We start from the raw sequence: 72,089 nt of genomic DNA, 5'->3' as shown, positions 1-72,089 counted from the left end.
CTAGAAAACAAACTGCTATCTAAAAACCAGCATGGCTTTAAACCCTTCCACAGTACAGCCACTGCACTTATATCATTCACTAACACCATTAATTACCATAAAATCATGGACAACTTGTCTTGGCCATATTTTTAGACTCATCTAAAGCTTTCGATATGATAAACTACAATAGACTCCTCAACTCACTCTCTACCCTAAACCTCAGTGCCTCCTCCATCTCATGGTTTAAGAGCTATCTATCGGGTCAGCATCAGGCAGTAAAATGGCAAAACCAACTCTATTCACCAATCAACTCCCATCCTCCACCCCAAGGCCTCAGTTATTCAATATGCAGATGATACCACTATCATATGTGCAGCCCCCACTCTAGCCCTCCTTCACCCACAAACACAAAAGGATTTCTCACTAGCTAAAACCTGGTTCACTAAAGATCAGCTTATTCTTAACCCAAATAAAACAAAACTACTACTCTTTTCTTCTCATAAACACCCTCCCAGCAGACAACTTCACAGTCACCTCTGATAACAAAACTGTAATCACCCCAACTACCCACACCAAACCTTTAGGTGCAGAAATAGACAACAACCTAAGACTCAAACTGCATACCACCCATACTATCAAGAAAGTCTACAAAAAACTACGCCTGCTCTATTGTAACAAACACTTTCTCTCAAACCAAGCTAGAACCACTATAGCCAGAACACATCTGTTATTCACCCTCCTCTACACATCCCCAGTACTAACCAACCTTCGTAAATCTGACCTAAACAAGCTAGAATCCTGCTACATTAAGATAGCTAGATTTGCTACAGAATCTACATATAGAACACATCACTGCACCACCCTCAAAAAACTGAACTGGTTAGAACTCCCTCTACTACTTCAACTCAATCAACTGTCACTAGCACATAAGCTATACTACTACTACCCAGACAACATCACAGCCATCCAACATCTTATATGACCTCACACCACAACAAGAACTTTGAGATCTAGCACCATTAACCTTCTAGAAGTCACCAAATATAAAAACGAAGCAGGGAAATCTCTCTTTAGCTATTACATCTCCAAACTCTGGAACTCTCTACCAGCCACTCTCACATCCAATACCTCCACTACCAATTAAAAAAAATCCTAAATAGCCACCTTTCAAACAACCGGCTATGCTCCTGTAACACCCCTGGGTAAAGACAAAGATACAAGCAACAATTTTTCCCACCAAGTTTCTAATTCTAATGTGACCATTCGAAAGCATAATTGCAAAATATTTTATCTATAAATGCTAAACAAATGCTTGCTCAGAATTTATAAATCTACTATGTACAAAATGTACTAGGAAGTGTGAAAACATACTACTGTTTATACCTACTAGTCTTAATATGCCTGTATTGTATGTTACTGCATTGTATGTAAAATGGAGCTTTTCTCCCTGGGCGTCCGCTGGAAATGGATATGTTTCCAGCTGGACTTTCCTGGTCAACAAATGTAAAATAAATAAAAAATAAAATAAAATATAAATGTACGATTGCCTGTGTAGTAAGTGATGGTTTAAAAAAAGATGTTTATTGTTTAAAAAAAACACAAACATTCAATAATTTATGTAGTATTGCTTAGGTTATATGATATATAGCATTATAAGTAAAATATAATGTTTGTTATGTTAATATAGTTTGATTACTTTTATCTGAATGTGAATTTGCCTGTGTCTGGCGACAATAATTCAATAAAGGTGTATGGAAAAATTATGCTGGGTCTGTACTATATGTACTATACTATATATATATATATATATATATATATATATATATATATATATATATATATATATATATATATATATATATATATATATATATATATATATATATATATATATATATATATATATATATATATATATATATATATATATATATATATATATATATATATATATATATATACTATATATCTGTACTTGTACAAGGCTGCCAAGGCTGTGAACTCCTTACTTGTATCAATCAAGTAATTGTCCTCCCTATTATCTTTCAAAACCACTCTGAAAAACTTCCTAGCTAAAATCCGGCTCTGTTCTTGCTCAAAACTTTTCTCCTATACAGTGGGGAAAAGCTGGAACCTTCTTCCTAAGGACCTCACTATGATCTCCTCTTCCTCACTCTTCAAAAAGAAACTCAAACTTCATCTTACTAACCACTGGTTCTGTCCATGCAGCAACCCTGACTAAAATCTCTCCTCCTTTACAACACTACATTCTCTCTTCCTATGCTTATCCTCCCTACTCTCTTCTCATTCCTTAGGCCACTTAGCATGTTACTTTGAACTACCTTCTCCTTGCTTTTCATATTAGATTTTACTTCTCCTTCTTACCTTACTTTTACCAAACCTCTCTGTATTTCTCTCTCCTCTTTCCTATTGTCTTTTTGTTCCACTACTACTCTCTCTCTTAAAAACAAAAAAAAAAAAATAATTTTTTTGTATAGAATTAAAGGAATGAGGTTTTTCTTTTATTTTAGCTGTATTGTTAACATTTGTAAATTATTATGTATTTCTTCTTGTCCATATATGCCTAATACCTTTGATTTGTTTTAAATTGTCTGTTCTTTCGGAGCTTTTCTCCCTGGGCCTCTACTGAAAATGGACATATATCCACTTAGACTAGCCCGGTCAACAAATGTTAAATAAGTAAATACATAAATAAAACCAGGATAAACTATATACCTAAATGCAAACAAGTACCTTCTCATTCTCTTACTCTCCCTTCTTCACTTATTTCGTTACTTCTATCAAAATCTCTTCCCTGCCTTTCTCTGTAAATATAAAATAAGCCTGCTTTTCCCTCACTTTATATTGCAATTTCTGCTTGTATTAGACTAACTTACCTTTACTTTGTCTACAAATTGTCTAACATTTGTCTAAATATTAAATGGTTGTCATATAACTTCTATCGATTCATACCCAATGTTTTTATATTATGTCTAATTTTTTTATAATTATTTAAACTGCAACATTTTTTTGTTTTATTTTTAAAATGTTTTGTAATAATTTGTAGCTTTTCTCCCTGGGCTTCTGCTGAAAATGGGCTTCTACCCATTGGACTTTCCTGGTAATCAAATGCCAGTAAATAAATAAATAATAAATGCTACTGTGGACTGCAAATAATGGTAGCATAAGTAACTGTTTTAGACGTATGTTAGTTTTCAAAGCATTTGAGGTATGCTTGTATTGTTATTTACCCAATCATTTTGTGAACTTTCAATTTTAAATTTCACTTATGCAGGCCAGCTAGCATAGTCCCAGGATATTCAGAGAAAGATAATGAATATTATGTCCTTACTGTTGATTAGAAAATCTTAACATGGTAGAAACATTTGAAAAATCTTAAGAAGATACTTCAGCAGTTAAAGAATTTGACTATTTTATCTAAAGTACATGTGACTGATTAATAGACCAGATGATCGGATTCTGCTGTTTCTGTAAAAAATAGGTTTTATAAAGAATTCAACATTTTTATTGATCAGTTGAAAACCCTGGGAAGTGCTGTAGGACACAACATTTATGATGCAAATTAAAGTATGAGTCAGTGAGTCAGACCAGAGAACTAACAAGGATGTCATATTCAAATCCTGATCAGAGGAACTAATAAGAAATTAGAAACTATAAAAGGGGTTGCACAAGGGTAATGGGGACTTGAAGATAGATGTTTATACCACTACTAAATAAACTTTTTTTGTTAAAACTTCATCAACAAGTTGTGGGCTGTGTTTTATAATATTTTTAAGCAATTGATAAACCTATATATATGTGTGTGTGTGTGTGTGTGTGTGTGTGTGTGTGTGTGTGTGTGTGTGTGTGTGTGTGTGTGTGTTAAATAGTATAGTGAGTTCTAAACACAGTTTAAGCTAGGACAGGCAAAGGTTTATTTTGTGTGTCGTTACTTCATGGGAAGACATATGGAATTTAGGGACATTTGCAGAAATAATGTAAAAGCTGTTGCAGATTTGTACAGTGGATTTAGTTGGTCTCATATTTAAGAAGGCTTACTGTTGCATTCACTGTTAAATACTCTAACTTCAATTATGTTTTGAATTAGTTTAATGAAGTGCATGAAGTACCATGATTATATTCTGATATTGGGAAAAAGATAAACATTTTAAGCACATCCCTAATATGAGACACAGTCATAATAGCACTTAAGGGTGTTTAACAAAGAGGATTATGAGTGGGTCACTAATCATAACCGGCTTATTAAATTTTGGAAACATGGATGCCAAAAAATTCACCTCACCTCGGAAGTGAAGCTTTTGTGGTGAATCTTGGCATCCATTTCGAGAAAACATAATAAAGGTCATGATCAGATTCCCAATCAAAATTCTTTATAATACATGGGAGCTTTACCTACTTCTTGTACCACTAGTTAAAATATAAAAAAAAACTGTGTTCTACCAGCTTTCAAAGCTGTAAATCAAATGCTGTCAGAAAGACAGTGTAAGACATTCTGTAATGTTGCAAAACGTCAGGGACACATTACTGGCACAGACAGCAGGCAGAAATAAATCTGTTTTTTTTTTTATTCTGCCACTGTCATTTGCTGGCCAGTACATACAGGTTTAACTCCCTAGCATGATCGTGTCATACTATAGAAACACTTAACTGATTTGTCTTTTTCTTGAGATTGGAGTGTAAGGGCTGTTTACTGAATTTCCTGTCTGCACTTATTTTTAAAATCGTTTTTTTTTCTCAAAACTTGCATTTTATCTGTCTTTGGCCTAGCACTCTTGTGTGGGGTCATTTACTGCACTGTTATAACTTGTTGATACTTGTGAACCTCTGCTATCTCTGAAAAAAACAAAAAAACAAAAACATTCTTGCTTTTTTCCCACTTTTCTGAGATTTAAAAAATTTCAGTTACAGGCTTGCTGTTCTTGAACTGTTTGTAAGTTTCTATGAGGCCATTTTTTGCTTGGGCTAAAGGGAAGTCTCTCTATTGATCAGTGGCAGTGAAAAACATTGAGCAGCCTGCCTGCCCCTGTGGGAGTGGTTACTGACTTGAAACTGTAGTTTAATTGGCCATTTTGGGTCAATTCCAAAACTCCTTCATCTTCCTCTCTTAAAACTCTCTTTCGTGCAGTTTTGCGTGGTTATGCGCGTTTTGAGCATAGCGCAACAGCGGGCAGCGCCGCCTAATTGGGTTTAAACTATTCCTGGCTCCACAAAGTCTGCTCTTCACTTTTTACCTTAGAACTGCTCTATCTCTCAATTTAAACACCATATTCTCATTCTAAGACCCTTCACTGGTCCAATTAAGTAATCCTACAAGTTAGCACTATTAAACCATAAGCACTACTTACTCTTATGCTCTCTACGATTATCCTGTCCTCTATTGGTTCATTATTTGTCCACTGAGTTGTTTGTTTAGTTTGATGAGAGTTTTTTTATTATCCTGCTGGGTGCTGCACCTCATATTTTTTTTCCATGATTGTCTTCCTTCCGTTATACACCCTACTGATTTTGTGATTCCACCAGGGTGGCTTGTTTTTTGAGTCAGTACTGTACTTCTCTCTGGTGGGTAAACTTGCCTCTTTGCAGCTATTAATATGCTTTTATAGAGTTTATGTGAACAGTTTTGTATAGACAGCAGTGTTGTCAGGGTTTATGGGGGCTTAAAATTTTTCCAGGCTATCACTTAATAGCAGAAAATTAGCCTTAGAGTAGTTCTTGAATATTCCAGGGTTAGCTGGGGGTCCAGACTTTAGTTTTACTTCAAAGGAGGCCATTTTGTGGTCTGACAATACCAGGGAAGACATTACACTAGTGGGTGTGCAGCATGCTCCCATATTAGTGAGGACCAGATCCAGTATGGTTGCACCCCTTGTTGGGGTATTGACAATCTGGTCCAGGGAGTTTGTTTTTACAAAATTCAAGAATTTCTGTGTCTGTATATGTTTGGTGCTGTATAGGATTCCCAGTTAATAGTGTGGTAATTAAAGTTGCCCATGAATATGGGATTGGATTGGATTGTGAGTGTTTCCAATAAGTTTAAATACATAGTACAAGCTTCCTGGGTCATAGAGAGAAACCTATAGCTTCCAGGAAAGTGGTATTAGATTTTGCCTATGGTGACTTGAACATGGAGTAGCTCAAGTACATTGTCATGATCAACTTCTTTGAGGCAGTCACCAAAGCCGTGGATGAGGGTAAGGTGGTTCACACAGCCTATCTTGACCTCACCAAGGCTTTCAACACCATCCCCCATTATGGAATTATAGCTAAACTCACTAAACTAGGTATAAATCCCTACATCACAACATGGGTTGCCAACTGGCTCACTGACAGAACCCACACTGTAAAGGTTGCAGTCTCCAAATCTGACCTCAAAGCAGTGACAAGTGGAGTACCACAGGGTTCCGTCCTGGGACCTCTCCTGTTTGGTATCTACTTCTCTGAAGTACAGGCTAACACAGAAGGCCTCTGGCTAATGAAGTTCACAGATGACTGCTAACTAGGAGCCATAGTCAAGTCCCAAATGATGTGGACATCCTAAAGAAGGGCCTCACTGAGACAGATGCCTGGTGTCAGAGCCATGGCCTCAAGCTCAATGCCAAAATGTGCAGTCTCATCCCCTTTGGTAAAAACTCTGTACCCATGAACTACTGCATAGGCAGCAATTTACCTAACACCGAATGCGTGATAAGAGACCTTGGGACCCAGGTGGACAGTAGTCTCACCTTTGATAGTCACATCACCACAGTAGTCAGGAAGTCCTTCTACGTGGCACACCTCATCATAAAAGGGTTCTCATCCAGGAAAAAAGAGGTCATTGTTCCCCTCTACTCGTCACTCATTAGACCCATTGTAGTGTACAGCACCCCTTTTGGAATGTACCTCACAAGACATCTGCAGCAGCTGGAAAGGCCACAGAAGTACCTCACAAAGAGGATTACTGGCCTCAAACAAATGCCCTATACTGACCGCCTCAAAAAACTCCAGCTTTACTCCGTAGCATATCGCCTACTCAGAGGTGATCTCTGCCTAACATATAAAGCTATGTCAAACCCAGAGCTGTTGGACATGCTGCACCTAAAGAAATCCCAATCCCTCCAAGCTACACACTCTAGGGACCTAAACCTTGTCACCACAATAAACAGGCCACACTGGAGGGATAGATTCCTATCCCAGACACTTCCTATACTCTGGAACAAGCTACCCATCTATGTCAAGCAAAGTTCTTCATTAGCACTCTTCAAGAAAAATCTTGATGAGTGGATGGGAAATATGATATACACCCTGGGGATCACTTCTGTGTCTCTGCTGGACCGTGGCACAGGAAAATAACTTTCTTGGGTGGCGTAAGCTATGGAACCTTGCTAGCTAAGCTTAAGTAGGCCCTTGGGCCGATAGCCTGGTACCTACCTATGAACCTATGAACCTATGTTTGACCAGCCTTGATGTATATTTATTTTTGAAGTAAACCAAGGTACCTCCACCTTACATCCTTACAGTGAAGTAGCTGGTCTAAATGTGTAGATGGCATTATAACCTTGCACTGCCAGTGTGCTATCTGCAGCTTTAAAACATGTCTCATTGACCACATGACATCGGCATTCTCTAGATTGAAGACAGCTTCTAGAGAGTGGAGTTTCTTGTTTAGACTACTGGCATTGAGCAGTAATGCCTTTAGATTTTCTTGGTTTTGTTTTGCTATGTCAGAAGACCTTTCAGTTTGGCATTGCCTAAAAATGGGAGTATAGATGAGGACAGTGTTTTAGCTAATATTCAAAAGCCTAGTGGGGGAGACCAAGCAAAGCAGGATGGTCTGTTGACAATCTCCTGCCATGCTGACAAATATTGCACCCCCTTAGAATGGCACCAGAAAGTAAGCCAGTGTTTAAAGCCAGTCATCTTTTGTTCATATTGTGGCATCATCCTTAGAGAAGGTAAAATGCTGCTCAATGTTAGGCTCATACCAGCCTGGGACACACATTCCAAGCTCTGTGATGTCTCTTTTCATATAATCTAGGGAGTTAAGTCTCAGGTTATTTACACCCACATGAACTATGACTGAGGCCTACTTGGTACATGTGTCCAATGACCTGAGTACATGCATAATATGGTGGAGCCTAGCCCCTTGATAAGCAACTGACCATGACTTTCTCCTTACTCAGCATGGTGAGAGAAACGTTGATGTGCCTCATGATGGAATCACCAATGACCAGAATGTTGCATTGTGTGATGGCTTGAATTATGGGCTTAGAAGTAGAGGCTCCACGAGATGTGGCTGCATGTGTTGATGTGGGTGTTGTTTTAAAAGAATGCTTTCAGTGCTGCTGAGATTATTTGTTTTGTGTACTTTTCTAGGAAGTCTTTGGAGTTTAGGGTGGTTACATTTAACTGCCTCAGCATATGTGGGTCTATATGTCTGCTTTGAATTGTGTGTGATGGGTGCAGCATGTGTACTACTACTGATAACCTTATTGATATTAGGAGTACTTTTATTTGAGAGCTTTGCCTCTAGTAACATTGTGTAAATACAACTCTCACACACCATATCAGTTTGTTTGAGAATTAACTGGCTGTCAGTAAAGAAGAGGCAATTTCTACATTGCCTAAGGATGCTCATATCTACCAAGTTGGTTACAGAGATAATGGGAAAGTTTTTATCCATGAGAATAGACCCTTTTTTATTGATTAGACAGATGGAGTGGGAATATAAAGCAATGTCAGGAATATCCGATTTGCAACTGTGGGGACAGTGCTTATAACTACAGACTAGTTGTCCTGCGTGCATGTAGGTATTGGTAAAAATTCTACTGTGCTTTTACAGAAGAAGTATCATTCAAGGTGTCTGTGTATATAGAGGGTACAGGCAAACACTTGAGGGGAAACTATTAAGTTGACCCTAGAAGGTTAAGGATGAAGTATTTATGCAGATATTCTGAAGTCAGTAACAAATCAAGCAGTACATACTGAAAACAAAGCATGAGCTTGAGAATGATGAAACGAGGGGAGTCACATGAATGGCTATTGTCTGGCTACTACTGGTGCTGGTCTCACCACAGCTTCACTCTGCTGGGATACAATGTTCCTTTGCTTATTCCCTCACCAGAAGTAAAACATTAGCACCAATCCCAAGATGAGAAGCAAGCCACATCATGTTTGGTGATTCACAGTCTTGTCCCAGGTGATGCAAGGGTATGTAGGCTTGCTGTAGCCTTTTCCTGGTAGATGCCTTGAATAGCAACCAGACTAATCAGGAAGATCAAACACAGACACTCATTCCCCAACCAGAAACAGTCAGAAATCTATGCACTCTGCTCCTTCTCTGACCAGGAGCAGAATATAAGCATAAATTCCAAGATGTCACCTATGAAGCAGTTATTAGGCTTTCCAGTAATCAGCAGTCTCCAAGAAATAATGTATCTGTGCTCCTTCTCTCACCAGGAGAAAACAGAAGCACTAATCTCAAGATGACTACTGAGAGGCAGAAAGTGGGCTCTGCAATAACTGTTGGTCAGATTTAAAAAGTAAGATGGAAAAACAATGGGTTAATATCCTATGCACTGCAGTGTGCACTAAGCAGTTAGATATGAAAGAGGCGGTAACTTGAGCTTTATCTGTTTAAGTGGAGAGCCACTAATTTAAAAAGAGCAAGACAGACTGAAAGGGGGTTGGCACTTTGTATTCTGGATCTATGGAATATAGCTGGATGGCCAATAAATTTAAAGGGGAGTGATTTCACAAAATTATTATTTTGTGCTTACTCACCACAGCCAATAAAAGGGGAGAGGGAAGGAGATATATAGTCAAATTAAAATAAGGGGCAGCACCTAGAAAGACAGTTAAGATTAAGAACACAATAACACCAGGGTGGGAAGATGGTAAAAACCTCATTTCTGTGTGACTCACAACAGACACAACTGTTGTCTCTTTCCTAGTTTTAATATGCAATTAAAAGTAGAATGCCAGTAAAACTCAGTGTAAAGAAAACAAATGACAGTATACAAAATAAAAGAAGGCAATAAAGTAATACAAAATAAGGAAAGCAAAAACAAACTATCCTTTTTCTCACAGCAAGTTGTGGCAGAGCCTGGGTGAGCTTTTCCAGCAAAGCTTTGAAATGTTTTATTTTACCCCTTAAATAGAAAGTTTAGTTCCTAGCTCTAAAGTATGGAGAATGAGGGTATTGATCGCTCACGTCTATATCATAACATCGACAGCTTAGGTTGTCAAATCCTAAAACATTGACACCTAAGCGTTGAAAGCTAACAATAGCAAATGGTGGCAACTTCGAATTCTTTCCTCAGGAAAGAATTCGGGTGGCCATCTGTAAACAAAATACACAAACACAGCCAACCATTGTGGGGGGCTGTGCCCCCCACACCCCCCTAAGTAAATATACTAACTCCGAGATCACTCTACATTGGGGAAAGGGCAAATAACTGATAACGGCCATGCAAATTATTTCCTGAGGAAAGAATTCAATGATGTGGCTATTTGCTATTGTAAGCTTTTGATGTTTAGGTGTCAATGATTAAGCATTCGACAACCTAAGCTGTCGACAATTCACTAGGAACCCTGTGGCCATTTGCTATTGTAAGCTTTTGATGTTTAGGTGTCAGTGATTAAGCATTCGACAACCTAAGCTTTCGACAATTCAACAGGAACCCAATCACTCTACCTCTAGCATGCAAAGCGAGCATGCTATAATTTGAGATAATTTACTGTTGGAGATGCTGGGTGGGCAGATTGTTCTGATGAGAGAGATGACTTTTCTGAGCTTTCATACAGAACTGAAATTGCCTAGTCATGGTAAGGCCTTGCTGTGTCTAATAATGGTGGCTGGGGCCTTGTTGTGTATAATAATGGTGGCTGCCAAAAAAACAATTACTAGAAAATAGAAATCAAAATCAAATCCAGCTATATTGGAAGTAGTGAATATGCTAACAAAGATAAAACAACTGGAATTGAGATCTTTAGAAAAGGGTAGGCGCAAACTACATAGGAAAAAATAGGAATTGTAGGAAAAATACATACAAGGGAGCCATGAGGTCTAAAAGGTGGCAGGACATAAAAGAACTATGTAATGTTTGAATAATAAAGATTGAATAGACTATAGGTGATGTATAATGTTTGCAATTGGGAGAGTGTCAGCATGGTTTGTGATGTAAAATGCTTGCAACTAGGATTGTGTCAGTATAGACTTTTTATTTATATAAATTTATATAGATTTTCACTCCCTCTACCCTCATCTAAACACCTAAATGCTCACTGTGGATGTGCAAAAGCCATAAATAGAGGTTATACAGCCCTGATTAAGGAAAAACTGCAGAGGATGCAACAGTAACTGGATGGTATCCTGAGTGTACGCCCCAAGCAAGGACTCTGAACCCTGTGTACCTGGACTGTTTTTACAACTAATAGGTTATACAGCCCTGATTAAGGAAAAACTGCAGAGGACCCAACAGTTCATAGGTTCATAGGTTCATAGGTTCATACTAGGCTATCTGCCCGAGGGCATTTACAAGCCTAGCCCATCGTTTTGTGGCTTACGCCACCCCTTTAGTATGGGGAACTATACCCATTATTTTGCTGTGCCTCTGTCGAGCAGTGACACTGAGGTAATCCCTGGGGTGTATCTGCGATCTCCCATCCATTGGTCAAGATTTCTCTTGAACAAGGCCAGCGAGGTGCTCTGCCTCACATATACCGGGATTTTGTTTCACAGCATAGGGAGTCTTTGGGTGATGAATCTATCCCTCCAGCACATCCTATTAATAGCTGTGTCGAGGTTTAAGTCTCCCGCCCTTGTGGCTCTGATGGATCTAGATTTTTTGAGGTGAAGCATATTCATCAAATCTGGGTTTGACATGGCCTTGTATGTTAGGCAAAGGTCACCTCTGAGCAAGCGGTAAGCGACTGAATAGAGCTGGAGTTCTTTCAGTCGGGCAGCATAGGACAGATTTTTGAGACCCTTTATCCTTTTGGTGAGGAACTTTTGTGGCCTCTCCAGCTGCTGCAAGTGTCGAGTCAGATACATTCCGAATGGGGTATTGTATTCAATCATTGGTCTGATGAGTGATGAGTAGAGGGAGACCATGACCTCCCTTGATCTAGATGAGAATCCCTTCATGATAAGGTGGGCAATGTAGAAGGTCTTCCTAACTACTTTGGCTACATGGGTGTCGAATGACAGACTACTATCAACCTGGGTCCCCAGGTCCCTGATAACTTCTTCTGTGCTCAGTGGATTGCCACCTATTTGGTAGCTAGGGGTAACCTTGTTTTTCCCGAAGGGTATGACTATGCATTTTTTGGCATTTAACTTTAGGTCATGGCTCTGGCACCAGTTATCAGTTTCTGTGAGACCCTTCTGAAGGATATCTGTGTCAGATGTGTTTTCTACTATGGCCCAGTTTGCAGTCATCTGCAAACTTTGTCAGCCATAACCCTCCTGTGTTTGCTTGTACTTCGGAAAAGTAGATCCCAAACAAGAGTGGGCCCAGGACTGAGCCCTGTGGGACACCACTTGTGACAGGCTTTGAGTCTGACATGGCGCCAGCAACTCTGACCCTGTGGGTTCTGTCACTCAGCCAGTTTGCAACCCATCTTGTGATGTATGGGTTAACATTTAGGCTGATGAGTTTTTCAATGATACCCGAGTGGGGTATTGTATCGAAGGCCTTCGCCAGATCAAGGTAGGCTGTATGGACTGCCTTTCCCTCATCAATGGCTTTGGTGACTGTTTCGAAAAAGTCAACCAAGTTTAAAAGGCATGATCTGCCTTTGACAAAGCCAAACTGGGTTGGATCTAAAGTCTGCAAATTCCCTATGTCTTTATTTATGAGGTCCATTATGATCCTCTCCATGGCTTTGCAGATATGGCTTGTCAAGCTAATGGGCCGGTAATTTCCAGGGTCGGTGGAGGCACCGCCTTTGTGAAGTGGGACCACAGTTGCAGTGCGCCACTCCCTGGGTACGTATCCAGAGGTAAGACTTTGATTAAACAGCTGTCCTAGCTGTGGGTTTAATTCCTCATTGAGTTCGTGGAGCACACAGCCGGGGACCCCATCGGGTCCCATGGATGCTGTGTTTTTTGCTTTGGAGAGAGCAGTTCTCACTTGGGCGTTGGAAATGTTTGGGGGGCTGCAATCGTTTGGTATAGATATCTCTTCTTTTGGGGGGGGGGGAGAAGTTTGCACTGAACCTGTCAGCCAGTATGTTGGCAATGTCTGTAGGATCAGTAATCTTCTCATCATTTTGAACTAGTTCTGAGCATATCTGGGAATTTCCTCCCAGGTTTCTAACATAGCTAAAGAAGGCCTTATGATTATCTTTTGAGTCTTTAGCTATTTTTCCTCTCAAAATTTGCTTTGGATGATTTTATGAGAGCTCTTAGTTTTTTACTTATAGTGATCAAGGGTGTCTTACCTTTTAAGGATTTTTCTCTATCTTGTAGTAGCTTCCTCCTTTTGTTGTAGAGTTTGTTTATGGCTGGGGTCCACCAGACTGGACGTTTGCCTTTGGTACAAAGAGTCTTTGTTTTGCTTGGGATTGCCTTATCCATGCAGTCCTGCAGGTGCTGGTAGAAGGCATTTGTAAGTGATTCAGCGGCTTGAGTACTGTTTTCCGCCGGCTCGGGGGCCTTAAAGGAGACCACACTAGTCTTTAGAAGTGTGAAGTCGGCTTTCGAGAAGTTCTTTACTGTGGTCCTTTTTATTTCAGGTGGGGGTGGGATGAGGACCTCCAGCGAGATTAGTTTGTGATCTGATCTCACCAGTGAGGGGTATACTTCCGGTGTTGAGCATTGTGCTCCCATGTTCGTGATGATGAGATCAAGTATGTTATCTCCTCTTGTGGGGATGGTGACTAGTTGTTCCATGGCATTTGAGTTTATGAATTCCAGGAACTTTTGGGCTAGGGTGTTTGGGCTTGAGTAGTGTTCCCAGTCTATATTAGGGTAATTGAAGTCACCTAGTATGATGGTGTTTGGTGATACATTTATCCCCTCTAGTGTTTTCAGGAAGGCCATGTGAGGTTCCTGAGTTTGTGAGGGTGGCCTGTAACATGCTACAATTTGCAGAGCAGTCTTGCCTATGGTTAATTGCACCTGGATGACCTCCAATGCATCATACGTTGCTACCAATCTTGAGGTGTGGGTGTCCTTGATGAATATGGATACCCCCCCTCCTTTCTTGGTATTGTCTGGATTTTGGGGCCGGAATGCATGATATGAGGTAAAACCTGATAGTGCTGGGGTGCTCTCATGAGCCTTGAACCAGGTTTCTGTCACAGCACAGACATCGATGTTCTCCTTACTGAGAAGGGCCTCGAGTGCGTGCATTTTGAGATTGAGACTTCTGGCATTGAGCAGAATTACCCTTAGTTTTTTTCTTTTTTGTGTTCTAGGGTGGTAGGTTTAGAATTTGAGCCTTGCCTAAAAAAGGCACTATGGGGGTGGCAAGAGCCTTTGCCAATATCCGGAATCCCAGGGGTGACAGGTGCAAGCCATCCCTTGCGAAGCAGCGTGGCTTGTCCAGCATGTCATCCCAGGCAGACAGACATTGGATCCCCTTTGAATGACACCAGAGTTTAAGCCAATTGTTAAAGCTGATCATCTTATCTCTGTATTGTGGCATCATTCTTGGTGAAGGTAGGATACTGCTCAAGGTCAGGGTCATACCTGCCTGGGCTACATAATCAGAGAGCTCCTCAATGTCTCTTTTCATGTAGTCCAAGAGGTACGTCTCAGGTCGTTTACACCAGCGTGGACAATGACTGAGTCGTACTTGTACCTGCTGTTGAGAGACCTGAGTGCTTGCGTTATGTGGCGGATTCTAGCGCCCGACAGGCAGCTTACTGTGACCTTCTCCTTACTCAGTCTGGTGAGCGGGACGTCAGTGTGTCTGACTATGGAGTCACCAATGACTAGTGTGTTTGGCATTGTGTTTGGCCTTAAGGGCTGTGACCGTTTGACACTCTGACTGTGAGGTCTATGTGTTGCAGGTGTTGTGTTCTGAGGTGGTAGTTGTTTGGGTGTCTGCTTTGGTGGCCTCTGCTGTTTTGGTAGATTTTTGATCAGAGCCTCCGAGTATGTCTTTGTGTGTTTATGTGTATGATTTGCGGTTGTGATGGTACTATGTGAGACTGGGTCTATAGTGTGTGTGGTAACCTTCTCCTCATGTCAGGCCTTGCCAGTCCTATGTTGAGAGAGCTCAGCCTCCAGTTTGGCCGTATATTTGCATCTCTCGCATGTATTTGTGTTTTGTGGGAGGAGGAGAGGGTTGTAACTACCTGGTACCCTGAGTGTACTCCCCAAGCAAGGATTCTGAACCCTGTGTACCTGGACTGTTTCTACAACTAATAGGTTATACAGCCCTGATTAAGGAAAAACTGCGGAGGACCCAACAGTAACTGGCTGGTACCCTGAGTGTAGTCCGCAAGCAAGGACTCTGAACCCTGTGTACGTGGACTGTTTCTACAACGAATAGGTTATACAGCCCTGATTAAGGAAAAACTGCAGAGGACACACAGTAATTGGCTGGTACCCTGAGTGTACTCTCCAAGCAAGGACTCTGAGCCCTGTGTACCTGCACTGTTTCTACAACTAATGTATGTTTAAAAACTCATTAACGTAATTACATCCTGCCTCCTGTTTTATGGTTACTTGCATATCCCAAGAGTTGTTACTATAACCCCTACCTTTCTGCTCTCTGACTGCCCTTCTAATCACATAAACTCCCACTATTGCCAAGATTTAGCTGGAAAATGCAGTTTCTATCCCCTCCAGCATATTAAACTAAAAGCCCAAATTGGGAATGCTAAGTAGCTAAACCAAAAAGTGTCAGCTTTAATTTTCTAAAACAGTCAGACCTCTAAATCACCAATCTGACTGATTGTTTCTAGAGCATACTTGCTTGGAAAGTGTCCTTGGTTCTGGTTAAGCAAACTCTCGTCTCCCATGGCTTCAGGCTTTGCATAGGACCAAGAAGCTCCCATGAGCCTTTGCAGCATTTAAACTTCTTGTGTGGCTCCATACGCCATTTTCACTCCCTCTACCCCCATCTAAGCACCTGACCACTCACTGCGGATGTGCAAAAGACATAAATAAGTAAAAAAAATCATTTTATTGTAAAGTGTTGTAAAAAAGTAATGGATAATTATTCAGTGTTGTTCCACCTTAACTGCGGACTGAAATCTCCATTCGTGGTGACATCCCATGTTATCTAACTGCTGTACTTGCCATCGCATTTATAATATTGTTTGTACTGCTTTGTCTAAATGCTATATTTAGTTGAGATTAATAGATTAGCCAACTAATACACTCTGTTGTATATATCTTGAGTAAACATTTAAAGTGTATTGCACAAAACTACCGTGTAAGTTCCTAGCACAGAGGAACTGCCTTTTTAGGAAGCCATTTATCAAATCACATATGCATGAAACAGAATGCTCAGCTGATTCTAAAACCAACTGCATAAACTTTAAACATGTAGCAATAATTACTGAGGACTGAAGACATTCTTGTTTGTTATTACAGTTGAGATATGTCTGTGCTTAGCTAAAAAAGAGTAACACAGCATTTACTGCATGCTACAGTCGCTAAGAAAGACAAGTGTGGAACCATAAATAACTGCTGAACTGGGAAATTCCTGATATTATTACTATAGTGTTTAACTATATTATTGATATAGTGTTTAACTATCTACAATGAGCTATGACAGTGCTTAGCCAATAAGAGTAATACAGCGTTTACTGTATGCTATAATCGCTAAGAAGGACTTTAGTGAGGAACCATAATTAATTGCTGAGTTGAGAAATTCCTGATTTTATTGATAAAGTGTTTAACTACATAATTTTATTAGTATAACATTTAATTACGAATTCTTAAAGGTGTAGAGATAACAACTGTTAAGCTGTAAAATTCCTGTTGAAGCTTTTAGAGAATTTAACTTTCAAAGGTCATTAAGTGTTTCCTCATGGCTACAACTCCTATATGACTATACAATTAACCTCTAACATTGCCTGACTACTTCAGTACTGCTTTTAAATCTGCAACCTTCTATCCTTACTTTGGCCAGTAATATTACCTTTTCTCTCTTTACCTTACCATCTACACTCTCTCCCAGAAGACCTGCACCTGACTACCACTGCACTTTCTCACCCAGCCCACATTACCAAAAATTCTCCAATTCCTGTTATTTACTACATTTACCTAAAACTTTGTTACCATAAAAGCCTTCCAAATTCTATCTGTTAATAGAAAGGAGTTTCTTGTACACTGTCAAAACAGTGTTCTCCAACATAGTCTATCTTTTTCACTCTTCTCTGAACTATTCCCTCACCTCTGCCTAATTTGTTTTGCAGAGGTTATACAGCCCTGATTAAGGAAAAAACTTCAGAGGACCCAACAGTAACTGGCTGGTATCCTGAGTGTACTTCCCAAGCAAGGACTCTGAACCCTGTGTACCTTGACTGTTTCTACAACTAATGTATGTTTAAAACTCATTAATGTAATTATATCCTGCCTCCTGTTTTATGGTTACGTGCACATCCCATGAGTTGTTAATATAATCCCTACCTTTCTGCTCCTTGACTGCCCTTCTAATCTCTTCAACTCCCACTATTGCCAAGATGTAGCTGGAAACTGCAGTTTTGAGCTCCTCCAGCATATTAAACTAAAAGCTCAAATTGGGAATGCTAAGTAGCTAAACCAAAATGTGTCAGCTTTAACTTTCTAAAACAGTCAGACCTCTAAATCATCAACCTGACTGTTTCTAGAGCTTACTTGCTTGGAAAAGCATCCGTGGTTCTTCCTCTCTGTTTGCCCTCTTGGCTCACTCTGTTCCCTCACCCTACCCCCATTCCCACCCACCCCCACTTTAATTTGGTTTACACCCATAGACCACTCCTCCCAATTACCACAAGCTTCCTCCAACCACCGCTATTACACTATCAAACACCATTACCCTATCAGCCCTCATAACAGATCTACTATAAACCTCTCCACAGTATCTAATTACTCTATCAACTCTCTTTTATTCAATTAACCATGCACCCATTACCAGTCAAATCCATTATAAGACTTCTTCCCTATTCAGTCTCCATATCTATCCTACTCTTCCTCTCAACCTTAATCAGCTATCATGTCCATCTTCATCTTCACCACAATATTACCCCCCACAAACAGACCTAATCCCTAAATGGTATTTTTAGCCCCACTAAATGTTCTATTTACTCCAAACCTCTTCCAACCCTCCCATACTGATTATCAGCAACATAAATTGCTTCCAACAAGTAGTAAGTCCCATTCTTATCTGATATACAGTAAAATCATCATAAAACTCAACAAGCTCTACCAATACATACTTAAAAAACTCACAAGTTGTGAGGACATGCACCCCAACCAAGGTGCAGCCACAACAAGCACCTCAAACCCCAGTATAATCTATTCCCTACTCCACAGGCAAAAAACTTCTCTACTCATTCTCAAACTAAATATGAGAAGTATCCTCAATAAGGTCAATGACCTACATGCCCTACTAGCGCTGTATAAACCAGACATTCTCCTACTGACCGAGACCTGGCTAAAGCCCAGAATTCACAATAACAAAATTACAGCTCCTGGGTATAATATTTACCACAAGGACAGAATAAGAAAAAGGGGAGGGGGAGCTATAATGTACAAGAACCACCTTATCCTTGAACAACTTGATACTATCATCCTAGACAGCAATAATGCCAAACTCATTCTTGTCATGTTTAAATTGAACCCCCAAAAAATATTAATATCATAGGAGGCTACATTCCCCTGGAAACAATATTACAATTATGGAAAACCTACTAGAATGGGTCACAAGCTCCCTACCTCAAGAAAGCATCATATTAGGTGACTTTAACATAGATTGGCTCAGCTGTTCTAGCCAAAATCCAGTCACCCACATTAACCTCCATGGGTTTTTTCCCCAAGTCATTACATCCCCTACCAGAAATGACTAAAGAACCAAACACCAGTCCATACTGGACTGGATACTTACATCCCACCCATCCTTTGCAGCCCAAGCTGGATGTCTTCCAGACATTCTCAGCGACCACCAATCAACATATCTACTAAGAACCAAAACTCCACATATAAGCCAAGTAACACATAAAGAAGTCAGGAGCAAAATGAATGTTAACTCTAGTGCCTTTAACAATGACCTAAAGTTGTGACTGGACCTCTTTAAAACAGCTACCACTAGATGATCCAGTGCAACACTTCAGTTCAACCTTCCTAAACACAGTGAACCAACATGGCCCCCTGAACCACTAGAATAAAAGCTACATATGCCCCCTGTTTAACTAAACCCACCAAAACTATTCTCAAAGAAAGGAACAATGTGTGGGATCAATATCACAAAAGCAAAGCCCAAATAGCAAAATAAAAATATTTAGAGCTGCACAACAAGGCCATGAAACTCATCAAAATAGACAAAATCACCTATTAACAAAATCTATAAGAAAAACATGCCATAACCCCCCAAAAATTCTGAGATACAGTCAACTCTGTATTGCAGCCTGGGGAAACTACTGTCCCCACACCCAAAACCAGGAACAACCTTGATAACATCCCCACACAGTTTAACAAATACTTTACTGAGGCAATCCAGGCCCTAGCTTATAACCAAAATAACTCCACTCACCCAACCTCAACAGACGCACCAACCATAATGGAAACACAAGTTAGCAGCTCCCACTTTATCTTTCAGCCAATATCTAGCAAAACCATCCTAAAACTCCTTCAAAAACTCAAACCCACCACCCTGGCTGTGGACAACCTATCCATAGAATACCTCCAAATAGCAGCAACAGCCATAGCCTATCCTGTGACTATTCTCATTAACAGATCTATTACAGAGTGCAAAGTACCCCAACTATGGAAAACCTCCCATATAAGACCGCTACACAAAGGAGGCAACTCCTTTGAACTCAATAACTATTGCCCCATTGCTATCTTACCACCCATATCTAAAATCCTAGAAAGGGTCATACACACTCAACGTATGAACTACCTCCTAGAAAACAAACTGCTATCTAAAAAACAGCATGGCTTTAAACCCTTCCACAGTACAGCCACTGCACTTATATCATTCACTAACACCATTAATTACGATAAAATCACGGACAACTTGTCTTGGCCATATTTTTAGACTCATCTAAAGCTTTCGATATGATAAACTACAATAGACTCCTCAACTCACTCTCTACCCTAAACCTCAGTACCTCCTCCATCTCATGGTTTAAGAGCTATCTATCGGGTCAGCATCAGGCAGTAAAATGGCAAAACCAACTCTATTCACCAATCAACTCCCATCCTCCACCCCAAGGCCTCAGTTATTCAATATGCAGATGATACCACTATCATATGTGCAGCCCCCACTCTAGCCCTCCTTCACCCACAAACACAAAAGGATTTCTCACTAGCTAAAACCTGGTTCACTAAAGATCAGCTTATTCTTAACCCAAATAAAACAAAACTACTACTCTTTTCTTCTCATAAACACCCTCCCAGCAGACAACTTCACAGTCACCTCTGATAACAAAACTGTAATCACCCCAACTACCCACACCAAACCTTTAGGTGCAGAAATAGACAACAACCTAAGACTCAAACTGCATACCACCCATACTATCAAGAAAGTCTACAAAAAACTATGCCTGCTCTATTGTAACAAACACTTTCTCTCAAACCAAGCTAGAACCACTATAGCCAGAACACATCTGTTATTCACCCTCCTCTACACATCCCCAGTACTAACCAACCTTCAAATCTGACCTAAACAAGCTAGAATCCTGCTACATTAAGATAGCTAGATTTGCTACAGAATCTACATATAGAACACATCACTGCACCACCCTCAAAAAACTGAACTGGTTAGAACTCCCTCTACTACTTCAACTCAATCAACTGTCACTAGCACATAAGCTATACTACTACTACCCAGACAACATCACAGCCATCCAACATCTTATATGACCTCACACCACAACAAGAACTTTGAGATCTAGCACCATTAACCTTCTAGAAGTCACCAAATATAAAAACGAAGCAGGGAAATCTCTCTTTAGCTACTACATCTCCAAACTCTGGAACTCTCTACCAGCCACTCTCACATCCAATACCTCCACTACCAATTAAAAAAAATCCTAAATAGCCACCTTTCAAACAACCGGCTATGCTCCTGTAACACCCCTGGGTAAAGACAAAGATACAAGCAACAACTTTTCCCACCAAGTTTCTAATTCTAATGTGACCTTTCGAAAGCATAATTGCAAAATATTTTATCTATAAATGCTAAACAAATGCATGCTCAGAATTTATAAATCTACTATGTACAAAATGTACTAGGAAGTGTGAAAACATACTACTGTTTATACCTACTAGTCTTAATATGCCTGTATTGTATGTTACTGCATTGTATGTAAAATGGAGCTTTTCTCCCTGGGCGTCCGCTGGAAATGGATATGTTTCCAGCTGGACTTTCCTGGTCAACAAATGTAAAATAAATAAAAAATAAAATAAAATATAAATGATATAAATGTACGATTGCCTGTGTAGTAAGTGATGGTTTAAAAAAAGATGTTTATTGTTTAAAAAAAAACACAAGCATTCAATAATTTATGTAGTATTGCTTAGGTTATATGATATATAGCAATATAAGTAAAATATAATGTTTGTTATGTTAATATAGTTTGATTACTTTTATCTGAATGTGAATTTGCCTGTGTCACAAGCGACAATAATTCAATAAAGGTGTATGGAAAAATTATGCTGGGTCTGTACTATATGTACTATACTATATATATATATATATATATATATATATATATATACTATATATCTGTACTTGTACAAGGCTGCCAAGGCTGTGAACTCCTTACTTGTATCAATCAAGTAATTGTCCTCCCTATTATCTTTCAAAACCACTCTGAAAAACTTCCTAGCTAAAATCCGGCTCTGTTCTTGCTCAAAACTTTTCTCCTATACAGTGGGGAAAAGCTGGAACCTTCTTTCTAAGGACCTCACTATGATCTCCTCTTCCTCACTCTTCAAAAAGAAACTCAAACTTCATCTTACTAACCACTGGTTCTGTCCATGCAGCAACCCTGACTAAAATCTCTCCTCCTTTACAACACTACATTCTCTCTTCCTATGCTTATCCTCCCTACTCTCTTCTCATTCCTTAGGCCACTTAGCATGTTACTTTGAACTACCTTCTCCTTGTTTCTCACATTAGATTTTACTTCTCCTTCTTACCTTACTTTTACCAAACCTCTCTGTATTTCTCTCTCCTCTTTCCTATTGTCTTTTTGTTCCACTACTACTCTCTCTCTTAAAAACAAAAAAAAAAAATATTTTTTTTGTATAGAATTAAAGGAATGAGGTTTTTCTTTTATTTTAGCTGTATTGTTAACATTTGTAAATTATTATGTATTTCTTCTTGTCCATATATGCCTAATACCTTTGATTTGTTTTAAATTGTCTGTTCTTTCGGAGCTTTTCTCCCCGGGCCTCTACTGAAAATGGACATATATCCATTTAGACTAGCCCGGTCAACAAATGTTAAATAAGTAAATACATAAATAAAACCAGGATAAACTATATACCTAAATGCAAACAAGTACCTTTTCATTCTCTTACTCTCCCTTCTTCACTTATTTCGTTACTTCTATCAAAATCTCTTCCCTGCCTTTCTCTGTAAATATAAAATAAGCCTGCTTTTCCCTCACTTTATATTGCAATTTCTGCTTGTATTAGACTAACTTACCTTTACTTTGTCTACAAATTGTCTAACATTTGTCTAAATATTAAATGGTTGTCATATAACTTCTATCGATTCATACCCAATGTTTTTATATTATGTCTAATTTTTTTATAATTATTTAAACTGCAACATTTTTTTGTTTTATTTTTAAAATGTTTTGTAATAATTTGTAGCTTTTCTCCCTGGGCTTCTGCTGAAAATGGGCTTCTACCCATTGGCCTTAATCAAATGCCAATAAATAAATAAATAATAAATGCTACTGTGGACTGCAAATAATGGTAGCATAAGTAACTGTTTTAGACGTATGTTAGTTTTCAAAGCATTTGAGGTATGCTTGTATTGTTATTTACCCAATCATTTTGTGAACTTTCAATTTTAAATTTCACTTATGCAGGCCAGCTAGCATAGTCCCAGGATATTCAGAGAAAGATAATGAATATTATGTCCTTACTGTTGATTAGAAAATCTTAACATGGTAGAAACATTTGAAAAATCTTAAGAAGATACTTCAGCAGTTAAAGAATTTGACTATTTTATCTAAAGTACATGTGACTGATTAATAGACCAGATGATCGGATTCTGCTGTTTCTGTAAAAAATAGGTTTTATAAAGAATTCAACATTTTTATTGATCAGTTAAAAACCCTGGAAAGTGCTGTAGGACACAAAATTTATGATGCAAATTAAAGTATGAGTCAGTGAGTCAGACCAGAGAACTAACAAGGATGTCATATTCAAATCCTGATCAGAGGAACTAATAAGAAATTAGAAACTATAAAAGGGGTTGCACAAGGGTAATGGGGACTTGCAGATAGATGTTTATACCACTACTAAATAAACTTTTTTTGTTAAAACTTCATCAACAAGTTGTGGGCTGTGTTTTATAATATTTTTAAGCAATTGATAAACCTATATATGTGTGTGTGTGTGTGTGTGTGTGTGTGTGTGTGTGTGTGTGTGTGTGTGTGTGTGTGTGTGTGTGTGTGTGTTAAATAGTATAGTGAGTTCTAAACACAGTTTAAGCTAGGACAGGCAAAGGTTTATTTTGTGTGTCGTTACTTCATGGTAAGACATATGGAATTTAGGGACATTTGCAGAAATAATGTAAAAGCTGTTGCAGATTTGTACAGTGGATTTAGTTGGTCTCATATTTAAGAAGGCTTACTGTTGCATTCACTGTTAAATACTCTAACTTCAATTATGTTTTGAATTAGTTTAATGAAGTGCATGAAGTGCCATGATTATATTCTGATATTGGGAAAAAGATAAACATGTTAAGCACATCCCTAATATGAGACACAGTCATAATAGCACTTAAGGGTGTTTAACAAAGAGGATTATGAGTGGGTCACTAATCATAACCGGCTTATTAAATTTTGGAAACATGGATGCCAAAAAATTCACCTCACCTCGGAAGTGAAGCTTTTGTGGTGAATCTTGGCATCCATTTCGAGAAAACATAATAAAGGTCACGATCAGATTCCCAATCATAATTCTTTATAATACATGGGAGCTTTACCTACTTCTTGTACCACTAGTTAAAAAATTAAAAAAAAACTGTGTTCTACCAGCTTTCGAAGCTGTAAATCAAATGCTGTCAGAAAGACAGTGTAAGACATTCTGTAATGTTGCAAAACGTCAGGGACACATTACTGGCACAGACAGCAGGCAGAAATAAATCTGTTTTTTTTTTATTCTGCCACTGTCATTTGCTGGCCAGTACATACAGGTTTAACTCCCTAGCATGATAGTGTCATACTATAGAAACACTTAACTGATTTGTCTTTTTCTTGAGATTGGAGTGTAAGGGCTGTTTACTGAATTTCCTGTCTGCACTTATTTTTAAAATCGTTTTTTTCTCAAAACTTGCATTTTATCTGTCTTTGGCCTAGCACTCTTGTGTGAGGTCATTTACTGCACTGTTATAACTTGTTGATACTTGTGAACCTCTGCTATCTCTGAAAAAAACAAAAAAACAAAAACAATCTTGCTTTTTTCCCACTTTACTGAGATTTAAAAAAGTTCAGTTACAGGCTTGCTGTTCTTGAACTGTTTGTAAGTTTCTATGAGGTCATTTTTTGCTTGGGCTAAAGGGAAGTCTCTCTGTTGATCAGTGGCAGTGAAAAACATTGAGCAGCCTGCCTGCCCCTGTGGGAGTGGTTACTGACTTGAAACTGTAGTTTTATTGGCCATTTTGGGTCAATTCCAAAACTCCTTCATCTTCCTCTCTTAAAACCCTCTTTTGCGCAGTTTTGCACGGTTTTGCACATTTTGAGCATAGCGCAACAGCGGGCAGTGCCGCCTAATTGGGTTTAAACTATTCCTGGCTCCACAAAGTCTGCTCTTCACTTTTTACCTGAGAACTGCTCTATCTCTCAATTTAAACACCATATTCTCATTCTAAGGCCCTTCACTGGTCCAATTAAGTAATCCTACAAGTTAGCACTATTAAACCATAAGCACTACTTACTCTTATGCTCTCTACGATTACCCTGTCCTCTATTGGTCCATCTTAAATTCAGTTTCCCTATATTACTCTAGCATGTCCAAAGGTCAGTCAATGGTTTCCTCTCCAGTCCAGCTGGTGAATCTGGGAATTTTGAGGCAATGTTACAACTGTCTCATGTACACGGACAACCCTCTCCTCCTCCAATCAGGTTCAAATATATGTGAGAGATGCAACTATTTAGCCAAACTGGAGGCTGAGCTCTCTCATCTCAAAACTGGTGTAACCAGTCAGGAGGAGAAGGTAACTTCACACAACACAATTCCAGTATCACATAGTCCCACCACATCAGCGAACCAAACACATAAATACACAAAAACATACTCGGAGGCTCTAAATAAAAATCTACCTAAGCAACAGAGACCTCCAAAGCAGACATCCAAGCAAACGCTACCTCAAAACAAAACACGCACAACACATAGCCCACAAAGTCAGTGTGCCAAGCAGCCACAGCCATTAAGGCTGAATAACACACCTGGTACTCTTGTAATAGGTGACTCTATTGTCAGACACACTGACGTCCCGCTCACCAGGCTGAATAAAGAGAAGGTCATGGTGAGCTGTAGGATCCGCCACATAATGCAAGCACTCAGGTCACTCCAAAGCCAATACAAATATGACTGAGTCATTGTACATGCTAGTGTGAATGACCTGAGACGTACCTCCCTGGACTACATGAAAAGAGACATAGAGGAGCTCTCTGATCATGTAGCCCAGGCTGGTATGACCCTGACCATGAGCAGCATCTTACCCTCACCTAGAATGATGCCACAGTACAAAGACAAAATGATCGATTTTAACAATTGGCTAAAATTTTGGTGTCATTCAAAGGGGATCCAGTGTCTGTCAGCCTGGGATGACATGCTCGACAAGCCACGTTGCTTCGCTAGGTACGGCTTGCACCTGTCACCACTGGGCTTTCGGATATTGGCAAAGGCTCTTGCCACCCCCATAGTGCCTTTTTTAGGCAAGGCTCAAAAGTCAAACCCACCCCCATAGACAGCACAAGGAACAAGAAACTAAGGGTAATGCTGCTAAATGCCAGAAGTCTTAACCTCAAGATGCACGCACTCAAAGCTCTCCTCAGTATGGAGAACATTGATATCTGTGCAGTGACAGAAACCTGGTTCAAGGCTCCAGAGAGCACCCCAGCACTGCCAGGCTATACCTCATATCATGCTTTTCGGCCCCAAAACCCGGACCGAACCACAAAAGGAGGGGGAGTTTCCATATTTATCAAGGATATCCACACCTCCAGGTTAGTGGCATTGCACAAAGTATCGGAGACCATCCATGTGCAACTAACAGTGGGCAAGACTGCTTTTCAGTTTATAGCATCCTACAGACCACCCTCTCAAAGTCAGGAATCCCACTCGGCTTTCCTGAAAACATTAGAGAACATAAAGATCTCTCCGAACACCATTATATTGGGTGACTTCAACTACCCAAACATTGACTGGGAGCACTACTCAAGCCCCAGCACCTTAGCCCAAAGGTTCCTGGAAATTATAAACTCAAATACTATGGAACAACTAGTCACCACTCCCACAAGAGGGGACAATTTACTAGACCTGATCATTACCAACATGGGGACTCTATGCTCCACAACAGAAGTATATCCCTCATTGGTAAGATCAGACCATAAATTAATTTCACTGGATGTCCACATCCCGACCCCACCCCCAGCCCAGAAAACCACAGTGAAAAACTTCTCAAAAGTAAACTTCTCACTTCTCAAAACCGAAATGGAATCCTTCAAGGCCCCAGGGCTAGTGGGAACTATGGCCCAAACTGCAGAATCCTATATAAACGCATTCTACGGACATCTCCAGGAATGCATGGATCATGCTATCCCAAACAAAACCAAGACCCAATCATCCAAAGGCAGGCATCCAGTCTGGTGGACCCCTGCCATAAATAAACTGTACAACAGAAGGAGGAAGCTACTACATGATAGAGCAAAATCCCTAATAGGGAAGGCATCTCTGATCAGTACTAGCAAAAAATTACGATCCCTCATAAAATCCTCCAAGGCCAGCTTCGAGAGAAAAATTGCACAGGACACCAAAGACAATCATAAGGCTTTTTTCAGTTATGTTAGAAACCTGGGATGCAACTCCCAGACTTGTTCTGAGTTGATTCTAAATGACAAAAAATACACTGAACCCACAGACATCGCCAATATCCTGGCAGACAGGTTCAGTGCAAACTTCTCCACCCGCTCCCTCCCAAAAGAGCAAGTATCTATCCCGGCAGAGGGCTGCCTCCCAAATATCTCTGATGCTCAGGTGAAGGCTGCCCTCTCCAAAGCAAAAAACACTGCTTCCATGGGACCAGATGGCATCCCAGGTTGCGTCCTACATGAACTCCAAGAGGAACTAATCCCTCAAATAAAACAGCTATACAATCTCAGCCTCACTACAGGATATGTGCCCACAGAATGGCGTACAGCAACAGTGGTCCCACTCCACAAAGGTGGAGCCTCTACGGACCCTGGAAACTATCGCCCCATAAGCCTGACTAGCTTAGTCTGCAAGGCTATGGAGAGGATCATCATGGAGCTCATAAACAAAGACATTGGGGACCTACAGACACTAGATCCTACCCAGTTCGGCTTTGTCAAGGGCAGATCCTGCCTTTTGAACCTAGTTTACTTCTTCGAAACAGTCACCAAAGCCATAGATGAAGGAAAGGTAGTCCACACAGCCTATCTGGACCTTGCAAAGGCATTTGACACAATACCCCACTCGGGCATCATAGATAAGCTATCCAGCTTAAATATAAATCCCTATGTCACAAGATGGGTTGCAAACTGGCTCAAAGACAGAACCTGTAGAGTGAGAGTTGCTGGAGCCATGTCAGACTTGAAACCGGTCACAAGTGGCATCCCACAGGGTTCTGTCCTGGGACCACTCTTGTTCGGTATATACTTTTCCGAGGTACAGGCAAACGTGGAAGGACTATGGCTCACCAAGTTCGCAGACGACTGCAAACTGGGTGCCATAATCAACTCTCCAGCTGACACAAACATCCTTCAAAAAGGTCTCACAGAGACAGATAACTGGTGCCAGCGCCATGGTTTAAAGCTAAATGCCAAAAAATGTATAGTCATACCCTATGGCAAAAACAATGTGCCCACAAATTACCACATAGGCGGAAACCCATTAAGTACAGAGAAAGTTATTAGGGACCTGGGGACCCAAGTTGATAGCAATCTCTCCTTTGAAAACCACATTGCCAAAGTGGTTAGAAAGACCTTCTACATAGCCCACCTCATCACGAAGGGTTTCACATCTAGATCAAGAGAGGTAATCGTTCCCCTTTATTCATCCCTCATCAGGCCCATCATAGAATACAATGCCCCTTTTGGGATGTACCTTACCCGACACCTGCAGCAATTAGAAAGACCCCAAAAGTATCTCACCAAGAGGATCAAGGGTCTCAAACAGATGCCATATGCTGCTCGGTTAAAAAAACTCCAGCTCTACTCAGTTGCATACCGCCCACTTCGAGGCGATCTATGCCTGACATACAAAGCTATGTCAAATCCAGAATTAATGGACATGCTCCACCTCAGTAAATCTAAATCCCTTAGAGCCACACGCTCGAGGGACTTGAACCTCAGCACAGAAATAAATCGAACTTGCTGGAGGGACAGGTTCATAACCCAGAGGCTCCCTTCGCTCTGGAATAGAATTCCAGTTCATGTGAGGCAGAGCACCTCACTGAATCTCTTCAAGAAGAATCTCAATAGGTGGATGGGGGATCGTAGGTTTGTCCCAGGGATTACTCCATTGTCACTATTAGACAGAGGCACAGTAAACTAAACCTTAAAAAGGGCACAGTATACTCAAATCAAGGGGTGGCGTAAGCCATACAGAATCGGGCTAGGCTTATAATTGCCCCAGGGCAGATAGCCTAGTATGAACCTATGAACCTATGAACCTAATCACTACACACCATGCACTACAAGAGATTATTAAGCAACTCTATGCACGATTATGATTGGGTCACATGATAGGGGTATTCGTCTCTGACAAAGAACAATGATAGAAGGTAAAACAGCTTTAAAATAGCTGTTAGATCTTCACTCTGCCACAGTTATGATCGTGTCTTAACAGCTTTTAAAGAACTTAATTTTTCTGAGTAACTCTTTATTTCTGCCTGCTTCCTCTTTGAAAGCCAGTAAAACACGTGTCACCCCTACACTGTTTTTCCTATAATCAGTAGTACCAGAGCAAATAAAGCTCCATGTACTATAAAGAATAATAATGGTGTCTTGGATCATAACCAGCTGTGTTCTCATCATGGATGCTGAGCTTCATCTCTTGAGCTTCATTCCTTAAGATGAACTTCTTGGCAGCCATGTCTTGAACACATAGTAACTTGGTTATGATCAAACATCAGATCATAATTCTCTACTTTCTTTAAACTGCAAAATTTTGTTACACACATGTCATATTGCTGCATCCACTGTTAATTTTAACAGTATAATTGATAGTAATCTGCAGAGTTTTACTATGTAACTGACCTGCAGCAGGTAATTTGCTTAGCAAAGCCAAACCATATATACGATCTGGTGAAGGGATGGATTTTAATGGAGAAAATATATGAGTCAGGCATCAATTCTGTGTTGTTACTGTCTTCCTTTTCTTTTGTCAATATGCCACAAATAGGCAAGCAACATTCCGTTTGACTTATTTCATTACTCAGTGAGTATCTTTGCTAATTCTGTATATGAGATGACTTTTTCCTGCATGCCTTTTGCAAGCAGTCTATAAGAACTCCATTTGTTTTTGTTCTGAAAGACACAAATTGCGTTATTTGACTTCTACCTCAGATATATTTGTTTGGCCTGGGTTTTTTGGGTGTACTGTAGTAAATTATGCTGTGAATGGGTTTTATTAACAATTTATTTTTAATTGAATATGCTGCAAAGTAGCAGGGGAAACTGATTGTTTTTTTCCTACCCCCTGACTGTTTAAACTTCATTGTTAGCGATTATTAGCAGAAACCATTTGTATGTATCACAGAGATACTAAGATGCATCTCAACATCCGTGTTTGATGAGCATATCAGGTGGGATGGATGCTTGATGCTTTTACTTGTGTGTAATATAGATGAATTGTGTCTATCAGATTTTCTGTTATCCATTAACTACTGGTATGAGTTGTTCTCTTCCTTGAGCAATGTATGTCAGACAAGGTTCCCAAAGATCATTGTGTTCACTACTATTCTAGATGTTTGCACTTCAATGTCATACTGACATTGAGTCTTTCTTATTTACTATGTTTTTAGGGACTCACTTATAGTTTTCAGTTTTGTAGTTGTATAATCATTTGAAATAACGTTAAGATATCCTTGAATTACTTTATGGGGGTTTGTATTAAACACATTCTTCGTAAGTATAAGCTCTTACTGAAGCCTAATCATCATTTACCCAGAAAATCTTACTAATAAATGCATTAATTGCATAGCACCCACTGGTGTATTGTCAGTTATTTAGTTATTACAACTGTATATTCCATCAGCCTGATCTATTTAACCTTGATGTATTTATTTATTCTTGCCTAAGTGAGTGAATATTCATCTCTATTTATTAGAGCACCATTGGCATTAACATCAGCCCCCTTTTTCCCATTTTGTACATGGGTTCATGGTGTTACATCAGTAGTGACCATCACCTAGAGCCAGTGTTCATACAGCCGGTGTTTATTACAGCCCTATATCTTACTGAAAATTATATGCGCCATAAGCTTATGTTCTACATCATAGGTTACATGTGTTTTGTTTAATGTGAATTTACTAAGAACCATAATAAAAGGCTCATGATACTTTCTTTGCATGACTACAAACAAAAGTGTTGCATGTTTCAAACTGAATCATAATTTTCCATTATTTATTATGTACCTAATTTAATCTGCTGAATTTTTTCTACTAGCTTTCAATTTTGCTTCCTTACCCATTTCCTTAGGCATGTCAATATCTGTACGTATCTAATAGAATGAACCAATTACAGAGTTGTGTATTAGATGCAAACATTTTCTAAGAGAACGTTGATTTGACACCATTTGTTGCTGTAGTTATGCATATGATTTAGAAGTACAGTTCTACTTGCTTAGAATGGACATTGGCACAGAAGTTGAAAATGTAATTAGTATAATAAAACAGTGTAATATCAAACTAATAACACAGAAGAGTATGCCGCAGTGCACTTGGACAATGAGATGCCAATCAGTAATAAAACTCTTAACAGGAGAGTACAGAGCTGGATATGCCTGTTCATATTATAAACATTAGAGCCTTTACAGGCAGGTATACTCAAACAAATACTTATCCCTATAAGGACACTTCTGATGTTGGCATTGGGGTACCACTTGTTGTTGTGACTCAATTTGTGTAAAGAGATAATAAATTAATTATCAGGCATGCATCAACATGTGTTTAACTTATGATATGCCATGTCTAGCTGATATTGTTTTGCTACTAAACACAAAATTAGATTCTGTAGATTCTCCTTGCCAAATATATAAACTACTGTATTATTTAATGATATGCCAGATGCAGTCGTTGTTGCCAGCAAACCCTTCTGACACAAATTAATACCACAGAGAGTTTAGTTGTCAATGATAGTTTAGTTTAGAGTCATCACTCTCTCTTGAAATCTCATCTGAAGTAAAAATGCAACAGAAAGAAAATTGAAATTAAAGACAGTGGAGAGAATTCCTTATCACTAGAAAACTCTGTTAATATTGAGCAAAGTTTAGGCACATTGCTACTAAGAGGCTGACTGATAAGCTATGTGTAAGATATTGATCAATAATGAATAAAGATAATATAAGTCTCTATAGCCTCTGTCCATTGCTACTAATGGATGCATTTTTTCATTTACAAAGTTAGTTAATATCACTCAAAGGTATGACTATTAAAATACACTGGCTGGTACAAATTACCTTAATTATGCAAATATTATGCACAGGGAGAGTATTCCATCACTAAGACCATGTCATTAATAGTTCACAAAACACTTGAGATTAATAACTGATTAAGTAAGTGAAAATTGGCCAATGCTATGAGTATCATTATGTGCTGGAAGGAAGCAGTTAATAACATTGCCATCTTTCCACAGGTCAGCTGCTCTTGAGCTATTCCAGGGAGACAATACTCTAGTATTAAAGCATTATGTCGTTCATATTTTTTCACAGAAGGAGAGCAACTTCACCGGCTGTGGTTTAATCATTCCTAATGAAAAAGAATAATGATCTGACGGCAACTCTCTGCTGTAATACCAGTTGTTGTGTCTTTCTGCTTTTCCCAGTTAGGGGTCACCACAGCGGAACTCCAGTCTGCTAATGATTGGTAGTTGATTTTTACATGCCGAGTTACCAGCCCTGATGAACAACCTTCAACAAAGGTATGCCCATTCAGGCATGTCTCCACGCAGAAGACGCTCTAGCTGAGAATCGAACCGGACAGCGTCTTACTGTGAGGCGACAATGCTACCACAGCACTACCACCGCTTGTTATAATCACTGAGGAATGGAATGCCTCTAATCTACAGTTTTATAACCATTATAGATTTGTCAGAGCTTGACCTATGGCCTGTGGTGGGTGTCAGAACTTGACCTATGGCCTGTGGTAGGTGCTTACTTACCCTCATTCTTGACTTCATTCATGGCTGTTAAAGAATTAATGTACCAAGTAAATGGAACTGCCAAAGTTATACATCTCCATAGGGGTCTAACCATGACTGCCTCAGCAACTATTGGACTATTAGTCTTACTAGCATTATTTGTAAAGCAATGGAAATTGTTATTATTGAACAAATTAGCAATGAGATTGTGAACCTCAAAGACTCTGATCCTAATCAATTTTAATGTATTAAAGAAAGATAATGTCTACTTAATCTAATTGATTTATTTGACTAGCTTATGAAATTCTTAAGCAAGAGTAGGATTATTCATAATGTCTGCACTGAATTTGACACCTCATGTGGGTATCATAGATAACCTTGCAAGTTATAATAATAGCACTTATGTTGTTTGCTGAAAAGCAAATTGGATTACTTTGAGCTCTGCCTTTGTTAAGGTAGGGTAGGTCCTCTAGGCATCTATCCCACTAATAGGTCTTACTTATGTTTTGGTGGTAGTTTAGGTCTCATGAATGTGTTCTTAGGGTGGTATTAATTTGGTGGATGTGCAGGTGGTTACATAGGACCCAATCTTTTGAGTCTCTTGAGGCAAAACAGAAATTTCCCCTTATCAGTTTGGGCTACTCAAGGAAGACATGCCCTTGATATTTTTGGGTGAGGAATTACTGCAGTCTCTTGAGCTGTCTCATAGCCTAACTAAGTAAATACCAAAGTGGGTATTATTTTTTTTAATACTGGTCTGATAAGGAAGGAGTAGAAGGGACAATGTCTTCCTTAGATCTAAAAGTGGTGATATGCTGGCCAAAAGATGGTTCATTGTCAGTGAGGATGTCCATTTCCCTAATTAGTGAGTCAGTTTTGAAGGGGCTGTCACCTATGTGATATCAAAGAGCCCAGTGGCTGAATGGATAAAGAGTCAGCCTCCAAATGGGGATTGCTGGTTTGAACAATATTTTTTACTTGTAAAAATTAAATATTACCTTCACAAGGTAATGCAAAATCATTTCTAACACTTTTGAGGCTGGGTTTGGCACAGTAGTTAAGGTTTTCACCTCATAAACACAAGATACTGGGTCTGATTCTGGCTTTGGGTTATCAGCTACTCTTAAAATGGCCCTTTACAGCAGCTAGCCTAATATTCACCTATGAGGTGTGCCCAAATTTTCCAAGAAAAATAAGGCTACATTTTATGACATTTAGCTCGAGGCCATGGTCCTAGCATCATTTTGTAGCATGAGTTAACCCCTCGTGGAGAATATGCAGGTCATCTGCAGTATGACAGCCCTGAGTTTGGAGTCACTGGCAAACATCATCAGCCACAGGTCTGTGGTGTCTGCTTTAACATCAGATAAGTAGATACCAAAATGAAGTGGCCCGAGGACCTAACTTTGAAGGTCACCATCACAGACTACACCTTTAATTGAGAGTGTGCTTACAACATTAACAGACTGGGTTCTTTCTGTGATTCAGTTTGCTATCCAGTAGGTAATACAGGGATTTACATTTAATTCGATTAGCTTATCAATGATGCCTAAGTGAGGAATGATACTGAAAGTTTTAGCCAAGCACAGGTATGTCAAATGAAACAATTTACCTAAGTTGAATGCCTTAGTGACTTATTCAAAAAAATCTGCCAGGTTTAAGAGGCAGGATCTGCATTTAATAAACTCAAATTGGTTAGGGTCCAGGGTTTAATGATTGCCTATATACTTGTTTATGATATCAATAATGCTGTGCTCCATTACCTTACAGACAAAGCTGGTGAAGTCGATTAGTTTATAGCTGCCTGGATTAGTTGTGGAGTCCCCTGTTTTTAAGTGGAATAACTATTGCAGTTCTCAGTATTTCTGGCATGAATCCACTGGAGAGGCTGAGACTGAGGAGGCATCATAAGAAGTTAGTCAGGCAGTGTCTAGTGCTGACAAAATGATAACTTAGCACATTTTTAGGTCCCACAGATCAAGTTATTTTAGCCTTGAACAGAACACTTGGAGGTGTTGTGTTGACTAGCTTAAACATGCTAATATGCTGTGAGCAATTTAGGGGACATAGGGTATTAGGCCTGCTGAATCTAGCTTTGTTTGTATAAATTGAGCAATGATCCAGGCCATCTTTTTTTTGGGGGGGGGGTTCCCCTACACCCTAGCAGCAGGAGTGTGCAGTTAGAACTTGTCTGATTGAAGACTGCTGGAGCAGGGCTCAGTTTTGAGCTTTTTTCTGGTTAATTGGGTAACTTGTTTAAATCACTTTGTTCGTTTTCTATTTTTCTATATATATATATATATAAAAAAAATTTCACTTTATTCATTTGCTTTCACTGTATTTGCGTTTCTTCCTATTTTAGTACTAGGGGCATTGACTACAACTCTGATTTGAGATATATAACAATACGTATCATTTTCTGTGCATTTAAAGTGTTTTTTTTTTATTGCATCTGCTTTATTTTCTGAAAAAAAATATATACTTGTTTCCCACCTTTCTAAGCTAGTATAGTCCAGTTTTCAGGTTAAGTGCTGAATTCAGGGCTGTGTTACAAATCTCTGTGTTTACCCATACCTTACTTGGATAGAAGGAAGTTCTCTGTTTACCTGTGAGAGAGGGGAGCTTTGAGCAGCCTATCTGTCCCTGGAGGAGTGGTTTCAGCCCAGAAATTAGTAGTTTATTTGCCATTTTGGGTTAATTTCTCTTTCATTTCCCTGCTATAAATACAGCATTTGCCCAGTTTTGCATGCCAGGCAGTGCTGGTTAGCTAGGGTATAACTATTCCCGGCTCCACAAAGTCTCCTCTTCAATTTTTCCCTTAGAGCTAGACAAACTTTCAACTTAAGCACTCAAGCCATTCATTTCTCAGCCCGGCACTTGCTCAAAACTCATAACAAGCACTTATAAACCCTAACACTAGACCCTCATATACTGTAGAGAAGGACAAGGCTCTCTATTCAACCTTACCAGCCATTCAGTAAAACAGTTCACTGTACCTATCCAGGCATGTCCAAAGGGCAGTTTCAGGTGTACTCTCCAGTCCAACTGGTGAATCTGGGCATTTTGAGGCAATGTTACAACTGCCTCATGTACACAGACAACCCTCTCCTCCTACCACCAAACACTAATACATGTGAGAGATGCAATTATACAGCCAAACTGGACAGTCAAGAGGAAGGGAAATACTTGCATCACACCACCAGTCTCACATAGACCCACTAAACCAGCACTGGCAGAAAACACACATAAATACACAAAAACATACTCGGAGGCTCTAAATAAAAATCTGCAAAAGCAACAGAGACCTCCAAAGCAAATATCCAAGCAACCTCCACCCCCCCAACACAAATCATAAAACACATACTTCACAAAACCAGTGTGCCATGCAATCACAGCCCTTAAGGCAAAATAACATACCCAACATACTAGTAATAGGTGACTCTAAAGTCAGGCACACTGAAGACACAGTCACTAGGCTGAATAAGGAGAAGGTTACTGTTATCTGCCTGTTGGATGCCAGGATCCGCCACATAACACAAGCACTCAAGTCACTCCAGAACAAGTACAAATACAATTCTGTCATTGTCCATGTTGGTGTGAATGACCTGAGCCATACCTCCCTGGACTACATGAAAAGAGACATGGAAGAGCTCTCTGATCTTGTAGTCCAGGCCGGTATGACCCTGACCCTGAGTAGCATGCTGCCCTCACCAAGAATGGTACCATGGTATAAAGAAAAAAAATGATCAATTTTAACAATTGGCTAAGTTTCTGGTGTCATTCAAAGGGGATCCAGTGTCTGTCCGCCTGGGATGATATGCTCGACAAGCCACACGGCTTCGCTAGAGACAGCTTGCACCTGTCACCCTTAGGCTTTCGAATACTGGCCAGGACACTTGCCACCCCCATAGTGCCTTTTTAGGCAAGGGTCAAAAGACAAACTCATGGCCATAAATAGCACAAGGAACAAAAAAACTGAGGGTTATGCTACTCAATGCCAGAAGTCTAAACCTCAAAATGCACGCACTCGAGGCACTCCTCAGTATGGTGAAAATCGATATATGTTTAGTAGCAGAAACCTGGTTTAAGGCTCCAGAGAGCTCCAGCACTCATACCACACATTTCGGCCACAGAACCCGGACCAAAATACAAAAGGCGGGGGCGTATCCATATTCATCAAGGATACCCACACCTCCAGGTTAGTGGCACAGCACAATGCTTCAGAGATCATCCACATGCAACTAACAATGGGCAAAGCTGCAATTCAAATTTAGCTTGCTACTGATCACCCACCATGTCCCAGGACCCCCATTCCACATTTCTGGAAACACTGGGAAATATAAAGGTCCTACCAAACACCCTAATATTGGGTGATTTCAATTACCCAAACATTAACTGGGAGAACTACTCAAGTAATAACTCCCTTGCCCAACATTTCCTAGAGTTTATAAACTCAAATTGTCAACACTCCCACCAGAGGTGATAACATATCAGAACTGGTCATCACCAACATGGGTGACTGGTGCTCCACACCAGAGGTCAAGCCCTCTCTGGTTAGATCTGACCATAAACAAATCACTTTGGATATCCACATTCCGCCCCAACCCCCGGACAAGGAAACCACCATGAAAAACATTTCAAAAACAAACTTCACATTACTTAAGACCGAGGTGGAAAGTTTCAAAGCCCCCATGCTAAAGGATAACACTGTCCAAGCTGCAAAATCCTTTACTGATGCATTCTATGGGTACCAACAAGAATATATGGATCATGCTATCCCAAGCAAAATCAGGACTCACTCCTCCAAGAAAAGGAAAACAGTCTGGTGGACTCCTGTCATAAACAAGCTATACAATAGAAGGAGGAAACTAGTACAGAAAAGAGTAAAATCCCAAGAAGGAAAGACATCCCTGATCAGTATCAGCAAGAAACTACGATCCCTCATAAAGTCATCCAAGGGAAGTTTTGAAAGAAAAATTGCCAAGGACTCTAAAGATAACCACAAGGCATTCTTTAGCTATGTCAAGAATCTAAGTGGCAATGCTCAGATCTGCTCAGAGTTAGTGCAGAATGGTACAAAATACACTGAACCGAACGATATTGCCAACATCTTGGCAGACAGGTTCAGGGCAAACTTCACTCCCCCTTTCACCCCCAAAAGGGTCCATAACTATACCAGAAGAATGTAGAGCCCCTGAAATCACAGACACTCATGTTAAAACAGCCCTCTCTAAAGCCAAAAACACAGCATCAATGGGACCAGACAGTGTCCAAGGCTGCGTCCTACATGAGCTCAAAGACGAACTAACCCCTCACCTAAATACACTGTTCAAACTCAGCCACTCCACAGGTTATGTACCCATAGAGTGGTGCACAGCAACAGTTATTCTGCTCCACAAAGGTGGAGCCACAACAAACCCCAGGAACTATTGCACTATAAGCCTGACTAGCTTGGTCTGCAAGGTTATGGAGCGCATCATCATGGAACTCATTAACAGAGAAATTGGGAACCTCCAAACACTGGATCCTACCAAGTTTGGCTTTGTTAAGGGCAGATCATGCCTCCTAAACCTGGTGGACTTCTTTGAGCCAGTTCCCAAGGCTATAGATGACGGAAAGGTGGCACACACAGCCTACCTAGTCCTCGCAAAGGCCTTCGACACCATTCCCCATTTCTGGTATTATAGACATGCTCACCAGCCTGAACATAAACTCCTACATCACAAGATAGGTTGCCAACTGGCTCATGGACAGAACCCACATGGTAAGAGTTGCGGAAGCTAGGTCTGAATGCAAACCGGTTAGAAGTGGCATTCCCCGGGGCTCAGTCCTAGGAATTCTTCTGTTTGGCATATACTTCTCAGAGGTACAGGCAAGCACAGGAGGACTATGGCTGACCAAGTTTGTAGATGACTGCAAACTAGGGGTTATAATTGACTCTCCGGCTGACACAGGCATCCTCCAAAAGGGTCTCACTGAGACGGATACCTGGTGGCAAAATCATGGCCTCAAGCTAAATGTCAAAAAGTGCATAGTCATCCCCTTTGGAAAAAACAAAGTACCCACAAACTACCACATAGGTGGTAGTCCCCTAAATACCAAAGACATAATAAGGGATCTGGGGACCTAAGTAGATAGTAATCTCTCCTTTGATAATCACATGGCCAAAGTGGTTAGAAAATCCTTCTACATGGCCTACCTTATCACAAAAGGGTTCAGATCCAGATCAAAAGAGGTCATTGTGCCCCTCTACTCATCACTCATCAAACCCATCATAGAGTACAATGCCCCATTTGGGATATATCTTACAAGACAACTGCAACAGCTGGAAAGACCACAGACATACCTCATGAAGAGGATCACTGACCTCAAACAGATGCTCTATGCAGCTCGACTGAAGAAACTCCAGCTGTACTCGGTTGCATACACTCTAGGGATCTAAACCTCACCACAACAATAATTAGGGCATGCTGGCGGGAAAGATTCCTTTCCCAGAGACTTTCCATGCTTTGGAACAAGATTCCAATCTACATTAGGCAGAGCTCCTCGCTAACACTCTTCAAGAGAAACATTGACGAGTGGATGGGAAAGAGAAAGTTTACCCCAGGGATAACTTCAGTGGCTCCGCTGGACAGAGGCACAGGGAACTAATCCAAGAGGGCGGCGAAAGCCAACACATTCTGGCTAGGCTTATAAATGCCTTCGGGCAGATAGCGTAGTACCTACCTATGAACCTATAAACTGAATTTGTCACACATCTATAATAAATTATCAATACAATGCATATTAACACACACACGTGTGTGTGTGTGTGTGTGTGTGTGTGTGTGTGTGTGTGTGTGTGTGTGTGTGTGTGTGTGTATGTATATATATATATATATATATATATATATATATATATATATATATATATATATATAGATCTATAGTAGACATGTACTGAGCCACCAGAATATTTAGCGTTACTTTTGTCAGTGTATTTTATACCTTTATATGCTGCACATGAAGTCATTACTCTAAGAGGTGAAGTGTTCTGAGCAGTTTTGATGTTTCCTAGTCCCACCGACTTATGATGAAGTTATGGATAGAGCTCTGCAGGCTCCTAGAGACATATCGGTTGAAGCAGCTCAGATTTACTTGAAGTTATTCAGGAGAATCAAGATATAATCAGTGGTTTTCATATACATTGCTTAGTCCTAAAAAACAAGTTTTTATGCTGGGCACCAGTATAATACTCTGTGCTCATGACAGGTATATTAATGGTCTGCAAGAAGTTTACTTCCTGCAGTATAAAGAAACTCAACCCTCCTAGTGACCAAGTCTAGATGTAAACTATGTACATCTTAAATAGGTTGCAGCTGAAGATAAATGTATTTAGTGTGAGGCAGCTCCCTGTGTAACAGTAGAGCTCATGGACAAATCCCCCTCTACAATGCCTAGTGTTATGAGAAGAACCATATTTGTATCAGCCTCAACTGTCCTTCTCAGTATATCTATATTAATTAGTAGCCTGAATTAGACCTGTTGCAAGATACCCTCAAATGCTTTAGCTATAGGAAACATATCTTATAAAAACTATATTTTTATCTCTCTTAAGACTGGTATATGGCAGCTCAAGCAGTTGTTGTGTGATTATTGCTGTTTCTGCAAATGCTTAAGATGAAACACTAGTGAAACATTTAATTATGTTTTGCTTCTGCTAGAAGCACACTATTTGCTTTTTACTTTTTTCCTAACTTTACCTGTATTACTTCAAATGTTTTCAATACATAAATGTTCCAAAAATGTTTTTATATTTATTTTCTATTATAGTTACTCAGGTGTTAACTCAAATTCGGAGGGTCATAACTGTGATCCTTCAAACTGTTGAAGTGTAATTGTGAGTGAGAGAAATATGTTTTTTTAAGTCTGAGGTTGCATTATTCTGTTGTATTCATCTGATTCTAAGATACAACAATCCTGGAGGTACTATATATAAAAAGTAGGGCTGTTAGTCATATACCTGCCCAATATCAAGGAGTATAGCAGTTAAAGTCCTCTTCAGAAATCTTGAAAGGTGAAACAATACGTTTCAGAATTCTGCATTTTTCTTTGATTTGCAGGGTTTTTTTCAGTTCATTGTTGAGTCTTGCATTTCTGATAAGGACCCTTTCTACCCATTTGCAATCTACAAGTGTGGAAATATCCAACAACCTTCTGAAAGAACAGCTAGCTACACAAAAAGAAGTAAACACCTGTTTCTAATCCTTTCCTCAGATGTTTTGACTCTTGTCTTGCAAAATAAAACAATAATTTCACCTTTTACCACTCTCATAATTCTAGATGCATTTAAAGCACCACTGTCCCCTGCCTTGCAAAAATACTTCACGCTTTCTAGTGCTTTTCTTTCTTTATCTATCTATCTATCTATCTATCTATCTATCTATCTGTCTGTCTGTCTGTCTATCTATCTATCTATCTATCTATCTATCTATCTATCTATCTATCTATCTATCTATCTATCTATCTATCTGTCTGTCTATCTATCTATCTATCTATCTATCTATCTATCTATCTATCTATCTATCTGTCTGTCTGTCTATCTATCTGTCTGTCTAACTATCTATCTATCTGTCTGTCTATCTATCTCTCTCTATCTATCTAATCTATCTATCTATCTATCTATCTATCTATCTATCTATCTATCTGTCTGTCTGTCTGTCTATCTATCTCTCTCTATCTATCTATCTATCTATCTATCTAATCTATCTATCTATCTATCTATCTATCTATCTATCTATCTATCTATCTATCTATCTATTTATCTATCTATCTATCTCTCTCTCTCTCTCTCTCTCTCTCTCTCTATCTATCTATCTATCTATCGATCTATCTATCTATCTTTCTTTCTTTCATTCATTTTTATGTCTTATTCTATATGTTTTTCACTCTTTCATTCTGAACCTGGATGTACATCCCTGACACATCTCTAAAAAAGGGATGGTTAAAACCTTTTCTTGCTGAGCTTTTATCCATAATCACTGCACTGACTTTCTAAACATTCGTTTTTCTGCTATCATTTTGTGACAATGTAGCACTGCTGTTAGTACTTCTCCTCTTTAGCCATTCCACTCCATCTCACACGTATGTGCTCTTGTCCCTCTGAGAATGCTGTTTCTTCTCCTTCTGCATTCTTTTCTCACATTTTCTGTTTTTGTCTTCCTGTTTTTTCCTATTTCTGCTTCATATTTTATTTCTTATTATACTATTACCAACAGGCCCAAAAGTTCTTCTAACCAACTCAATTCACACTTCATGGAGACAGACAGCTACCTCACAACCAACCTTTCACCTACCCCCTTCTCCCACAGAGCTAAACTTGAAATTCCCTCTCTTTTACGTCAACCTTTTTCCCATCTTTACCATCAAAAAATGTACTTCATAAGTTAAAATTCACTAAATTCACTGCTGACAACCTTCCCTCAGAATACATTAGTATGGCTACCAGCTTTTTAGCATATCCTGTCTCTATCCACATAAACAGATCATTCCAAGAAATCTGCATACCCATTACCATGTTAAATTGACTACATATTCTTTCATACAAAGGAGGAGACTCCCTTGAATTCTGTAATTACTGCCATGTGACCCTTCTTTCTCCATCATAAAAAAATCCTTAAAAAGGTTGTACTGTCCCAACTTATCCAACCCTTAATAGATAACAACTTCATCTCCCCTGTCAACATGGCTTCAGGCCACACCACAGCACTACCACAGTTCTTTTTCATTTTACCTATCATGTCATCCTCCTCAGGGACTCCGAAAACTTTACTTCCTCTCTATTCCTTGATTTATCTAAGGTGTTTGAGACTGTATCTCATCAGATGTTTGTCGTTCGATCACTGCTGCAGTAGCCTTAGCTACATGGGTTATAGCCATCATTGCATATAACAGCTGGTCAGATTTCAGAGCCTAAGAGTACCTTCCACGTGCCCAAACCATAAGCACGTTGAGCAGAGATGAAGAAAATCAATGGTTGGCATATCAATACCTCCAGATCTTTCTTGACAACTAAGAGAGGGAGGTTAGAGCCCTGAAAGAATTCAATGTTAGGTAAATAAATATCAAAGTCTTCATCCTGGCAAAAAAAAAAAAAACTATACAAAAATAAGGGGGATGCAGATGTGATCATTTGAACATCTACTTTTATGGGAAGTTTACTCACACAGCAATATTTGATAGTTGCTGTAGTAGCTTTATCTATATGGGTGGACTACCACAGCATATACTGACTGGCAGGAGGAAAGATGAGGGTCCAGGAGCAGTGATCATTTGAGCATCTGCTTTTGTGGTACGTTTACTTACATAACTGTGCTATTCTTCTCCATAGACTGTCTTCTATAGACTTTGACACCACCTCCATCTCCTGCTTCCATAGCCACATTTCTAACAGGCTACAGACAGTAATTGAACTGCCGCAAGAATCAGTCTTGGACCCCTTACTCTTTAATGTTTTTTAATGACCTCTACCCTGCTGCCATAATTCAGTATGCTAATGATACTACAATGATAACCACTGCTAAGTCCATTTCGGAGAGCCAGGAAAAGACCCCAAAAGTTTTTTCTTCTATAGACACACTGGAGGGATAGATTCCTGTCCTAGAGACTTTCTATACTCTGGAACAAGCAACCCATCTATGTCAAGCAAAGTTCTTCATTAGCACTCTTCAAGAAAAATCTTGATGAGTGGATGGGAAATAGGAAATACACCCTGCAGATCACTTCTGTGTCTCTGCTCGACAGTGGCACAGGAAAATAACTTTCTTGGGTGGTGTAAGCCATGGAACCTTGCTGGCTAGGCTTACATAGGCCCTTGGGCCAATAGCCTAGTACCTACCTATGAACCTATGAACGTATAGAATCAGTGATGCTCACCTCCTGCTGAATGTTAAGAAAACCAAGTTATTGCTTTTCACAGCAAATCTGTATCCTATACAAAAAATAACTTCTTCATCACCTTATCAAACAGCACTTGTATCAAACTTGTGTATTGTTGCATTCATTTAGTAAAATGTAATACTTTCAAAATTTTCAAACAAAATGTTTAGAAATAACCATCTAAAGTTTGATATTCAAATACAACAAGCTATCAAGAAAACCCACAGAAAAGCTGAACTGCTATATCATAGCAAAACTTTTATAGCTATTAATGCCAAAACAGCCACTGCATATCTTGTACCTTCACTACTCTACATTGTCCACATCTACATCAACTGTAAGCAATTCCTACTAACAAAAATTAAACAGTCATATACCAAGATATCTAAATATGCCATTGAAAAATCTACAAAACCCACCACTACCTAGCCTCAAAACAATGAGGCTGGCTAGGCCTTCCACATACTTTGTTTAGAAAGGGTTCTCTTTACTGATATTTAAGCCCCACATTTGCACAGGCTTGCACTTGTTTCAGATCAAGCTAATCAGAGGATGGTGTCCAGCCACTACTTCACACTGATCAACTGTACAGTCCAAGGCATCCGTGCTTCCAGCAAACATTAAATGCCTGTTTACTCTTATTTTTTGCACTTTCATTGTACTGGGGTTTTCATTGATCATTTAAACTGTTTTGGAGCTACTAGTCTGCTACTCTCTGTACTATCTAGAGCTGACTTGTTGGCTGCTCCCTGCACTCATATACATGTATATTTGATTTTTGTGCACTGATTTCAACTGTTTTTCCAGTTGTTTAGCTGTAGCATAGTCCTGATCCAGACTTGGAACATCTGGGACTGTTTGTGTGTTTGCTGAGCACTAGTTTCCAAGCCACTTTTTCTTGGAGAGGGCCATCTAGTATCCTTGTTGCAGAAGTGTGCAGTCCGGGACCCATCTAATAAGAATTATTGGACCAGGGCTCAGTGTTGAGTGTCAGTATCGGTTACATTGTTCAGAAAGGGTTCTCTTTGCTGATATTTAAGCCCCACATTTGCATGGGCTTGTGGCTGTTTGCGAGTAGTGCATCTTTACACACTAAAGCACAATTGCAGTTACAGCTGCAAAGCTTCAAATCACTAAATTTTTCCCTTAGTTGTGGTCTGTGCTCAAGCCAACGTTTTTGAGGTTGTGTTTCATTCTCCGGTGTATCATCCAGCAGAGCCTCTGAGGTACCTACACTAGTCATACCCACAAGTACTAGTAGTCCAGTCACTATCAGCTTCCCCAACTAGTCATTTCTTTTCAGTCCCTGTTACTGACCACACCTTTTTATCCAGCAGTACAATTTCTCACCATTTCTCCAGCCAATCTGGTCAACCTGGGCATCCTGAGGCAATGTAGCATTTGCCTCATGCACACTGACAACCCACTTCTTCTAAGACAATCTACTTCAACATACAAGAGTTGCATCTACATAAAAACTTAAAATCTAGGCTCTGTCACCTACCAGTCAGTATTTCTGACAGTAAGCAGGTTGTCAGCACACACATCTCACCGCCTTCACTAACCACGCAAACAACACATAACCATACATATGCAGAGAGCCTCTCTAAAAACCTACACAAAGCTCAGAGGCCTCCCAAACACAAGCACACTTCACATAGTACACTCACAGATAACCGGAGTACACATAAAGGCACATGCACCAGTGTCTTACCAATAAGCCACTAAGGCGTAACACAAAACCCAATGTCTTAGTCATAGGTGATTCCATTGTGATGAGACACACAGATGTGCCACTTACCAGACTGGATAAGGAGAAGGTCATGGTTAGCAGCTGGTCTAGTGCCAGGATTCGAAACATCACACATGCAGTAAAGTTTCTCAGCAGCAAGTACTGTTATGACTCTGTCATAGCCCATGTTGGTATGAACAAATTGAGATGTACCACTCTGGACTATATAAAAGAGACATGACCGAGCTCTCTGATTATGTGTCCCAGGCAGGTATGTCCCTGGTCTTAAGCAGCATACCTCCCACGCCAAGGATGATGCCACAATAAAAAAAATGGTGTCACTTCAAGGGGATCTGGTTCCTGTCAGCCTGGGATGATATGGTTGATAAACCTCGATGTTTTGCCAGCGATCATCTTCACCTGTTACTCCCTGGGATTTTGGATACTAGCTAAGGCTTTTGCCTCCCTTGTAGTGCCATTTTTAGGCAATGTCAAAAGAACAAAATTTCCAAAGTAATTTCCCCCTCAAAAACCAACACCAGGGTTATACTTCTAAATGGTAGAAGTCTAAATTTAAAACTGCACTCTCTGGAAGCTGTCATCACCATACAAGATGTTGATGGCTGTGCAGTCACTGAAACTGACCACTGATTGATAGTCGTAAAACTAAAGGAGTAGGTGTATCAATATTCCTCAAAGATAAATACACCTATGGATTGGTTAAACTAAATGAGTCTCTTGAACTACTCCAAGTACAACTTACTATAGGCAAGACCACTTTCCAAGTTATTGTCAGTTATAGGACCCGATCTATAAGCCAGAACACCCACAATGCCTATCTGGACCTACTGGAGTCATTCAATATACAATCAAATATGCTGGTTTGGGGAGACTTCAACTATCCATCGATAAATTGGACAAACTATATCTGTACCAACTCACTTGCCCAAAGATTTCTGAACTTTGTTAACTCAAATGCCCTGGACCAATTAGCTGACACCTCCACAAGGGGTTCAAACATTCTTGACATGGTGCTCACAAACATGGGTTATCTTTGCACCTCCCCAAGTGTAGAGTCCTCCCTGGTGAGATCTGTTCACAAGTCAGTCTCATTTGAAGTAACAATCACATCTGACTGATCTCCAGCTAATAAAGGCTAAAAAAACTTCTCCAAAGCTAACTACAACCTTTTAAGAGACAGCATTAGTAGCTTCATAGATCCTGCCCCTACTGATGGCAAGGTCATCTATGCTGGGATATACATCAAATACTTATATAAACATCTACACAATTGCATCATTTCAGACGTACTAGACAGGACCAAAGTAAGTTCCTTAAGAAAGAACAAACCTGTGTCATGAGCTTCTGCCATAAACAGGCTATACAATAGGAGAAAGAAACTGCTGTCTAAAAGCATTAAGGAATGGTCCCATAATTATAAGCACTCCACCCTTACAAATAAAACACTTAGTGAAATAATCTAAAGGTGACTATGAATCCAAATTGGCTGCTGTAACTAAGGGAAACCACTAGGCATTCTTCGGCTACATCCGTGACCTCAAAGGAAAATCCCAGACTTGTGCTAAACTTGCTGCAAATGGTACAACATATACTGAACCTGTGGATATTGCAAACCTACTGGCAGATAGGTTCAGTGAGAACTGATCCCTCCTTTCTTCACCTTATATACCACAAGGCATCCCTGCTAAATGTCCTTCCCCTGTAATCTCTAAAGAACAGATCCTTAATGCCTTTTTTAAAGCCAAAAAAAAAGCCTCTGTGGGACTGACTAACATCCCTGGCTGCATTGTAAATAACTTAAAACAGGAGCTAGCTGGAACACTGGGTATCCTCTTCAACCTCAGCCTAAACACTGGGTATGTTCATGCAGATTGGAAAACTGCTTCTGTCATCCCCTTATATAAGGGGGGTCCATCCATTGACCCCAGAAACTATAGACCCATAAGTCTGACCAGCCTCATCTGTAAGGCCATGGAGAGAATCATCATGGACCTTATCAGCAAGGATACAGGAAACCTCCAAATGCTGGACCCAATGCAGTTTGGCATCGTTAAAGGCAGATTGTGTCTATGGAACTTGGTGGACTTCTTCGAAATAGTCACCAAAGCCCTGGATTAGGGTAAAACTATGCATATGGCCTATTTGGACTTAGCAAAGGCCTTTGACACCATTTCTCACTCAGGTATCATAGACAAGCTTGCCCAACTGAATGCAAATCAGTATATTGTTAGGTGGATTTCTAAATGGCTCATGGATAGAACACACATAGTTAAAATAGGGGACACTACATCCACCAACAGACCAGTAACAAGTGGAGTTCCACAGGGCTCGGTGCTGGGGCCCCTATTGTTCGGAATACACTTTTCAGAAATACAGGCTAAAACAAAAGGCTTGTGGCTGACAAAGTTTGCAGATGGACTGCAGGTTGGGAGCGGTCATAGAGTCCCCAAGAGATGTTGACACCCTACAGGAGGGTCTTACTCAAACCAAAGACTGATGCCAAAGTCACTGGCTGAAATTAAATGCAAAAAAAATCATCCCCTTTTTCAAAGGATATGCCCCAGCTGATTAGCACATTAATAATAATAACACCTTAAGTGCTCAATCTGTGGTGAGAGATCTGGTGACTCAGGTTGACAGCAATCGCTCCTTTGACCACCATGTTTTCTCAATGGTAAGAACAGCCTTCTATGTTGCCAATCTTATAAGTAAGGGCATTGCCTTCAGGAAAAAGGAGGTCATAATCCTCTGTACTCTTTCCTTATCAGATCAGTAACTGAGTACAATGCCCCTTTTGGTATGTACCTCACTAGGCACATGCAACAACTGGAGAGATCACAGTGGTACCTTACAAAGAAAATTCAATGCATGCAACACATACCTTATATTGATAGATTTAAATCACTGTCTCTATACTCTGTGTCATACAGACTGTTCAGGGGAGAACTTTGCCTTGCATATAAGGCAATTTCTGATCCTGCCCTGATGGAAATGCTGCACATTCACAAGTCTAATAACACTTGTTGGACTAGCCCTAGTGATCTTAATCTTAAATGAAACATCAACAGGCCTTGCTGGAGAGACAGATTCATCTCCCAAAGGCTACCCCTACTCTGGAACAAGCTGCCAATTCAGGTGAAGCAGAGTGCATCACCGACCCTTTTTAAGCATAATTTGGACAATTAGATGGGGAATCATAAATTTACTCCAGGGGTCTCACTCGCATCCCTTCTGGACAGGGGAAGCAGATGTTGAGTCTGCCTATGGCATAAATAAGAGAGGGAAATTAGTTAATACTTGGCTAGGCTTGTAAGGACCCCAGGGTCATTAGCTTAGTAATCTCCTATGATCCTATCTCAGTCACTCAGTTTGCAGCTGTTGATAATATAATCTATAAACCTGAAAACTGTGCTGAACATCAAGTCTTAATGGAACTTAACACCCCTACATGATCACTGTGTTCCATGGACAAGTCCCTTTTGACAATAAGTACAACCCATAACTTTGCTGACCTGTGCCTGTACTCAAATTATGTCTCCAAAATCAGTAATTCTATCCCTACCAACATCAGACAGCAAACCAAACTATCCAGATTCAAAAACATGTTATAACAACACTTTAGAAACACTTGGCCCTGCTCTTGCACCTCACCATGGTAGACTACCTCTTCCATTGCATATCAATGAAGCAAATTCTCAGTATAAATATCCTACTGTCTTTTACCTCTTTGCCCTTACAGACACTTCTACTGTCTCTACTCAACCCATAATAACTGTTATTATACCATGGAAAGAAAGTGGAATCTGTCCCCCAGATACCAAATCATACCCTTTAGCATCTACATTCCAAATATATCAATGGTTAGATCTAACATATAATGTAAAATGGAAGGAGCTATGTAAGAATATATGTGAGTGTGTACTAACAAATATTCCCTTTATACCTTTGAGGCTTTCACCAGCATAATGTTATACATGCTGAATATTTAAACATATTTTCATATAACTCAACCTAAAAGCATAAACGTTATAAATAATATTTTAAAATAATTTAGAAATTGCATGTGTAGCTACCTAGTACTAAAAAAAGCAGTCATATAGTCGAATGCACTAAACATCAAACACCTCTTTGTCAAACCCTATTTGTCAAAGTCTTCATCCGTTGAACGATTATTTCAGTGAACTTTTTCCCATCTTAAGTAACTGCTGGGCCATTATCAGGAATTTCCCTTTTGCCTACTGTAGTGTGAACTTGGAGTTGATATATTTAATTAGGGGGTTGTTGTGGGGGGCGTAGGTCCCCACCACAGTGGGTATTAAATAATGCTGTTTTTGTTGCATTTGGTAGGTTGACCAACTTTTTACTTACCATGGGAAAAAGTTTCACTTTAATGATTGTTCTACACATGAAAATTTGACAAATATGGTTGGATGAAGAGGTGTTCGACATTTAGTGCATTTAACAATGTGATATAGACCCCTAAAAAAGTGGTTGTTTTATATTTCTGTAAAACATATTTAACGGCTGAAAAAACATTGTTTCATTGAATATTTTGCCTTTGGGACATGCTGGTAACACAATTAAGTGAGTTCTTGTACTAATTTGATGGTGGAGACTTTATTTTCCATGTTCCAGAAAAAAGAAGAGCTACGGCTACCATGATATCTGACCTTCATAATCATAATATAAATATAACTCCAAAATCACCATCATAGTCTCCTAATAAAAATTTTAACAAAAACTGTATTTCCTCAGGATGCTTACAAGACGATTGTCAAATTAGAATTCCATTAAATATTTTACCAATGACATAGTGCCCCTGGCTTAGTTAAAAACCTGCTGTTGGACATTTTCTCCATTAAAACTAACTACATAGCCAGCTTTAGGTCCCTGCTATACCTGTGGCTGCAGGGACCCCCCCCACACATACCTTAATCATCCTGCTGCTGTTTGGGAAAAAATGAGGAAGAAAAATGTATTAATTTACTAATTATGCTCATCATCAAGGATGATTTTCTCTTTCAGTGAGTTTTATAAATACAAGAAGAACACCAGATACTATAACTCTCAATTTCTTTGCTTAAGAATTCAGTGCAATCCCAAAAATAATAGAATGAAGGCTCAGAATCAGGACTACATTTTAAATATTACTCTAATTTGCTTAAAAAGTTAATAGAATAACACCTTTTGCATCAACACGTATTTTTGGGCAATAATCACAAAACTCAGATGTCTGGATTGTTTGTAATCCTGAACGATTTACCAGCAAATCAAACTTTTAACGAAGGAGAAAGCAAAAGTATGAACAAAATCAGGAAAGGTGTGTGAAATCAGGGACAGTGACAGGTACGCATTACAATCAGGGACAGTGACAGGTATGTGAAACCAGGGACAGTGACAGGTATGTGAAACCAGGGACAGTGACAGGTATGTGAAACCAGGGACAGTGATAGGTACGCATTACAATCAGGGACAGTGACAGGTATGTGAAACCAGGGACAGTGACAGGTATGCATTACTCCTCAATGAGGTAAATAAGTGACTTACTCCTACTGCTGTTTGATCACTGCTAAGCAGTAGTTACTGATCTGGTGTGGCAGTACCAGTGTTGCACAATGTATTGCTATTTGCTGAAATAAGTACAAAACTAGTACCACTATGGCTTATGCTTGTGTGTATCTATGTGTGTATGAAAAAAATATCACTGATTTTTATATGTGCACACACCCAATAATGCCAGGACACAGACATTATTCTTCTGGGTATCAGTAAAAATGTACCTAGCAAGTAATTATATTTCAAAAGTAAGGCATAAAATATATCACAGAACATTCAGATACTTAGATCTTCTTGGAGTCTGGTGGCCTCCACTCACCGGACTGTATAAATGGATACTGGGGGCTCCCTTAATCATCTTTGACTCTGTGGGGACCCCCACCAAAGCTGTTTCTGGCTGAAGAAAAATCAGGAGAAAGGATAAAGCTGATAATAGCCTTTGATTTCAACCACACCCATTCTAAAACCAGCCCTTCTCAAATGTGTGTCTACAGAAAGCTGCTGTAGGTGATGGGGGGGGGGGGGTGGCTAGAGATTGCGTGGTTATTACAGCTTTAATTTTTATCACAGTCAAACTTTAGAGGTATGCATATGAAGACATTACAGCCTGTGTTTGAGCTGAGGACAGTGTGGTCATTGTTTATTTACTTTTCTCACAGACCTCAGAAATGTAAAAAGAAGGTTCCTATAGCTTGTGTAGGGGTAGTGTACTGTCTAGGACCAACAAATTAGAATATATTACTGAAATCATTCTCATACTCACACATCAGGCACATATACATGGGGCTGAGTTTGAGGGTTAGGGTGAGGAAGCATGCTATGTATATGTATATCAGCAGTCACTTGAAATATATGACTAAGGCAATTTAAAGAAAAAAAAATAAGACTGAAATTCTTTTCTTATTCGTAATTTTTCTTTAGGCCACCATTGGAGTAAAATGCTGAGAATATGCTGAGTATATGCTCTAAAATGCATCCCAGACCATCTGTAATCCTATGGCTTCTTGGGCCCTGGCTTATTTGAGTTATTTCCTAAATGATTATTACTGTGCTGCCTTGTTCAGGAAAGGAGTATTGAAAGGGTGCAAGAAAAACTAAAGTTGAACAGCAACAGTGAATTTCTTTCCTTAATCATAATTTCTGTTCAAGCCATTATTGGATGAAAAGGTGGTGTAAAAAGAAAAAAACTTTAAAATGCACCTCAAAGCATATAGAAAATGATGGGTTCTTGAAAAAGCTAAGAGTAAGGCAAAATGTAAGAAAAGGAAGAAAAAAGTAATGTGCATGATATGGGGAGCCCAAGAAGGGGGGGGGGGTTCAGAAGAGAGGACAGGGGGTATGCGGAAGGTGTTGAAACGGTAGGCCTAGTCATCAGTTCATTTAATTCCAGACCTGTACATAGAGTTATTGCAATGTATCATTGTTGCAACTAAATGCCAGTAACTGTAAGTGTCCCTTTGTTAGACAGGTCAACATAGTCTGGTATATAGGCCTGTTGTAATGTAAGAGCTTGTAGATACAGGTCTGTCTGTATGTATTACTCCTAAAAGTTTGCAGCACAAACTAAAAGGTTTATTAGCAGGGGTTGCACTGACAGAATGATACTTATACTGCAAGTGCCTAGGGACCCCCAACTTGAGATTTGCTGGGGCCCCCAAAATGCTAACACCGGCTATGCCGGCACCATCCAGGCAAAGATAAGTAAGTACCTTTGATCGCTAAATCACACAAGTTATTTTGAGTGATTGCTAAAGTTTCCTGCTTTTATGTGTGTATTTCATGGATTTTTTTTTTTTATAAAAAAAAATTGTCTTCCTCTCACTTTTACTTCTCTAAGACTGTTCTGAAATTGCCTTCAGGAAGGGATTTCCAGCTAGTAAGTGGTTTGTGGTAGCACTGCACCTGTGAGTCTCTTCTATTGTGGTTTTACATTAGAAGGACTGGGTTTATTCATCTTTTGGCAGGAGGTGTTTGCATCGTCTATCTGATTTGGGAACTACACAAAAGAACTCATAGTGTAGTCTTTTTATTAGCCTGAGGGCTCATTAGTTAGTTTTCTATTTTTTTTTTTTTTTTTTTTTTGTGCTACTATAAATTCTTCACATTTGCAACAGCTAGCAGCATCCCATACAGTAGCAAACACCTAAAAAGCTAAGTTTCCTGTACTCTGTAAAGCAGTAAATACTGAACAATTATCTTGGGTGCTAAGAAGCTTAGAGCAGCCAGATGAGTGTTGACTGGCAATACCTATAGGATTAGCAAAATTCAGTATTAAGTAAACATTAAAGTTAATAAAACTTAGCACTGCTTAGCATGATCTGCCCCAATAAAGCACCCTTAGTAATGTGTAAACATTAAAATTAGTAGAATTTAGTACTGTTTAACATAATCTGCTTCAGTAAAGCAAATCAGCCTTAATGGCCTTCTTAACCCAATACACCACCCCCTTGTAGCTCATCATTCAAAGGAGTGGGTATTATGGATATGCAAATTCCTAACTTCTCTATAGCCAGCTTGCTGCATATGGGCATCTTGAGACAATGTAGCAATCGTTTCATGTTTACTGATAACCTCTAAATCCTTAAAGAATCAGACACAGTATGCAAGAGGTGTAATTACACAATGACACTGGAGGTCAAACTCTTACAAGTGCACATTGGGATGTCAAAACCATGCACACAGCACCCAACTCACATATCACACAACACACACATACTCTAGCATATGCCAAGGCACTTAAAAGCAATCTACCTAAACAACAAAGATCACCTAGACCATCCTTTGTCAAAGCTATGGCTACATAATGTGACCCTCCATGAAGCCCCAAACACTAAGCTCCTAAGGCAAGCAAACACACTTCTTAGGACTCTTGTTGTAGGGGACTCGATTATAAGGTATACTGATTCCCCTCTGAACCAAGCAGAACAAGGATAAGACAACTACTAGTTGCTTATCTGGATCCATGATCCATCAAGTCATGCACACACTCAAGTTATTAAGCCACAGATACCAGCATGATTCCATCAAAGTCCATGTCCATAGGTTCATAGGTTCATAGGTGTGTACTAAGCTAATGGCCCTGGAGCCTTTACAAGCCTAGCCTATAGAAGTATCCTGGCATTGTACTGCCCAATGTTAGTTCCCAGTGCCTCTATCAAGTAGATCCACTGGAGTGACACTGGGGTGAACTTTCTATTACTCATCCACTCATCAAGATTTCTCTTGAAGAGGGACAGTGAGGTGCTGTGTTTGACATGTATGGGACATCTATTCCATAGCATAGGCAGTCTCTGGGTGAGGAACCTGTCCCTCCAGCATGGTCTATTGATTGTGGTAATGAGGTTGATGTCTCTGGAGCATGTGGTGCAGAGGGATTGGGATTTCTTTAGATGAAGCATTTCTAACAGAGCAGGGTCAGACATGGCTTTGTAAGTCAAGCAGATATCGCCTCTAAGTAGGTGATATGAGACAGAGAATAGCTGGAGTCTTTTGAGTCTGTCTGTGTAGGACGTGTTTAATGCCTAGGATCCTCTTCATAAGGTACTTCTGTGGCCTCTCCAGCTGTTGCATGTGTCTAGTGAGGTACATGCCAAATGGGGCATTATACTCAATGATTGGTCTAATGAGGGAAGAGTAGAAAGAGAAGATGACCTCTTTCTTCCTGGATGCAAAACCCTTGGTAATGAGATGTGCCACATAGAAGGACTGTCTGACCACAGTGGCAATGTGGTGGTCGAATGAGAGGTTGCTGTCAACCTGCATCCCCAGATCGCTTATAATGCCTTCAGTGTTCAGTGGGCTCCCATCAATGTAGTAATTAGTGGGAACTGAGTTTTTACCAAAGGGGGTGACTCATTTTTTGGCATTAAGCTTAAGACCATGGTTTCGAGACCAGTCATTGGTGTCAGTGAGGCCATTCTGTAGGATGTTTGCATCACTTGAGGAGTTAATAATGGCTCTCAGCTTGCAGTCGTCTGTGAACTTGGTCAGCCACAGTCCCTTTGTTTTAGCCTGGATTTCTGAGAAGTAGATGCCGAACAGGAGATGACCCAGGACCGATCCCTGTGGGACTCCCTGGTTGGCAGTCTGACTTGGAGTTTGCTACTTTCACACTGTATGTTCTATCTGTGAGCCAATTTGCAATCCATCTAGTGATATAGGGGTTGATGCCTAGTTTGGTGAGTTTATCAATAATTCCCGAGTGAGGAATGGTATCAAAGGCCTTGGCCAGACCGAGGTAGGCTTTATACACTGCCTTATCTTCATCCACAGCCCTGTCGACTGACTCAAAGAAGTCAACTAGGTTGAGCAGGCATGATCTCCCTTTCACAAAGCCAAACTACATGGGGTCCAGACTTTGGAGATTTTTTATGTCTTTGTTAATCAGATCCATGATGATGCACTCCATAGCTTTACATATCAGACTTGTCAGGCTAATGGGGCAATAATTCCCAGGGGCTGTAGTCGCTCCCCCCTTTATGGAGAGGGATGACTGTAACAATGTAGGTGTAAATTACCTGATATGTACCTCCCTGCACTATGTGAAGAGAGAGAGAGACATAATGGACCTTTCAGACTATGTGTCTCAGGTTAGTATGAGCTTAGCATTACACAGCATATTACTATCACTGAGGATTATGTGACAATATGAGCAAAAAAATGATTTATTTCAACAACAGTCTGTCTTTCTAGTGTCATTCTAAGGGGCTCCAATATTTATCAGCTTGGGAGAACATGGTTAATAGACCACATTGTTTTCCCAAGGATGGTCTTCACCTTTCCACTATCTGTTCTGAATACTGGCTAAAACTTTATCCAGACCCATATTACCTTTTTAGGCAATGCCAACTTGACAACCTTATCAACATATCAAAATTAACTCAATTGAACTTCAAGGTGTTACTGCTCACTGCCAGGGACCTTAATAAAAAATCCACACTCCCTCCATGCCCCCTCACAGTTGAGAATATTAACATCCATGCAGTTACCAAGACATGATTTAAAATTGCAGGGAGTGCCCAGCAGCACAAGCATTCACTGCCTTCAGCACTTTTAGATCAGTTGATACACAGACATGGTCTAAAGGTGGAGGTGTCTCAATATACATCAGTAACAAGCATCCTTCCTGGGTGGTCAAACAGGATGATGTGCTTGAGTTCCTCCATGTGCAGATGGCCATAGCCAAAATCATGTATTATATCCTAACCAGCTATAGGTCATCCTAAATATCTTAAGAAGCGCAGAATGCACTCTTGGACCTATCTGGAAACACTTACTGTCCAACCTAATATCATACTTATGGGAGACTTTAATTACCCCTGTATAAAGTGGGAAGCCTACATAGCCTCAAGCCTACAGGCACAGACATTCCTGGACTTTGTAAGTACAAGCAAACTTGACATAATAGTCAATATACCCATTAGAGGCTCCAACATACCGGATCTCATGCTTGCAAATACGGGAGGATGCTGCAACACCCTTCAGTGTCTATCCTCCCTAGTGAGGTCTGACCATAAAGCTGCCGCCTTCAAAATCAAAATCAACTCCATAATCCCATTAAACCAATAACAGTTAGGAGACATTCTAAGGCAAATTACCTTTTTATGATGTGATGGTTTGTCAAAATTCAATGCCCTTACAAACCTTGAGAACACAGCAACCTTTGCTGAATTGCTGTCATAAACTATGTACAACCATGTCATTCACTGCATAGTGGCTACTGGTTTAGCCCCAGGAACAAACTGCCCTGGTGGCATCCCAAATTAGATGGTATATACAACAAAAGGAAAATAAATATGGCAAAAATCAGGAAGGGTAATTCCCATGGAGATAAAAACTCTCTCATCAAAGTAAATAGAAAATAAAGAGGGCTAATTATTAGGTCAAGCAAAGCCAACTTTGAGGTTAAGAAGGCTTCCCAGATGAAAGATAACCATAAAGCCTTATACAGCAACATCAGAAACCTCAAGGGCAAAGCACAGATGTGCTGAACTGGTGGTTAATACTGCCACATTCACCAAACCGGGCAGTATAGTGAACCTGTTAGTGAACAAATTAATTTCCAACTTTACCCCATCCCACCCTGAACTATCCCACCAAAATTGCCATAAAATATAACCCCTCCAACTATAACTAAGGAGCATGTATTATCTGCACTCACTAAAGCCAAGAACACAGCCTCAGTGGCCCTGATAACTACCTAGGAAGCCCCCTGAATAGTATAAAATATGACTTATCAAGTCCCTTGGTGTCATTATTTAAATATAACCTTGAAACATGCTTTGTGTCACATGAATGGAAGCCTGTAACAGTCAGCCCCCTTCATAAAGAAAGACATTTAATAGACCCTGGAAACTACAACCTCTTCCAACCAGTCCCAACAACATATATTCTTACCCTTATCCAAAAACTGAAACTGTGCACTCCATTAACAGACCAACTACCCTCTGAATATCTACAAATGCCAGCCAAATCTATCACCTATCCCATTTCCATTCTCATCAATAGAACCATCAGTGAAGGACACATCCCTGAAATCTGGAAAGTATCCCATATTATCCCCCTTCACAAGAGTGGGAACTCTACTGAACTACGAATTCACCAGAGAATAAACTGAGAACAATGTTGAAGAACAACTCCAGAAAAACAGCAAAACGTCCAATGAATATTTTATTGGCAAGACACGGTTGTTAAGCGCTTTCGAAAATCTTCATCAGAACAACATTAATCCACAAAAAACATTCCCAAAAGATACCTCTCACAATATATCACATGATGTAATTAATTAGTCATTTAAAGCAAAACTACCAAATTTTTAAAAATGTTTTTAAAATGTTATCTAATACTATATGCCAATAGTTTTAACAGGGGAGTAATAGAACAGCTGTCATTTAATCTAGGATAATTACAGGCATCCAATAAAATCTGCCATCTAATTTCATGTTTATCTAAATGTTCATTTATTATCCACCCCTGTAAATCCTTGTGTATCTGTTCTATAATTAAAAAAAATAAAATTATGGTTATCATGTTTTTCAACATGCCTATAAAGTGCATTTGTGCATTTTTTATTTTTAATATCTAAAACATGTTCATATATCTGCTTCTTAAAAACCCTACTGTTTTTTTCAACATAAAATGTTGGACATTGATTACATTGCACAAGAGAAACAACATTAGAAGTGTTGCATGAATATTGTCCTTTTACTTTATACTGCCTGTTCCTAATACAAAAACTATCAGTAGTGTTTAATAGGGACATGAAGAACAAAAACCACATTTTTTGTGCCAAACTGAAACTGTCTCATACCTATATTATAAAAATGCCCTTTTTCCAATCTAGCTTTTAGGGACCTATCCTTTTTATAGACCACAGTTGGTAAAGGACCCACTTTATTCACCAAATCATTGTTTTTAAGCATGACATACCAATTTTTATGAATAATATTAAAAATCAAATCACTATCCAAATTAAAGGTAGTGGTAAAACTAAGTGTGTATTTATTTCCTTCAGTTGATGTATTTATATAGTGTCCCTTGTCATTCGTCTGACAACCCAATATGGGCAAATAAGTTCCATTTCCTCTTTTTGTAATAACTTCATTTTATACCCTATTCAATAAACCTTCTGGGTAGGCCCTTCTTCGAAACATATCGATTATCTTATCAGCTTCTCTAATAAATTGATCATTTTTATTAACAATTCTGGCCGCCCAAACAAGTTGCCTCTTTACTACTGCTTTTTTTATGTTCAGGGTGCCAACTAGAATAATGTAGATATGTATTGGAGAAAGTTGGTTTCCTATACAAATTAGAATAAAAACTCTCCAATTACCATCCCATAGCCCTACTTTCTCCATTAGATCATGGAAAAATGCATCCACAGACATTTGCTAGAACACCTAATCCAAAATAACTTACTTTCAAACTCTCAACATGGTTTCAGACCTTCCCACAGCACTACAACTGCCCTCCTTTCCTTTACTGACTGTATTAACAAAAACCGTAACCTCAATATGCTTTCCTCTGCACTGTTTATAGATTTGTTTAAGGCATTCGATATGGTAAATCACCAGATACTTATAAATATCCTCAGATCCCTGTCACTAGATGCACTAGCTATAAAATGGTTCCAGTCCTACTTAAATAACAGACAACAGGCTGTACTTTGGCATAACATTCTATCTACCCATCGGCCCGTTAACATTAGTGTTCCTCAAGGGTCCATATTAGGTCCTCTCCTGTTTTCTATATTTATCAACGACCTTCACCTAGCAATCCCCCAAGCTACATGCATACAATATGCAGATGATTCCACACTTATATGCTCAGCCAATCTATATCTGAACTTCAATCCCTTACCCAAAATGTGTTTAACACAGTTGAACAATGGTTTACACAGTGCTGTCTCCTTCTGAACCCCAAAAAAACTAAACTCCTCCTTTTTACTGCTACTTGTAAGTCCCCCCCAATAGACTTCACAGTTTCATCCAATAATGGTACTCTCATATCCCCAGATCCAACTACCAAACTACTAGGTATCACCATAGATAACAACCTTAACTTCGACACCCATATTAACGATACTCTAAAATCTGTTAATAGAAAACTAGGCTCTCTCTGCAGGATCAAACCCTTCCTCTCTCCTGCAGCTAGAATAACTATTGCTCACACCCATCTAATTTACACTCTCCTCTATGCCTCACCCATATATACTAATCTCTCTAAAAACAACCTTAATAAAATGGAAATCTCCTACAATAACATAGCCAGATTTGCTACAGGTAACCCTTTCAGAACCCACCACTGTTTTAATCTAAAGCAGCTAGGATAGCTTGAATTTCAAAATCAGCTTAAATTCCACCAACTGACCATTGCCCATAAAACCCTTTACCAACCTACCAATACCCCTATACTATCTACCCTCATTACCCCCTACAACAATCTAAAGACTTTACGATCATCACATAAACTTCTTGTAAATATTTGTAAATCAAACAACAGGGCTGGGGACTCTCTTTTCTCTAATACTGTTGGAAAATCCTGAAACCTTCTTCCTAACGAACTTTCCTCTCTTCCCTCTATATCATTCTTTAAAACCAAATTGAAACTTTTCCTCAGAACACACCAGTTGTGCCCCTGTACTAAACATGACTGATCAACTAGCTCTTCTTACTTGGTTCAACCTACCCTCCTCTTCTCAGTAATCAAGTTCCTTTTCTTAATAACAACTTACCTTGTCCTTCTATAGTATTACATCTTCAGAATGTCATTAAGAAGACTACTTTTACTAATATATTATATAATTTCAGCTTCTACTTTTTCTTTATGACTACTTGTATACTAATATATTGTATAATTCAGCTGCCATCTTTTTCTTTATGATATATTGCAACTACATTTTGTATTGTACTAATTGTATCTGTATATTTTGCACAATGTTATGAACGAATGACCTCTTTGATTATTCTCTGTACTGCACCTGCAATATTCATTGTATGCATTAATTTTTGTATATGTGATTTTGTTTGTTACCTCGGAGCTTATCTCCCCGGGTCTCTACTGAAAATGGACATATATCCAGTTAGACTAGCCCGGTCAAGAAATGTAAAATAAATAAAAAATAAATAAAATTAGTCTGACTAGCATTATTTGAAAAGCCATGGAAAAAATTAACATGGAAATTATCACCAATGACATAGGAGACCTCCAGACACTGGATCTATTCCAGTCTGGCTTTGTCAAAGGAAGTTCATGCTTACTGAATCTGATGGACTTCCCTGAAAAAGTCGCCAAGACAATGGATGAGGGAAAAATGGTGCATACTGCCTACCCAGATCTGGCCAAAGCATTTGATACAAAATTGCACTTGAACATTGTCAACAAACTTACAGAACAAGGTACACACCCCTTTATATCATTTTTATGCTGGATAGCTAGCTGGCTCACTGATAGGACTCAGGAAATGTTAGTCACCAGTGGAGTTCCCCAGGGCTCAGTGATGGGCCCATTCCTCTTTGGCATCTACGTCTCAGATGTGAAAGTCAATATCAGGGGCCTCTGGCTAACCAAGTTTGCAGATGATTGCAAACTGTGAGCAGTCATTGAATCTTCCCAAGACAAGAACACCCTTCAGAAAGGTCTAATACAAACAAATGCTGGGTGCGAAAGACATGGGTTAAAACTCAATACCAAAAAATGCATTGTGGTACCTTTTGGGAAGATCTGCCACCCCAAGTAACTATGTCATCAATAAAACATCCTTAAAAGTTAGTTGCCTGGTCAGGGATCTAGGAACTCATGAAGATAGTAACCCAGCCTTTGACCACCATGTGTCCAAGGATGTAAGAACATCATTCTATGTTGCTGAAACTATAAACAAGATCATGGCATCTTGTTCCAGAGAGGCCATCATACTACTGCAGTCGGCCTACCTCAGACCATTCATATAATGACCCCTGTCAGTATGTACCTGACCAAACGTATGCAGCAACTGGAATGTCCATAAAGGTTCCATACAAAAAGAATAGAGGGAGATAACACAATGTCCTACACTGATTGCCTCAAAGCCTTGTCTATTTTCTCTATATCATACAGACTTCTGAGATGTGACCTTTGCCTGGCATACAAGCCATCCCCAGACCCTGTTTTGATGAACCTTTTGCACACACAGAAAGCAAATAACATCAGAACAACTAGATTAAAAGATTTAACTTTTGCCTGTGACATAAATAGGACATGTCAGAGAGACAGGTATGTTTATCAGTGAATTCCCATTCTCGGGAACAGACCACCCATCCATGTGAAGCAGAATTTCTTCCCTATTCCTATTTAAGTGCAACTTGGACCAATTGATCTGTAATTGGAAATTCACTCCTGGTCCTGGTCCATATTTCTGATGGACAGGGACAGTCAGTAAATCACCTTTATATAAATCAAAGTTCTGGGCACACTTGGCTTGCAAAGCTAAGCTTATAAGGGCCTTAGGAGTCATTAGTCTAGGATACATCTATGAACCTATGTGCATACTAACCGAGATATTACAGAAATATGAAGAATTATATTTAATCCAACCAGACACCCTGGCTATTCTATTCTAGTATAACACTAATGTATAAGACAGACAAAGCTTGGATAACTTGTCAAAAGTACAGATCCCAAGCTCATGTACTAACCTACTAACAACTTTGAAACATCACAAAAAACAAGTAACTAACTGCTGATAAGAAACTGTACTACTTAGACCCACATATCAACCAAAAAAAGAACCTCCCAAATTTTTGGTCCTCTATTTAGAACATTTTACATCCTGGAATCTCTAACTTAGAAACTTCTTCTAAATGTAACTCCCATTTCATAGACTCCATAGTTACCCTTACCTAAAACTCCCCACACAACCCTGCCAGCTTTGACAAACCTCCAACCTTTTATAAAACTACTTTCATTTTAAAATCAATCTCTGCTTCCCACATACATAGTTTACTAAGCATAATTAAGACTTATCCACCTTCGGTTGCCAATCTCTCAAGAGAATATCTAAAGATTGCTTATCCAACTTCCATCTTAATTGGTTGAGCCATGCAAGAATCACATGTCTCATCTCTCCAGAAATAATTTTACATTATTCCTCTTCATAAAAGGAGGTAACTTTACTGAAATAACAAATTAAAGACCTATTGCGATCTCCTCCCTCCCCTTTCCAAAACATTAGAAAAAAATGCATTCATAAACAACTTTTACAATATCTTCTCCAAGAAAACCTACTAACCTTTACCGAACATGGCGTTTGCCTAGATCATACCACAACTGCCTCTGTTACCTATTTAGGCTCCATCCTTAAAGCCAGAGATTACAACAACTTAGTCCCTTCCCTCTTTCTAGATCTCTTTCAAAGCCTTTGATGGAGTCTCCATTCCAAACATCTTTCAAAATTGTCTGCTCTAGGTTTCTTCAGTACAGCACATAACTGGTTTTCTAGCTACCTACCTAACCAACAACAATCAGTTAAATGGCTCTCTACTTACTCGCCTTTTCTTCCAGTTAATACAAGTTTTCAACAAGGCTCCATGCTTGTCCCTCTTCTTTTTAATATATTTATAAACAACCAACACACACACTTCCAACAAGTTACCCTTATAGATTATGCAGATGATTCCACCGTCATCTGTTCATCTGATAGCCTTTCCTATTTACAAACAATCACTCAACAGGCCTTTATGTCAAATGAAAACTGTCTCATTAATTTCTAAATCCAAAAAAGACCCAAGTTACTCTTATTTCTTTCCAAATCTTAAACATATCTAAAAGAAACTTTCAAACATATATTCTTTAAGCAACACTGAAATAGACGTTGTACCACACACTAAGTTACTTTGCATCACAATAGATGATCAATTTAAATTTGACCTTCATATTCAAAATAGTATAAAAATACACCAAAAATTTGGTATGTTCTTCAGGCCAAAATCATTCCTTATCAGTTCCTCTAGACTTACTCTCACAACTGCACACCACCTTCCTTTTCTATTTTATGCTTCACCCTTGTCATGGTCCTAATAAATCAACACAGACAACCAAAGACATTTGACGACCTTTATTGTAATGAAAATGAATAACAAACATCAAACTCTATTGAGCCACACAAATTCAACATTGCAGCAAATAGGATAGCAAACATAAGAGTAGCGCACCCGCTCACCCTTGGATAAGCAGCATCCTCCACTTGCTCAGTTATCAAAGTAATGATGAAGGCAGCATCCCCACTCAACTTAATATCATCAGTTCCGTAATTCCATTCCAAGTCATCCACCATCAATTCCAAATATCCTACAGCGTGGGACAGAAGAGGGTCAAGCCTGACCCTCTTCTCTGCCCCTCAAGCCACACCAAATGGGTGGACTAGGAGGGCAACAAGACCAGACCAAAATGTGCTTACTCATACCAGTTTCCCCTACAAAACCCTGTAAGACCCACCCCTATGCCTTACATCACTTCCTCTCCCAGCTCCCAACTTCATCATCTTCTTTTGGCTTTCCCGTTAGGGGTCGCCACAGTGGATCATCTGTTTCCATTTCTTCCTGTCCTCTGCATCTTGCTCTATCACACCAACCACCTGCATGTCCTCTCTCACCACATCCATAAACCTTATCTTAGGCCTTCCTCTTTACCTGTTACCTGGTTGCTTCACCCTTAGCATCTTTTTTCCAATATACTCAGCATCCTCCTCAGCACGTGTCCTAACCAACGTAATCTTGCCTCTCTGGCTTTGTCTCCAAACCTTCTAACCTGGGCTGACCCTCTAATATACTTATTCCTGATCCTGTATACACTTGTCGCACCCAGTCCAAATCTTAACATCTTTAACTCTGCCACATCCAGCTCTATCTCCTGCCTTTTTGTCAATGCCACTGTCTCCAACCCATATAACATAGCTGGTCTCACTACCCTCTTGTAGACCTTCCCTTTCACTCTTACTGGTACTCGTCTGTCACAAATCACTCCTGACACTCTTCTCCACACACTCCATCTTGCCTGTACTCTCTTCTTCACCTCTCTTCCACACTCGCCATTACTCTGAACTATTGATCCCAAGTATTTAAACTCATCCACCTTCGCCACCTCTACTCTTTGCATCCTCACCATTCCTCTATCCTCCCTCTCATTCACACACATATATTCTGTCTTAGTCCTTCATTCCTCTTCTCTCTAGAGCATATCTCCATCTGTCCATGGTCTCCTCCACCTGTTCCCTACTCTCACTACAGATCACAATGTCATCTGCAAACAGCATAGTCCATGGGGACTCCTGTCTGATCTCGTCTGTCAACCTGTCCATCACCATTGCAAATCAGAAATGGCTCACAGCTGATCCTTGATGTAATCCCACCTCCACCTTAAATGCATCTGTCACTCCCACTGCAAACCTCACCGCTGTCACACTACCCTTGTACATATCCTGCACCACTCATACACACTTCTCTGACACTCTTGACTTCCTCATACAATACCACAAGTCCTCTCTAGGCACCCTGCCATAGGCTTTATCTAAGTCTACAAAAACACAACTCAACTCCTTTGGACCTTCTCTGTACTTCTCCATCAACACTCTCAGAGCAAACATCACATCTTTCCCGGCATGAAACCATACTGCTGATCACTAATCATCACGTCCCTTCTTAACCTAGCTTCCACTACTCTTTCCCATAACTTCATGCTGTGACTGATCAATTTAATCCCTCTGTAGTTACTACAGCTCTGCACATCACCCTTATCTCCCAACTTAATTAACTCTTTCCTACCCTCACTACTTAACCTACCTATCTTCCTACATCCAGCTCCCCCCCAATCTATTCATACCAAGGTCGCCCTGTGACAAATTTGTCTGTTCCAAACTTCACTTGTCATGGTCCTAACAAATCAAGAAAGACAACCAAAGACATTTGATGACCTTTATTGTAATGAAAATGAATAACAAACATCAAACTCTATTGAGCCACATAAATTCAACATTGCAACAAATAGGATAGTAAACATAAGGGCAGTGCACCCACTCACCCTTGGATAAGCAGAGTCCCCCACTTGTTCCCTTATCAAAGTAATCATGAAGGCAGCATCCCCGCTCACCTTAATATCATCAGTTCCATAATTCCATTCCAAGTCTTCCATCATCAGTTCCAAATATTCTACTGAGGGGGACAGAAGAGGGTCAAGCCTGACCCTCTTCTCCACTGACCAGCCAAAAGGGCTGTTCCCCCTCAGACCATACCACTTTTCAATAGATCCTCTACCTTCATGCCCAGGTTAAGATTAATTAAATCAAGCCCAAATTCATTGAGATGAGCTCCATCTGACCTATACCATACAGGGTCCCTGCTTTCAAACTCCACATGCTATATTGTATGCACCCCAATGTCCTTCAAACATTTCGCTAGTGTAAAATTAACATACCTCGGAGCCCTCTCCACCACCACAAAATTCCTTGCCTCTCTCCACCCCAACCAGGGAATAATCTCAGGCCATATCAAAACCAAAGATGAATATATCCTCCTTAATGCTAACACATCCACACAAATGTGATGTACCAACTGCCTTTTCGGAACTTTACGTAAATCATTCCCCCCTAAATGAATCAACAACAACTGTGGCAACCCCCATTGACTCTGTAACCCAATAAATACCTGCAATATCCTGCTCCACATCAACCCTCTAACACCATGCCAGATGACCTTCCATCTAAAACGGTCCAGCCCCAAATTCATTCCGTTGCGTCTAATTGCTGCATGCCTAGCTGCCCAAAAGACAAAAGTATGCCCCAAGATGAAGATTCTTCTGCTACCTAAAAAAAAATTGTAAACAAGGCTACTTAATATAAGACAAAAAAGCATTGGAAGACCACCTGCCAATCCTCTTGATGACTTCTATTGAACTTCCTTCACTAGGTCTGATGCCCTACCCATCCTAAAAAAATGAGAAGAAAACATATCCCCTTCTAAACCAACACTACAAAGAGCCCTCCTCATAATCAAATTCAATTGCTCACCCATCAAGCCTTTACCACCTACTGAAGTAAAAACAAAACCTTGCACTCTACCCCTCTGGACCACACACAATCTCTTCCCCCACACCACAGGACATCTCCAACTTACCTCAATCGCTTTCAATACCATCACTCTTGATCCATCTTTGAAGACCGTAGCCAAATGTGCAACATCCTAGGCAACATCAACACATCCTGCCATAGTAATGAACCCAATAACTCAGACACTCTAAACATCCCACAATGCATCCACACACAGACCATGCTCCACACCACATACTCTAAGGATCCGCACACCTTACCTAAACCCCGTAGCAACCTGCTTAAGATCTCCTTCATCACCGGCTGTCTCCTATCTATGACCCCACCTTCAACACTGCCCCAACCCTTTAATACTCAACTCACCACCCAGGACTGAGTCCAATCCTGCAATCCAGCCAAATGAGTAAAAGCAGCAATGGCTGCCAACGCCGCCCTCACTGTCCTAACTGACCTTCCCTGTTCCCTCAAAATGGCCAAGTAATGCAGCAACAAAACCTCTGACCACTGACACTCCTCATCTGGTAACTGCATCAAGAACTGGTCAAAATGTACCGTAAGCTCTTCTTGTAGACACTACCCATGAATGCTGCACCAACCTGACAATTACTACGGACCAATCTGCCAAATATCCTCCAGAATGATTGCTGGTTGCAATGCCGCTGTTGGGGCCACCTGCTGAAACCTGCAAAACTGAAAATGAGACAAGCTATCAGCTATCTCATTCTTAACACCAGGCGCATGCAGTGCTGTGAAGGAAAAGCTAATCATCAAACTCTGCAATACCAGTTTCCTGAGAACAAGTAACAAACGAGATTTAGCCATCTTAACCTGCAACACCCTCACCACTGCAGTATTGTCTGAATAAAAAAAAACACCCTCCCACCTTTTAAACGATCCTGCCAAACCACCAAAGCCATGCAAATAGGCATCAATTCCAAAAAGGTGACATCCTGTTTCCACTCTTCTGACCAATGCTCTGGCCAAGGGGCTGAAAACCATTGGCTTGCAAAGTAAGTTCCCATGCCCAGATCCCCAACTGCATCAGTAAACAACTGTATCTCCCATTGCTCTACCCAATCCAACTGCCAGAATGAAATTCCATTAAATTGTTCCAAAAATTTCATCCACAACTCTAAATCCTCTTGCACTAGCTTAGTGACCCACAATCTGTTGTTCTTACTCCTCCATCCTTTCAAAAAAAATGCTACAGACCGCAAAATGTGCACCCTGGATGCATAGCCCTACAAGCTAAACTCATCAAACCCAACAATTCCATAGCCTCTCGCACCCGAACCTTGGACTTGGACTTCATCCAACAGATTTTCTCCTGTAGCCGAACCAACTTGTCCTGTGGTAAACAAAACAGACCTTATCCTGCATCTACTGTCAAAACCAAAAAAATCCAACACCTTCACAGGGCCCTCTAATCTGTGCTTAGCCAAAGGAACTCCGAGGGGCTCACACATCCCCACAAACTCACACAAAGCTGCCTGCACCTTATCTTGGCCATCACCCACTAACAAAAAATCATCTGATTAGTGAACTGCTTGCTGATCCTCCACCCTCTGCTGCCAAATCCAATGGAGTGCTGAACTAAACTTTTCAAACGTGGAACACTCCTCTGCACATCTCATAGGCATGGCAGTGTCAAAATAAAAATTTTCCCCAACCACCATGCCCAATAAATGCCAATTCTCCTCCTGCACCAGCAACAAATGAAAAGCCAACTCAATATCTACTTTAACTAACCAAGGATCCTCAAAACTCCTGATAATTCAGACCACATCATCCAATGATGAATACTTGACCTTAACCTCTGCACTGGGTGTGGAGTCATTCACAGTATGACAAATGATGAATCAAATGAAATTCACCTTACTTTTTCTTAGAAACCAAACCTAATGGTGACACTTTAAAGTTAAAAAACAGAGGACAACAATCTCTCAGTCTGACATTCCTTGTCAATCATCTCCTGCAAAACCCCCTCCCTCGCCTTTAAAGACTTCAAGTTTTTTCCTACCATACCGTCCCCCACCAATGTGGACTAAATTGAAAAGCCCCTTGAAAAACCCTCAATCAATTCCCCTGCCACACTTGGCAGCAGATAATGGGTCAGGAACAACTCCAAAATCTGGACCTTAATAGAGGAATGAGTCCCCCGGTCACCCCATAACTCCAGAAAAAGACCCCCCTTTGCCCCCAAAAAGTACCCCGGCCTTGCCCACTTATCCATGCCAGGCGAGAACCAACCCAACCTCTAGGACCCACAGAATAAGATGTCTGCCCCCCAGCAGGGCCCCCACCCCCCACATAATGTAATAGCATGAGATCCCATACACCTAAAGCAAATATGGGAAAATTTACAACCTAATCAAAAACACTTCCCAGCATTAAATGCCCAACATATCACAACACCCCCCCTCCAATGGCTGAGCCAATCTACTACTCCCTACACCTGTGTCCATCATGGTAAAAAGCCAAATGTCCAGGTGTCTAACCTCCCACTGCATGGATTTATCCACTGCTTTCCTCTTACGAAACTTCTGATCATACCAAAACCATGCATAGCCTAGCCGCAGCCTCTGCTCTTTCCTGATGGTGAAAAATAGGCCAAAAGAGGAAGAGTCAGCGAAGTATCTCTCTCCAACTAAACTGCCATGTAGTATATAAGACCAAGGATCCAGTTATCCCATGACCTGGACTGAAACCTACCTACCCTTCTGCAACTTATGGCCACCAGTGCCACCAAAAGGTCCTTCCCATTAGCCGACTCTGCCTCTGTCAACCGCAATTTGAAAATATCAATGAATTCACCTTTCCAAATCTTCTCCTTCACCACCAAAGATATGTGGGGAGTCAAAACAATGGGAGCCCCTTCCTGACATAAGGCCTGCGTTGCCAACCAATCCCCAGGCCGTGACCCAAAATCAGACCCCACAACATCCAAGTCAGACCCCAAATCTGGATCAAGTAATGATAGAGTATTATCAAAAAACCTTTCACAATCAACCAACCCCTCTAAACCCCTACCCACTAGCTCACCTTGGACCCCCTCACTGCACCCTGATGCCCCTCCCATAGCTGCTGCTATATCCTCACTCCCTGTCAGACCTGATAAAGAATTACCTGAGGAAGATGAAAGGGCCACCAGCGACATCCCAACCTCCATTGCCAAATCCTCCAATGCTGACTGTTTGGCTTTCTTCACCCTCGACCCCCAGGTTGTAGCCAACATCTGCCCCTTCCGCTGAGTTTTCAGATCCTGAGCAGTAGTTGACGGAACTTCAGTAGAAATGTCCTTGAAGAGCTCCTCAGCCTGCTCCACAATACTGGCCCACCTCTGTCTCAACCCTTCAGCCATGATAACCTAAAGAAACAAAAGAGAAATTGTTGTTAAAACAACCCTTAAAAAATGCTTGCTAGGACCAACCAGTACCTGCAGACAAATAGAACACATAATTCCTAAAATCCTTATGCCTATCACCTCTCCTAAACCCTTACCTTCAACTACTTAATCCCCCCTACCTACCTTCTGCAAGTCAGTCCAGGGAAAAAAAAATTGACTGTCTTGGGACTTGAACCATGCACTTCTGCATGTCAAACTGCAATCCCATGCATCTAACAGCTAGTTACTTCAACTACCTGATGTCAGTCACCCCAGACTATGCCATTATGCAATCTATAATCTACTATTTATCCATTTTATATATATATATATATATATATATATATATATATATATATATATATATATACATATATATATATTTTTTTTTTTTTTTTTTACTAAATACTATCTATAATACACCCCAAACCCTACTTACCTAAGAAACCTAGCCTGATCTCCCTGCTTGCCCATACAGACTAGTTATTTCACATGTATACTCTTTTGCTGCTTTTCCTTATCTATATACATATATATATTATATATATATATATATATATATATATATATATATATTTTTTTTTTTTTAATAATAATAAAGAAGGCAATCCATGATTACCGATGCAACCTTGCATGCACGGACTATCCTCTCAAATGCAGAAAGCTGCAACATAGGTTCATAGGTTCATAGGCTGGTACTAGGCTATCAGCTCTAGGGCCTATACAAGCCTAACCATAACAATTCCCTGGATATTTCTTCCCACAATATTTACTTCCCTAGACCCCTGTCTAGCAGGGTGACTGACATGATCACCGGGGTGAATTTCCTATCTCCCATCCAATTGTCAAGGTTCCTTTTGAAGAGGGCCAAGGAGGCGCTCTGCTTGACATATATGGGCAGTCTATTCCAGAGTATTGGGAGTCTCTGGGTCAGGAACCTATCCATCCAACATGTTTTGTTCATTGTGATGACAAGGTTTTGATCCCTGGAGCGTGTGTCTGTGCGGGATTGAGATTTCTTTAAATGGAGCATGTGCAACAGCTCTGGGTTTGACATGGCTTTGTATGTTAAGCAGAGATCGCCTCTGAGTAGATGATATGCTACAGAGTATAGCTGGATGTTTTTTAGATGGTCAGCATAGGGTATCTGCTTTAGGCTTGTTATTCTTTTAGTGAGGTATTTCTGTGGCCTTTCCAGCTGTTGCAGATGTTTTGTGAGGTACATACCAAATGGGGTGTTGTACTCTGTAATGGGTCTAATGAGGGATGAGTACAGTGGGACAATGACCTCCTTTTTTCTGGATGAAAAGCCCTTAGTAATGAGGTGTGCCATATAGAAGGATTTCCTGACTGTTGTGGCGATGTGGATATCTAAAGTGAGATCACTGTCCACGTGTCCCAGGTCTCTCATCACACTTTTGGTGTTTAGTGTACTGCCACCTATGTCTTAATTCATGAGCACATAGTTTTTTCCCAAAGGGGATAACGATACATTTCTTGGCATTAAGCTTGAGACCATGGCTCTGGCACCAAACATCTGTTTCTGTAAGATGCTTTAGTATGATATCCGCATAATTTGGGGATTCAATAATGGCTCCCAGTTTGCAATCAACAGCTTAACTGCGGCCCAGAAACCACTAACCACCAGGGATAAAGCATCTAGAAAACACTGGAACACTCCCTCATGACCCAGAGACATACCACTAGCCACCAGGAAACAAAACAATTACGCAAACCTCCCAAAGCCCCGCCTAACCACCAGGTAAAGAAGACCAAACGGAACCATCTGAAAAACCTCTCAAAGCCTCCATTAACCACCAGGGAACGAAAACCATCCACACAAACCTTACAAAGCTGCCACCAGACACCAGGGAACCGAAACCATCCACACAAACCTCATAAAGCTGTCACTAGACACCAGGGAACCAAAACTATCCACACAAACCTCACAAAGCCATCACAAG

Source organism: Protopterus annectens, chromosome 3.part1, assembly GCF_019279795.1.
Source record: "Protopterus annectens isolate FY-2018-M chromosome 3.part1, PAN1.0, whole genome shotgun sequence".
NCBI classification, from domain to species: domain Eukaryota; kingdom Metazoa; phylum Chordata; order Ceratodontiformes; family Protopteridae; genus Protopterus; species Protopterus annectens.
The sequence above is the reverse complement of the archived record's forward strand: the minus strand, read 5'-3'. Positions refer to the sequence as shown.